Source organism: Rattus rattus, chromosome 5, assembly GCF_011064425.1.
Source record: "Rattus rattus isolate New Zealand chromosome 5, Rrattus_CSIRO_v1, whole genome shotgun sequence".
NCBI classification, from domain to species: Eukaryota; Metazoa; Chordata; class Mammalia; order Rodentia; family Muridae; genus Rattus; species Rattus rattus.
In genome coordinates, this window is record NC_046158.1 from 96,345,122 (window position 1) to 96,406,069 (window position 60,948).

Genomic DNA, 60,948 nt, shown 5'->3' on the forward strand with positions numbered 1-60,948 from the left:
AGGAACAAAGACAAAGCTTATAAAACACATTTTAATTCTTCCTATAACTACTAATATAATGTTTGTCATACACTCAGCAAAGAATAGCTTATACAGCTAATTGTCATTGTTCCTTTCTTTGTTTGTGAACTGTAACCCACTCTGGCCTGGAACTCACCGTGTAACCTAAATTGGCCTTAAACTCCTAGTAATCTCAGCCTCCCAAGTGTGGGGTCAGCATCCAGCTTTGACTGAGAATGCTCCCACAGGCTCTCGTATCTGAATACTCGTTGGTTGGCAGTGACACTGTCTGGGTAGCAAGGTCTGGCCTTGCTGGAGGAAGTCTCCAAAAGTCAGTTCGGGGGTTTCAAAGCCACATGCTACTCCCAGTCCACTCTCCCTCTGCTTCTTGCTTTGGGTTTGCGATGTGAGCTCTCCGCTGTTCCTGCTGCTAATCTGCCATGATACCCTGCAGTGACGGACTCTGATCTCTTTGGTACTATAAGCCCAAATAAACTCTTCCTTTCACAAGTTACCTTGGTCCTGGTATTTTCACCATAGCAACAGAGAAGTGAACAACCCAGCTCATTCTAGCTGGGATGTCGCTCCCTGTCCAATGACGTGCACCATCGCAATATAGCAATGCAGGCCTGAGGTCAGTAAGTACAAAGCTGAGATGTACCTCCTGAAACGACACAACAGGAGTCCTTTCTGCCTCACCTTACACAGGTGGGTATCTGACCATAAAAGCACCATCCACGTCCTCTTCAAAACGCCAAACCCAAAGGCTGTAGATTAAATATCTACACTAGATACGCAATGGGACTCAGCAAAACGACTCTTCGGATTTTCCAGGCTGTGCAACTTGGCTGGTACATTGGACTAAGCATATAAGTGAAGTCGGGTCACATTAAATGCCCTGTGAGCAAATACTCTAACTGAAAAAACAATTACATACATAAACAAATAATAAAGCCCTGTGATTTGTCAAAAGCCCCGGGACGTTCCCAGTTGAAGGATCCTATACAACAGACAGAATGGACATCACTTACTGCCCAACCTAAACAAACAGTTTTGAGGTTTTAAGAGATTTTTACAATCAACCCAGCCTGTGACCTTAGAGCATTTGTAGTTATCAAAGTCCCCGAGTGTGGAGTGACATCGCTGGATAGAGTCTGAGCAGCAGACAATCATTTACCTGGAACAGCGGTGTTGGTTCTGTTGTGGCTGGCAGGGATACAGAGCAAGCAGTTTGTCCACTCTTTCACACTCGCTACCTAAATACCACAGGCTCGGGTGGGTCCCCAGAGCGTTTTAAATGTGTTTGTTTCTGCCTTGCACTCTGCCTCGGCAGCCTCCTGCTCCATATCATCTCATGCTCCAAACTTCATAGCCCTTTCCCTCTCCGAACTGACGAAGGGGAGGGCCAGCTCAAGTGTTTGGAGAAGGCTGGGCTCCTGTGCTCACCTGAAGAGTGAGGTACCTGAATATCCTTCCCAGCCTGGAGAGGAGAGAAGAGAGGGAAGGTGTGAAATGCCTGGCCCTAGTGATTGGAGAAATGGTGTCATGTGGGCCTCCTCTGAGGGCCAGCATAGATCCCAGCCACACAGAGAATGTCCTAGTTCACCTGAAATAGAGGCTACAAAGGCAGAAGCACATCTATTAAAGTGATGACAGGCGCCTAGAGTAACTCTGTGTGATAAGCAGCAGTGTGTAGGGAATGTACTGACCACAGTGGATGAGCAGGTCTCAGCCCCCTCTTGCCTTTTGCCAGTCACCTCTGGACAGTGCACAGGCAACACAGTCTTGCCTGGTACCCACAGTCATGGACCCCTGGTGGTCCCTATGATTCAGCCTGGTGCTCACAAGCACATGGACCCCACAGTCCCATCTGGTACCTCCAAGGCTAAAACTTTTTTAAGAAATTAAGCTCCAGGGTCAATCTCCAACCCTTTCCACCATGCCAGCCAATAAGAAAAAAGACCCTGGTGAGGTGAGAGTAAGCTGCCAAAGGGATGGGATGGACACTCGGGCTTCTTCATGGAGAAGGAGAGCAGGCCTGGCCATCACCATGCCCCTCCATCCATGCAAATCTCCCAGCTCTGTTCTAAAGAGAAGCAATCTGCGATCCTCTCCTTTTGGACCACATAGCTGGTTCTCAAAGGGATCTTCCTTGGCCCACCGTCTTTATCGTTCTTTCAAGAGCCTTAAAGCCTTTTACAGAAGAAGCCAGGACAGGAACTAGGAGACAGATGGACAAGGGAGGGACAGACGAAAAAAGGTAAGGAGGGAAGGAGGGAGGGAGGGAGGGAAGGGAGGAGAAGAAGTGACTTCTTTTGCAGTAGAACAACTTCCTTTGTCAGAGTGGGAGAAGCATCTCGTTTTCTACTCAGCAAAAGGTAAATGTATACAGAATGTTCCTAAGTGACTCTTTTTACATGCTACAGATTGTGATCAATCTCTATAAAGTCTAGTTAAACACACACACACACACACACACACACACACACACACACACACACACACACACACACATACTATGATAAGGGATGGGAATTTGACCAGGAGCTTGAGAAGCATGTGACCTAATAGGACACAGGAAGCCTGCAGTCAATAAACAGAATGAGGTGAAAGGGCCCCAACCCCACCTCATCCCCCTAGGAGATAGCATTTATGTCTGGGTACCAGCTGAGCTGCCAACCCTGTGGTCTTAAGTATCCACCTCACATTAACCCTAAGTTACCCACACCAAGACCTATTTAAACTCTAAACAAAACACTCGAGTGGGAAATGTTTAGCAACTAGACATCGCTACTCAACTGGAAGTATCACAATTGTATTTCTACAAACTGAGCTCATCAGCCCCGGTCCCCAAGCTACCAGAGTGTTTAGCATCATTTTACAGATGTAAAGAAGTCATTACTGAGTTCTGAATTGCACTCTTGGTTAAAGAAAATACAGGAAAAAAAACTAGCCCTGTCTTCAACTTTGGCTTTTAAATAAAGAGCTTAATCCCCTCACACAGCACAACAATGCCTATTACCCTATGACAGTACTAACCCTCAATTTCAGGACTAGTTACAAGAGATTAAAGTGAAGAAGACACTTAGAATTTAGTGTGTAAGAATGTGTGCCAAAACATAATTCGTGCCTCTGAATGCGAGCAGGTGGCTTAGACTAATTTGTGGAGTGCTGTTGGAGCGACAACCCTTGTTTGGAAGCTGAGGAGAAGCAAAGGACGGCTCCAGTGTGTAGACAGTAGCCCAGACACTTGGGGTTCCTGCAGATGGCTCTCACAGGGAAGGAAGGGGAGCAGAGCCGTGCTCCAAAGCCCTGGCCGACCTTATGTATTATGCCTGCTTGGCATTACAGCCCTTGAAACCAGGGTCCAAGAAGATAGGGCCAGGCTGTGTGGCTCCCCCAGTTCCCAGCTTAATTTATATGATAATTAGAGTCTGCTGCCAGAAGCAAGAGCATCCGCCAAAAGTAAAGTCCTCATAAAGCCAAACCGAGGATGTGTGCGGTGGTGCTATCCAGTGCTGACTAAGAGCTTTCTTTTATCTCCTTTTGAAGCTGTACAGTGCCCTTTGTGTTATCACTAGCGGGGATTTTTTTAACATCCTGCGCTGACAGCAGTGATTTAACACTGCGCAAAACAATAGCGCTTCACGCCACTTAGCAAACCTTTGGGCTGTGCGACTTCCAGCTTTCTTGCTGGCTGGATTTTATGGTCTGGTAGTTCCTGAACAGTCTAGAATACAAGCACAAAACCAGGGTAAGGATGATGTGAAAGAGGCTGTTTGTGCCCTTGCAGAAGCATTTGATGAATGAGGCACACTCCATGACCACAGGCCCCCTGAAAGGTGCTCCGAGCCAGCCAGCCTCTGGGGAGCGATCAAGCTGAGAGCACGGTGTTGGCCTAGCCCTACACCTAATTTTCCCCAAAACATCTGCAGAGTAAGAATTAACTGTCCTAACCACCTGTTCACACTGTTACCCTTCTCAGGCACGGATCTATTCATCTTTCAAATACCTGAATACCAGGGGTGAGCAGCCTGGAGCCAAATGATTCAGGCAACAAAGAGAGGCACTTGGCCTTGATAGACTCAAATCATTACGTTAAAGGAGGCATAAAATAGCCCTGTTAACAGCTCTCTCCTGAAAGGCAGGAAAGGTGGGGGTGGGCAAGTCCTCTAAGTCCCGAGGGTCTTGGTATTGTCATCTGAATAACAGAAGTAATGATGACTGTGCCACCCACCTACGAGGCTGGCATGAAGATCCTATCACTTGCAGGAGTCGTAAAGAATAAATCCAAAACACTCTTATGCACAAGGAGAGACAAGAAAGCCAGGTGGAGGCTGGGCTCATTAGCTCTATTTAATCATCTTACTGTGTACACATGGATCAGGACAGCACATTGTGTCAGTGAGATATACAATAGGGATTTGCCAAATCAATTAAGTTTTACATTGCGAAGATGCACACTTTGAGAACCATGATGTATTGTAAAAAAATAAAGAGAATAGTTACACTTCACACTCTGGCTCAAGGATTTTAGCAAGTAGCCATCTCCACGTAATCCGCTCATTCCGTTTACCAGGAGTTATCACTGGGCATTCCTCAACCTGGGGTGGTTAAGAATACAGAAATGAAAATGTCAAACTTTAGGCACTGTGGGAAGCTCCTGCATTGAGCACAGCACCATGCCAAGTTCTGATTAGGCATGGACTCGCTTTTAAAGACCTAAGCCAACCAATGAGAAGCTGAGGACATAACTAACGCGAGAGAGGTAGAGAGCAAAATCACTCAAACAGCTCTTTTTGAGCCCGCTGCTTGCCCAACATTTTATAGGAAGATAAAATCCACTGTCCATGAGATTTATATTCTCCCTGCATCCCTAGAAGGGTGTACAGTTTGGTCCAGTAGATCTCCATCTTCCTGCTCTGTAGGCTCTGCTTCTCTAGCCTCTCCTGTGGCCCTGTTCTAACCTGTTTTCCTGAGGTGCGTCTGATAGTCATGCCATTTATGAAGGCCTTCACTGGACCTCTGGGGTAGCACCCTGACCAGAAGCACTGCTACCCTGGCAACCTTGATGTCTGCTGCCTGCTGTGGTTGCCAAGCTCCAAGCTTGTGGCATCTGGTGCCCAACTGCTCCTCTTCTGCTGTGCACTCCCACTCCCCTTAGAAGGACACTGCAACCTCTACCTGCAGTGTTTTCTTTCTTGCCTATGATCTTCCATAATTAATCCTTCAAAATCTTTCATGACTGTTTATATACCTACTAGTTACGTGTTTTTGTCTTGTGTCCCCTACTTAATTTAAAATTCTTAGAGGCACAGATTTAATTGCATTACCTTTTAGATATTATTATTATAATTATTATTATTACTGTAGAGTGTCTGTGTAAGTGTGCACTCACATGTATGTGCAGGTATTCATATACCACAGCACATGTATGAAGGTCAAAGAGCAACTGTGGAGTCAGTTCTCTCCTTCCACTGTGGGCTCCTGGGACTGAACTTAGATCAGGCTTTCAAAACAATGTCTTACTCAGTGAGCCATCTCACTGGCCCTCAGTTGGAGTCTCTTTCCTGTTATAGTACTTCCATGCTAGTTTCATGACAGTGGGTGACCCTGACTCTCAGAGTGCTGGTGACTGGCCCCTGCTCAAGAAACTTGCCTAGGCCATTTTCTGAAGAATAAGCTTAGGTTATATTGGTTGTGTACAATTTTAAAAGATGTAAAGGTTCAAGGAACAAAAAATACAAATGGGACAACTGCTGCTTCCCAATTAGATTTGCACACTAAGAGCTGAAATTGATTTAATTTTAAAAACAGATTTTTCTGTCTCTTCTTGCCACTGCTTATCTAAACCTTAGATTCTAAAATGCAGCCAAGAGATTAGCTGTGATCTTCAAAGCTAAAGCCAAGAACTTTAGCCAGAGGTAATTAGCTCGGGACTGGGGGTGGGGACAGCACTCAAAACACAGTCTAGAGGTGGTGCAGCGCTCACACATAAAAGAAAATAAATACTTTTGAAAGATCATTTCAAGAAACGCAAAACAAGTTGCAACAGCCACGTATGTTCCTCACAGGTGACTCCACTGGAATAAGGCGGGGGGGGGCGTGACACCTCAAAAAAACTTTAACATCAGAAAATAATAACAAGAATCAACATTTTGTTAAAGATTAAACGTGGCACATTTATGACAGCAAGTATGTGTTCTACCCACAGAAAGACAGCTTTTTGAAAGAGAGAACAACCTTGATAAATAAATGTTCCAAGATACAAACTAATAATAAATATTTGGAAACATCCAAATTCTCTAGAATCCAAAAATGTAAATTAAGGCATGACGTCATCTTGAAACTCTCAGGGTGGCAAAAACAAAAAGGATCCAGTGCAGGGATAGGCGCAGGCGTAGGCGCAGGCGTGGGCGTGGGTGTGGGTGCACGTGTGGGTACAGGCATCAGGAATGTGGGCCTGGGCACAGCCAGGCATGGGTGTGGGTGCGCGGGCGCAGGTGCAGGCGCCCCTCTCCAGACACTGATAGAGAAAAGGCAGATCAAACCCACAAGCCCTGGAGGCCAGCTTGGTACCATATTGCCAAATCTTTACTCAAAGCAATTCCACTGAAGAACATCCTGCCAACATGGTGGCTGAAGGTTGTGACTGTAGCACTAGGGAGGCTAAGGCAGGAACAGCCTCACTTTAAGCCATCTGAGCTACATAGAAAGACCCTGAGTCAAAAAACTAAAACTAGGGCTGGAGAGATGGCTCAGCAGTTAAGAGCACTGACTGCTCTTCCAGAGGTCCTGAGTTCAATTCCCAGCAACCACATGGTGGCTCACAACCATCTGTAATGAGATCCGATGCCCTCTTCTGGTGTGTCTGAAGACAGCTGCAGTATACTTATAAATAAAAATAAATAAATCTTAAAAAAATAAAAGAAAAAAACTAAAACTAAACTATAGCTCAGCGGTAGACATAAGGTTGATCTCTAGCAATAATAATAATAATAACAATAGTAATAACAACAATAATAGCAATAATAATATATCCCAAGAAAATAATTACAAATAGGTGCTCATCCATCATAGTTTATAACAACTAAAACATTAAACGTTATAAGATATGAACTGAATGGAGTCATTCAGTAGTCACACAGTAGCATAGTATCGAGTTGCCCATTGTCTATATTTTAAAGTTTATGTTTATTATTTTTAACAATGTGTGTGCATAGGCGTGTGTACATGAATGCAGGCACTCTCAGAGGCCAGGGGTGCTAGAAGCCTGGAGTGGAGTCCCGTGGTTGTGAGCTGCCTGCATGAGGGCTTGGAACCCAACTTGGGTCCTCTGCAAGCAGAGTACTTTCTCTTAATCACTGGCGAGCTCTCTGCTCCCCACCCCCAATGTGCATTATTAAATGAGAGTAGAACTATAAAATATATGCAGCAATATGATGTAGGCTTTCTTCAATGATAAAGAAAAATGGAAAGAAGAGAGGAAATAAAAGGAATAGAGGAAAAGAGAGAATAAAGGGCATGTCTGTCTGTTTATACATCTGCCTGGTGTGTGTGTGTGTGTGTGTGTGTGTGTGTGTGTGTGTGTGTGTGTGTGTGTGTGTGTGCGTCTGTGTGTCTGTGTGTGTGCGTCTGTGTGTCTGTGTCTGTATGGTGGTAGGGCAAGTTTGTTGGGCATAAATGAGAAGGAAAATGGCAGTCAGGATAATAGTGAAAAATTAACAGTGGTTACTGAGTGATTTTTCCTTTTCTTTGTATTTTTCTAAGTTGCCAGATTCCCTAAAACATCATTTTTACCATGTAGATAAATCTGAGTGGTAACCATATTTGCACAAGTACCTTACAACTAGAGAGAAATATCTCAATAAATTTGCCTTCCTTATTTTCTGAAATGATTGCCTGTTGTTTCAAGTTAGGCACAAGGGAATTTATTATCATTATTACAAGGTGAATCTAGTTACATAGAGAAAAGAAAAACAGAACACTGTGAAAGAGGAAGAGGAAGAGGAGAAGTGGATGGATCACAGTGGGGAACAGAAAGGAGGAGGGTGGGAAGAAGGACAAGAAAGAGGACAAGGAGGAGGATGGGAAGAAGGACAAGGAGGAGGACAGGAAGGAGGACAGGAAAGAAGAGGATGGGAAGGAAAGCCCAGGAGCAGGGGCAGGCAGGAGAAAGAGGGCAGTCTCCTGCTCACCCAGAAACTCTTTAAAACATTTAATGCTACTGAGGGAAGCCTTGCAGTGGCTGTGGAGCCTAAAACAGCATATCACAGAGCAGATGCTGGTTGGTCAAGAGTTAACACCCTTCTGGAATACCTCATGCATCACATGGCCCGGATTAATAATGGTCACGTTAGCAGGCAGCACCCAAAAGTGCTATTGAGACTCCAGCTTTGGGAGGCAAACCCAGATCCATCTGACATGGAGCCCAGCCAGGACAGTGTGAAGGTGGACAGCCTGCTGTGCTCCCCCAGACCCATCTCTCCCAGCTGAAGGAAAGGAAAAGTCTATAACAGCACAATGGTTTAAAAAAAAAAGTTGACAGATTCCCAGCCTGTTAGATAGATCTCATGTTGTGAATAACTCTAAAAAGGTAGATTTACCTACCTCTTCCTATACCTAAAAGTTAAATTAGGAGCGCTCTTTCTTTTCCAGGACTACACACAAGGTTTCAGTAACTGCCAGACTTCAATTTTCATCCTTACCTGTCTGTCTTAAAGATCTAATCTAACAGCCTAGTTCATACATGCTTTGAAAGTATATAGTTAAACACCGCCACGGGATGTTTTCTTCATGTCAGAAACTTCTAGAAATTCACTAAGGCCTAGTTCTCCTATAGCATTAGAAAATTGGAATTTCGGTGAAAATGGCTTTAAAGAAGATACCTCTATGCACAAACACTACCTATGTCACTCTGCTCTCTGGAGGAACGATAACCACAGCCCTATGTGGCTGTGTGAGCCAGGCTAGTTCAGACCACAACACTATGTGCTCACAGGCTACACTGCAGAGACGGCACAAGATAAACATAACACATTTACATATTTGGGTATGTCGGGCTAAATATGGTCACAGTGCTTTCTTTTACCTTCTTAACTACTGGGGGATTTGGAATGAGGCGTGGGTTGCATTCGTAGGGGATGGTAGTGGTCTGGGATGCTCCTTCGCCATGAAAGGGTTCTCAGTACTGTCGCTCACACTCTACAGGCTTGCTACACTCCCTACATGACGATCCTCGTTAGTTATCTTTGGGGATCTTCAAAATGCCTGTCATCAGTTACCTAGTCTCCATCAAGTGACTCTGCTGGCCAAAGCTCCAACTGTATTTAGTCTGTGCTCCATGGTCTTTTATGCCACACATGCTTGAGTGGTGGAGAGCAGTTACAGCCTGCTACTGAGGATGGAATGTGTACTTCCTACCTGGGATCCATCTCAGTTATCACAGGGAAACACGCTGAAGTGCCTTGACAGTCCCTTGTGAAATTCTGTCAGTCCCTCTGTACCCATCAGGAAATGCTCACCATTTTGCCCCTGCCCAGAGGTGTACTCTAGATCAGTTAACATGGATTCCAGAAATGAAACCCAGCAAACCAACGTTGGCTTATTCCATTTGAGGAAATCAGTCCAAGGTAAAAAGAGGTGAGGCGGAGTGACAAACTCGGTGCCTCGACCTTCTCCCCAGTCTTCATTGCCTGTGGTTTTGGAATGCCTCCAAGGCCCAGGCAATATCCTCAGATGCCAACCATGAAGAAAAGCGAAGGACAGAAACACGGCCCAACCAAGTTCTTTTCTTCTCAGAAAACTTCCTCGTTCATCTTATTAGACAGAATTGCCTCTCCTGACACCTTCAATAGAAGGAAGAGTTAGGTGCTTTCCCCAGGAATGTGGCTGCTTCTGAATTTTGGAGCAAAAAGGGGACAGTGAATGGTTACTGAAACTGTATACTTACCAAGATGCTTGCAAGTCTTCAAGAGAGAGAGGAGTAAATGTCAAGAAAGAAAGAAATTACAGGAGGATTCAGCAAAGTCCACAGCATTAGTGTTTGACAGCGAGGAGAATGGAAGCTTTGAGGTCATAATATCTGATATGAATCCTCCATTTACTGAGCAACTCTGTGTTAAACTACTCCTTCAGGACACTTTCCACATGTACCTTTGTTGATAATAAAAATGGTCAACCTGTCAATAATAATTTGCTCAAAGTTCAGCTCAGGTCTTATTAAACTGATCTGAAAACTTCACGACCACTCACAACTTCCTAGTCAATATGGCTCTGTTGTACCAATACTGTTTTATTTCCCTTTATTCACTTCTACCCTAGTGGACAAACACAGCCCAAATACTTTTATTTACATTTCAAATGTTATCCTCTTTCCTGGTTTCCCCTCCAGAAACCCACTATCACATCCCTCCTCCCCCTGCTTCTATAAGGGTGCTCCCCACCCACCCGCCTGCTCCTTCCCACCTCCTGCCCTGACATTCCCCTACACTGGGGCATCGAACTTTGACAGGCCTTCTTTCCGATCACTACCCCAGAGGCCTTTTATTTTAAAAGACACTGAAATGTGGCTTTCTGGACCTCCCAAGTATGGAGGCCCAGCCATGGCAGGTAGAGAGCAAGTGTGCTGTCCGCCTGCCAGCCACGTGCTGTCGGCTGGGAGTCATGCGCAGACTTGCTCCAGCAAAACTTGGGTTCTATCACGAGTCTCTGTGTCACAGGCGGAAAGTTCAAACTGCATATTTAGTCCACAAGTGCCACTGATGGTCTGTTCCCTGACAGCGGCCCTTCCCAACCCTACAGTCTTTCTTCCTCCCACTCTCATCTGAGGCAAACGAAACCTATGTATTCCTCAAGGTTCAGAGAGTGTTTCGGTTTCCATAAAGCCTTCCCAGGCCTCTTGGCTGTATTATTCTCCACTTTGATATTCCCGTTGGGACACGTTAAACACTTTGCCATGTCTCTTACTGTTTCCTTTTATCCCTTCCAGTTGCAGACTCGGTGACTAGGCCCATCCTTTTCCACAGGATGGAACGTCTGAGTCGATACCTCACTTCCCATTTTGAGCTTCACACATAGTAAATACATAGACTTAACATCTAATTAACTCCGAAGTGTTTGCTATTGTGGAACAAGTGAAGTAATGTAAAACTAGTCACGAATAGGACTCAAAAACAGTATCTGCTCACTGTTTCCATTTTAAAGCCCTGACGATACCTGAGGGCTAGCTTTTGCTTTGGGAAGGCAGGAAAGAAAGGCTGGTGTCCCCTAAGCAGCCCAAGGGTCCCCGCCCAACTCAGCTATAGAATTCAAAAAGACAGGAAAGCTTCTGCATCTAGGGATGATGAAGAGATGTTCTAAACCAAAACTAGGAGCCAGAGTATTTGTGCCATTACCAGGCAAGTTCATGCTTTAAACACAGCTTTAAGCAGGAAGGATTCTTAGGAAAATAGCCCTCCCAGTGGTTGGTGAGCAAAGCAACCAGAGCTCTCTTTGGGAACGGAGGCTGTGCTATAAAATCTGCATTTGCTTATGATTCCAATGAGAGCCTAGCTTTTGCCCAGAATTATCTTGTAACTGGCAGGTCTGCATGCAGAAAATTAGACAGTTTTTTTGGTTTCTATTGTGTTAAGTTACATAAAAATGCCAATATCCATCGCTTTTGACCTATGAAAAGAGCAGTTATATATTATTCAAAATGATTCTTAAAACTCTGGTATTTATATGGTTTTTATTTGTAACAAGAAAACATAACTAATCCTTGGAAACAATAAGAAGTACATTGTAAACTTAAATAAAAGACAAGAGAAGATAGATATTTCAGAAACTCATATATCATAAAAATTTCTGAAATAAACAAATAAAAGTCACCAATAAGCAAATGAACATCCCAATTTGAAAAGGGAAGGCTATCTGAACAGACGACTCACTAAATACCACACACACATGGTAAGCACACAGATAAATAGGGGCACAACCTCACTTATCCTTGGGAACTGTAAATTAAATCAGCAATGCTCTGTACCTATTAGAATGGCCACAATTCTAAACAGCAGCCACACCAGAGTCTGACAAAGATGGAAATAGGAACTCTCATTCTTCATTGATGGAAATGAAACAGCATCTGTGGAAAACGATTTGGCAAATTCACACAAAGTTGATGTACGCTCACCATAAGACTTATCAAGTGTTTCCATAAGACTTAAACACATCCACACAGAAACCCGTTTAAAACCCAAAATATGGATGCGATCAGACAGAGAAGGCGGATCTGGTCCATCACAAAAGGAAAGGGAGACCTGATAAGAATGAGCTGTGAGGGCAGACCACTACAGAAATGAGATAATGCAAGATCAGAACTGCCTGACACTGGGAGGGGAGGGGTGAGGAGCTGGAAAATTGAGCTCTCAGGGCAGAGAAGGCATTAACCTAGAACAAGTCCACATACAGATCGGTGCATTGGCTTGAAAAAACAACACTAAAATACAGAAGGTGGTCTCAAGAATGGTGCAGTTTAGAAAAGCCACAGAAACAGGAGGGTGACCAGTGTGGCACCAGGACCCTCTGTAAAAGATCAAGGCCCACCCCAAGAACATCCTTTCTCATTACACTGTATAAGCACTGCTGGACACCATTTGAATTCTTCTTTTGCCACAGTCCATAGCCCCTTTTATTTCTTTAAACATATTTAATGGAGTAGTAACAGGACCTTCCAATCTCTGTGGCCTGAGTGGATGTGTCTTTTTCTACCTCTTGCTCACGGTCCATTATTCCCTTAGCTCTCAGCAGGGAAGGGAAGCAGGCAGCTCTTTACTGTGGACTGTGTTCTCCAGCTTCACCTCTGAGAACTAGTTAACATCTAGACGTAAACTTCACTCCTTGGGGGCATTTTCCCTTCCTTTAACCAGAAGCCCCAAGCTCCCCCAACATAAGGCCTAGAACTATAAGCAGTGTGGATGTAAACTCAAAAGCAAGGTTCCACTTAGAAATCCTCAGGAGAGATTGTTCTATCCGCCAATCCACTCACAACCAAAGCAGAGATGCATGTGCCCCACAAACCCCAATTCCCTCTCCAGACAGGTTTTCCACTGATCTCTTACATACAGTGTATCAGTTCAGCACAGAAGTTCTGATTTGACCTGCACCCTGCAGTGGGCTTCACTATCCGACACATGCATCCTGTCAAAGCCCTCACCTCAGGCCTTCAGAAATCAGGATAATACAGAGATAGTGCTGTTCCTGAGTTCATCTTGTCTGATCAGTTCTTTCACCCAGGAACTCCATTATTTTTTCTTCATCTCAGCCATGGTCTAAAACCCATGAGACTAGAGATGCCCAATGCTTTAGGAGCATTGACCTTCTTGAGAAGACCCGGTTTGTTCCTAGCCCCCACGCCAACGATACAGTCATCTGTAACTTGACTTCCGCATCTGCATTCTCTGGCCTCTGTAGGCACTCTCACATGGCACAGATGTGCATGGATGCAGGCAAAACACTCTATGCATCAAATAAATATTTTCTAAAAGCCATTAATTACATCAGAACTGATGAAGAATGCGGTGGGTTTGAAGGACACAAACACCGTCATACAAACAGCAGCACTTCCACACGCTAATAACAACTCACGAGAGAGAGACAGAGAGAGAAAGAGAAGAGAGAGAGAGAGAGAGAGAGAGAGAGAGAGAGAGAGATATCAAGAACCAGCCCCATTTACAATGAGTACCAGAAGCAAATTTAGAAATAAATTAATCAAGGAAGTCAAAGTTTGCAAAATTACAATTACAAAGTTCTGATGAAAGAAATTATTCAAGGCATTAAACACCATTAATGCAAACTTGCCCTGCGCTCGTGGAGCAGAAGTACGAGTGCATAGCTAATGCAGCCACCCTGCCCAAAGGACCTGAGAGCCAATAACTTCCCACCAAACACCAGTGGCGTTCCACACAGAAACAAGAAAACCCTAAAATTCACATGAAACTTACGAAGGCTTGGAACAGTCAAGGCAGCCCCACCCCAACCCTACCAAATGCTGAAGGCATCTTCGACAAAATTACAGTAATCAAACATGTTACTGGCACAAATATCAGCACAAAAACCACTGGAACGGAATATAGAACCCCAAAACTAATCCTCACCCCTTCAGCCAGGTGATTCTTCTTTACCAGCCTAGACCAGAGAGGACTCCTTTAGATGAATGCCAAGAGAAATGATGGACATACACTTGCAAAACTGTGAAATTAGATTTCCTATCTCTCCCCACACTAAAAATGCCAACTCAAAATATATCGAAGATCTCACTGCCAACACCTGAAATCACTACAAGAAAACATAGGAGAAAAGTGTCCATCCAAAAAGAGTTCATATCCAGGGTATACGGGGCTAATTTGATGTCTGAATGGACTTTTATCAAAAGAAGACATGGAAGTGCTTGAGAAAACCACCAGGTAAATGCTTACCATGACCATGGTGTCTCCCGTCCCAGTAAGAATGGCTATTAACAAAACCTCTGAGACAATAAATGCAGGTGCAGGCACAAAGTAAAATGAAATCTTTCACTCATTATTGTTGGAAGAAAAACTAGTACAGCAATTATACAAAGCAGTACAGAAACAACTTTAAAACTACAAGAGCCACATGATCCAGCCATGCCATGAATACGTATATGCCCCAAAGCAATGACGTCATTATACCAAAGGGAAGCCCACAGCTGTCCGCACCACCGCTGCATCACTCACAAAGGCCAAGTCAAGAATCCAAGGTGTTCATCAGTGAATAAATGGACCAGGAAAACGTAGTGGGTACACAATGGAATGTTACTCCACCTTACAAAAATAAATGAAGTTCAGTCATTTGCAGCACCATGGAGGCCACTGTGTTAAGGGAAATAAGCCAGGCACAGAAAGGAAAGTATGGCTTCACTCACTTGTGGAAACTAAAATGTTGATCTGGAAAAACTGAGGTGAAATGATGGTCCCTAGAGACAGGGGAGGGTGTGGAAGAAACAGAACAGAAGGAAGTTAGGTAAAGGGGTATCAAAACACAGACAGGAGAAATTTGCTGATTTTCTCTAACATGTAGAATAATTATTGGTTTCGATAAGTTCCGATCTATTTCAAAATAATTAGAAGAAACCTAAGTCCCCAGTGTGCACACATTATTGACGTTCCAGAAGCTGGGAGTGTTCCTTACCTTGATTCAATGAAACTATATATCAAATTATTATACTCTACCCTATAGAGTATAGATTAAAATTTTAATCTATAAAATTTATAGTTATATCTCGATAAAATAGTGAACTGTTTTTGATTACCCTATAAAAACACATCTTCTGCAGCTTGTATGGGCCTTTTTAGTTTCTGCAGACATCTAGTCTGTCACGAAAGTAAAACCAGAACTGTCTTACCCAGATTCTGTGGGTGCAGAATCTGACTGCAAGGCCGTGCTTGTCTCTAAACACGAAACCTTATCTGCCTCTGAATTCCAGGCAATACTTTCAGGGTATTCCTCCTTGTTCCACCTTTCTGCCATCCCCATGGAAACCCAACATTTGTACCCCTTACCTCCACAGGAGACTGGGGTGTCCCAGCTCATGTGGGCTGCTCTAATCTCACCTTAACCAAACTCTCAGCACTGACATTCACATTTCTATGAGACATGCCCTACAGAGCACATCTTGCTTTAGTGTTAGTGTATCGTTTTACGTTGCCTTATTTTTAAAGCCAAGACAAACATATATTTAGATACATACAACACTGATTCAAAGTAAAAATTAAACATTTTTACTTATATTTATTTTGTGTTTGTGTCTATATTTGTGTAGGTGCTCGTGGGCCAAGACCCACATGTGGAGGTCACAGGACAACCTACAGAAGTAGGTCCTCTCCCTCCAACATGTGGATCCCAAGAATTGAACTCAGATCATCAGGCCTGGCAGCACACACTCCGCAGAGACGTGTTCCAAGAGCCCATAGGATGGGTAAAAGCCCAGTTAGTACCAAACCTATCTCCACTGTGTTCTCTCCTATACATGCACGCATTCACTTAACTCATAAATCAGGCACACCCAGAGCCTGTAGATATGCTAATAAAGCTATGTGCATGTGGTCTAGGAAGAGACTAAGTTGGTGAGGTACCTGCTGGGCAAGCATGAAGACCTAAGCTCACTTCCCAGAACCAACACAGAAAAGCCAAGTATGGTGGCACAGTCCACACAGCACAGTCACAAATCTCACACAAAAAGTGGCTGACCCATACTAAAGCAACGAGTGGTGGTATTGCCTGAGAAGTTCACAGACTAAGGTACCAGAAGAACAGAGGGCTGGCTCAAGTCTACTGCTAACTACTTGTGAGCTTTTGAAGGATGTTTTATCTGTTTCGTACTCTAGCCTCCATTCTACAGAACTGGCCCATGTGACAAACTTCCACACTGTACAACCCCCAGTGATTGACAACCAGAGGTATGACCTCTAACCCATCCTCCAAGCAAACAAAATCCAGTGGTCTTTGGACCAGGCTCCATATATTCTTATAGCAGGTTAAATGATAAGCACATGTCAAACTAAGAGAAAGAACACAGGATTGATAGCGCTTTGTGAACCACATTCTTATCCTCAATGCTCAGCAACGGGGCTTAGAGAGCTAACAGGCCTGGTGCAATAACACAGTTCAGCAAACAGGGCCGAACTGTGGTTTCCAGGAAACAGAAGCAGGAAGGAATGTGCAAGGATGTAGTAGCAATGGCAGAAGATGAAAATAATGAAGACTCCGAGTAGACAACAAAGACCTGAGACGTGTGGCAGATGCTTTTGGAATGCCTGGAACCATGAAGAGCCCCTCTCAACAATGACAAAAAGCCACTGTCCATTGTGTCAGCAATGGGCTTGCTGAGGCTAAAGTCTGATTGCTGATTCTTTTGAAAATCCCCAAACTAAAACTGAAAGCACTGAAAGATGGAATTATGACAGTATTTCTTTAAAGGTGTTTTACCTCGGGCTACAACTTACAGATGTTCTTTTAAAACGTCCATAATAACAAAATGCAACACCCAGTATCTTAGGAAGATTAGACACAGCAAACTGCTGTCACTTCTTAAATCATCGAGAAGTTCATCATTATGTCATGGATGACAGTGTCTCTAAACGATAAATGAAGTTATAGGCTGCCCTTAACTATGACTCCTCTTCCTTTAGAGAAATCTGAAAGGAACTGTTGTGTGTATTATTCTATTTTAAACTATTTTAAAAGCTACTAACATGTCCAATGTTACTCTCCCCAGCCTATACCAGCCTAACTCTCACAGTCGCTCACAGTGCTGGCATTCCCGCTCTTCTAACAGGCGTGTGAATGTGACTCTGAGTTAGAGCAAGGCTAAATCTCATTCATCCTCACGGCTGTCTCTAAATGCTGATAGATCGCTGATCTATAACAGCAATAACTTCCAATATCTATAGGCATCGATGCTTTTTACAAGTGCAAAATCTGTGTACTTTTAAAGTAGGGGAGAACAGAAAAATGCAGAAGGTAATATAAAATCCACCTGTAGCAGGGTATAAGAAGTGTGTTTCCTCTTCCCCTCTCCATCAGCTGTGCTCACTAAAAGTCATCACTACTACCATGTGACCCACACCAGGCCAGGATTCCCCCAGGACTCCCCAATACAAACGGACCACAACAGTCACTGGTTTGTGCAGCAGCATCATTCTCCTCCACACTGTACCTCTTCTTTTCAAGATGTAGGGACCTACCTCATGCACTGACAGTTGCATAGCACTGCGTGCTGTTATATGGAGTAGATTCTGAAGATGGAACAAAGAAGGGCAATGGACCCATTATGTATGTGGATATAGATATTACATTCATTTGTCATCTAGTTATGAAATCATAGGTACCACCAACCCCTTGCCCCTTTGACCCTTGTGGTGGTTTGAATATGCTTGACCCATACTATTAGGAGGTGTGGCCTTGCTGGAGAAAGTATGTGTCATTGTGGGAATGGGCTTTGAGACCCTCCTCCAAGCTGCCTGGAAGCCAGTCTTCTCCTGTTTGCCTTCAGAACAAGATGTAGGACCCTCGGTCCTTCTCCTGTGTCATGCCTGCCTCGATGCTGTCATGCTTTCTGCCTTGATGATGATGGACTGACCCTCTGAACTGGAAACCAGTCCAAACTGAATGTTTTCCTTTATAAGAGTTGCCTTGGTCATGGTGTCTTCTCACAGCAATGGCAACCCCAACTAAGACAACCCTACATTTAAATTATCCAAGCTCTCCTCACCCCATCTCACCTCAACACCATTGTCTCTATTTTTGGAGGCTGTCAGAGAAACCTCCAAACCTTGCTCACGGGCTTCAGGTGGACTGTCCTCACTGGGCCCAATCCAGCTCTTGTCCCCTCTCTGAGCTCTAGTGGACACAGCAGCCTTTCTCAGTCTCTCTGTTTCACAGCCTGATTTTCTGTCCACCCTTCCTTTTATTCATCCTGAGTCAGGGGAAGAATATTGTGGGTCCACTGCAAAGATTACCCCTCAGCTTTCGTTTCACTGTCTGTACTGCAGGCTCCTCCTCAGTCTGGACACAAACTCACAGAATCTCCATCTTACCGTGTTGTGCAGCACTGTCCTCAAAGCAGAGCTATCTCCCCCTTCCTGAGACCAGGCTGTCTGCTTGCAGAAGATCACCACAACTGAGCTTGCTGACTCCATATTCCCTCACAGGAGGAGGAGATGAAGTAGGTCAATGGACCCTCACCAGAGTATCCGGTAACTCTTCCCAGAGATTAGCCAGAGATTCTGCCCTAATCTCACATGACTAGAGTATCTAGGCTGGGGAATTAGGGAAAGAACTCCATGGGAAGCCACAGTACACAGTGAGTATAGATCTTACAGTGGAGCTACAGCTCACCCAAGCTCCTACCCATGAGCCCTCATTCAAGCTCTGTAAGCCTAATAAACTCATTGGTTCCCCAGGGTGAACTTTGGTGGAGACCTTGGGAATGAGGGGTGGACATTGTTCACATCTTCCTCTGGGAAAAGTTCTCACAATATACTAACACCACAAAGTTGAGATTCATTGACGCCTAAGCAGTCTGGATCATAACCACAGTGCCCACGACAGACGCTTACCTCTAAGAAGTAATAAAAAGCAGGGCTGGTGGTGGGGGTAGGGGGTGTTGCTTAGAAGACTAGGTGGGAAGAAAAGCTTGTAGAATACCAAAATAATAGCAATCAACTTTCTGAGGGGAGGAAAAAAAGAGGGAGAGGGCCGAGAGACTGTGTATCATTTGCACGACTAATGACAGAGAGACTGCCCATAGAGGGTGTTTAATGTAGATGTTTTATCCAGCTGTGACTTCTGCATATCAAACTCGGGATGAGGCTTAAGCAGAAGTGATCTAGAAAGGATATTGCACTAGAAGGTCGAGAATAGGAAACTAATGCAGGATAAGTAGCTCCCAAAAGCCATCCTGTACAGCTGCCCTCTGCTTCCTTACTTCAGACACAATGTGACTGCCTCTGGCTCCTGCTGACAGTGTTAGTGGCTAAAAGCCACTCTCACCACCCTGCCTTTCCCACCATGAGGGACTGCACCTCAAACTAGGAGCCGAGATAACCCCTTCCTTCCTTCAAAACAAAACTCATGACCAGCCTGGGCTACAAAGTAAGATTCTAACTCAAAAATAAAAAATGAAAGTAATCTATCACCAATAATGATATAGCTTTAAATTAAAAGCAATAAAATAAGGCAATAGGCTTAAAATTATTTATATTACATCAAAATTAACAATGTATTTACTGTAAACAAAAGGTAGGAATACTTAAATGTTAAAGTTAAACTTTATAAAGTTCATAAAAGTTTTCCACAAATAAAGAACATGTGTGTGACTGTTAGACACAGACCATTAAACTTATGCATGAGCCATTATTCTGAGTTCAGACAGTATTTCCCAGGTTATATTATAAAAATTACTGTATCATAATACCTTAAGTCCTAAGAATCGTAATTTTATCTTTTATTTAACTGACTGGCAACTTCTCATACCCAATCCGACGCATAAAAACAATCTAACTCGATGTTTTGTTGTTGTTGTTGTTGCTGTTTAGTACAACAAATGGCACCGATTAGGCTTCAGATGAGAAAGACCGCACCTGTTCATTGATCTCTTTCAGCTTCCCATCGATGGCTCTCAGCCGAGACTCACGGTCCCTTTGCTCTTTGTTGTCCCGGAGTATCTTCTCCCCTGGAGTTGGTTCCGTATTTCTTTCTTCATTGGAGTCATGTTCCTAATTTAAAAGTAAGAGAAGGTCATGTTCCTAACTAAAGGTAAGAGAACTCATGCACAGACAGGTTAGGTCCCAGCTGCCATAGTCCCTCTGATGTGACTGAGACTTGAGGGTCAGCTGTGTTGCTCAAACAATAGCCCTTCCCTTCAACCCATGTTCACAATTCTTTTCAATTTTCCGATGTGAGGAATTAAAATCCCAAGTACACATAAAGCAAATGGGGCGATAAACTCAGTGTCTGACATGATCAGAAAAGCAGGCAGGTAGAGTAGAAAAGACCTGGCTGGACAGAAGCCTGTGCCCTGCTTTCTATTCAGTAGATAAACTTGCGGTTACTCTGGGCTTCAGGTTTCTCACATTTTATTCTTCATTTCTGCTTTTCTCTAATTCTTTGCAAATTTCACACATGTATACAATGAAATATGATCATACCCACTCCCCGTTGACCCCTCCCACGCCCCCTGAATCTTCCCGGACATGCCCTTCTCCCAAGCTCATGTCCTCCCTCCTAAGTCTGTTTAGTGCTCCCGTGTGCAGGTGTGGGGCCATGCACTGAAGTCTGAGCAATCTCCAGTGGCCACACCTCCAAAGGGAAATGGTTCTCCGTCCCCCAGCAGCTGTCAATTGGCAGTGACCCCTCAGAGAGGAGTGGGCATCATGAGCTCTCCACCATCTATGCTGGACGGCTGGCTGCTTGGGATGTACAGGTAACCTCGGCTGCTGTTGTTACACACCCTTTACAGAACTGTCTGTCTACGTCATTAGAGGAAGGTGTATGATAACGGGACAAACGGGACTGGACAACACCAGAAGCTTTGCATCTTGGTTCCACCTGGCTCCTGGCTAAGATGACATTCCCAAGTTGAGTAATCTTCTCAGAGCCCCTGTCCTGTCATCTGTGAAAGTCATCACAGCGCCCAACAAACACACAGCAAATGTGGACATGTCCCTTGAACACAGGAAGCACTATATAAAGGAAGCACTTGGTGACTGCATCAGGGCTGCCCATCACATGGTTCTTGACAGAAGCACAGTTGCTCAAAATTAATAGCATTTCTTGGTGACTAGACGTGGGCCCTTCTTGATTCCGTATCTAAACTAAATGTCCTCTCTTCTCTCCCACAGACTTCCTTCTCCAGGTCTCCACACAGCAGCAAACTGATGTAAGAGACCTACATTCACATTCAGTCAGAGCGTGCGTGTGTGTGTGTGTGTGTGTGTGAGAGTGTGTGTGTGTGTGTGTGTGTGTGTGTGTGTGTGTGTGTGTGTGTGTGTGTATTCAGTACAATTTTCTTTTTGTGGTTCTGGAATAACAGTAAACATGTTGACATCATAAGCAGAGAGGCCGTTTTTTAATTTTTAGGTAAACATTATGTTCTCCCAACCCTACTTCTGTTCTGCTCTAACAGAGTCTCCATATTCCAAGCATGCAGGCCTGGAGGTTGGCTCTCAGCTCCAGCCCTGCTGGAACAATCAGACGTGCAATTAGAATGCCAAATCCTTTTTCCAGGTCTTAACTTCTACCACCTTATCTGCAACTCTGTGCACTTAGACTAGGAGTGTGTGTGAGACCTTTCCTTAGGCATGTTCTCTGACAGCTTAATCATCTAGTTCAAGTGTCTCAAGAATACCGTGTAACAAAAAACAGTCAAGAGGGGGCAATTAAACAAACAAACAAAAAAGTCTGGGGCTGTCTAGTACCCCACTGCAGAGTCGACAAACACCTGGTGCCAGGGAGTTCTTTTCTGACAGCAAGCACCAGCCAGAACGGTCTTCATGATCTTTGAAAATTAATTCAGCAGATTCTCCAAGTAACAGATTGTTTCTGAGACACCAAATAGGATTTTATGGAGAATTCAGTAAAAGTTCCCTGTGATGTACTCGGAATGTCTAATGGCACCATAAGGAAAGAGAACTAACCCTGAGGTAAACTGGTATTTGTTATTCTGACTAATTGATTGCCAAGAGAGTCTGAGTTAACCCTCTAAAAGATATCTATGATGTTGGCTGAGCTAACAGAGGCCTTTGAAGCTAAAGCAACTCATTTCTCGTAAGTCAAATACAAAGGGCATTACTCAGACTGTGTTAAGTTATTTGATATTCAAAGCAGCCATATGTTGAGGACTCAGACTTGCCTGGATAAAGTTATCCCACCCTGTGCGTTCAGGATCACTCTCTACGTGTCTCCCAGCCTCTCCACTGCATGTCTCACATGGGTCAGCTGCCCAAATGTGGTGAGGAAAATCTGTTTGTTTGTTTATTTGTTTTGTTTATTTACCTCAGAATGTTGTCATGAAGTAAAAGAAACCTGGCTGGCATTAAAGGCATCATGGGAAAATAAAATATAAAATTCTAAACAATTTGTAAGAATGAAGGACAAGAGCTTTTTCCCAGATCTAAATGAGAATTCTGACAGCCTGGTTCTAGGTAAGCTGTGCTGGTCTGCTCTTACTCCTTCTTCAGTGCAACACAGATGATCCTAAGACACATGGATGTCTTGAGACAAACAAACGCTCCTGAGACACACGGACACTCCTGCAACACACCGCCACGGTTTCTGGAGGGAGGTAAAGTTAGGTCTTGTCACTAGCATAGACTGATCGGTAACTGGATTCCCGCTTGGAATCTGTGAATTAAATCTGGGGGAAAATAGATTTGATAGACATTTTTCAGGATTACAGGTCAAGTGGAGGTCTATTGTTCCTAAATTTTAGCTAGTGTTGAGAAAGAAATGAACCAAATCCATTGTCGCCGCCAGCAACTGTATGATCTTGGCAAAATACAATTTTCTTCAGCCAAATAGTTGGAGTGCTTGTTTTGTTTTGGTTTACCAAATTGTGTGGGGTAGAATTAATATTCTAAGCACAGGACAGTAAGTCAAGTTTAGGAGAGTGGCTATATTTGATTAAGTTAGTTGGTGTGAGAACAAAGGAATACCGCCTGTCAGCGAGAGCTGCTGCTGAAGACTCTCCCTTGCCCAGGAAAGAAACCCTCTGGCCAAGAAGTGGGATTCTAGATTTAGTAAGACTGATCACATGAGAGAGGAATAAACTCTTTGTCTTTACAAGAGCCAAAAAAGAATAGCGTTATTATTGAATCCAGTTGCTGAGGACTTAAGAAACTGAATGTTACACAATTCCCATATCCCAGATATTTCTAGAGAAAGCTGGAATCCAATCTATCTACTAATGAGAAAAACGAAATTACATGCCACCCTGCAATTTCACAGGGTGACTTCCATATGGAGAAAGAGCTGGCTGGCTTGTTGTGGAGTCAGGCCATAGAGAAGCACAGATAAGCACAGTTAACCCACAGACCTTATGGACAAGAACTGCTTCAGTCAGTTCTCTGTCTCCCGTAGGGTGAGACGCAGAAGCTCATGAGAAACTGCAGCCACATGACAGCACTACAGTGGCAGCGGCTGCAGGGATAGAACATGCTTGGTTTCTCATGTGGCTACATGCTTTGTTTTCACAGAGAAAAAGACATGTTGCTTTACAATTTTTTCAGTAGTTAATTAGCACCAGGCACGTAACATATAAGAAGGGTCACAATCAGAAAACTCCTAAGGTCAAGGAGAAGTGTGCTGCTCCCCTTCCTTCTCCAAATGACAAGAGCTTTGGTAATCTCTGCGATCATGTCTAGAGACCCTCAAAGCATGCATCACAGGTTGTCATGCCTACAGACTTAACATCACATAGAAAGAAACCATAGCAGCTACGTTAGGGAGCCTGGGCTTCAACTTGTCCAGAAAACCATTTTCTTGACAGCATGATGTAGAATAGTGAGTGCACCAGAAAGAGAACCAGAGAAGACAACTGCTGTCCAGTTTAATCCAGTCTGCTAGCTGACACGGAGGAATCAGGTGAAGTGTTGCTGTATTTTCTGATTTTTCTCACCTCCCCTCCCATCTGGGTCCACCCACTTTCTGTCTCTCATTAGAAAATAAACAACCTTCTAAGGGATCATGATATGATCTGATGTGAAATGATATATGATATGATATAACTAATACATTAGTAAGGCAAAACAAACAGAAAGAAAAGAGTCAAACACAAGACACAAGAAACGGATTTAGATGCGGAGACCCATGCATTCTAGAGTGTTCTGGAAGCCATATTATATACACAAAGGCCCTGTGGGGTACAAATGGTTGCCTGACAGACGCTGTCTCTTCAAAGTGTCACCAATCTTTCAACATAGCCATACTGGTGAATAAGTTGCTCACATAATAGCCACTGGGGTTAAAGTCATGTCCACCCATAGCACAATGATGTTAATAAAAATTGATACAGTAAATATCAGGGTGTTTCCACTACTACAGCTATAGCCATAAATGCTATCCCAAGTGACTTTACTGTTATAGCATAGACGGCCCATGTTCTATATTTTTATTTGCCCATTTGTTTATTAAAGGACTACTGTTACCCCAGCTATTTTAAATAAGTTTGCTATAGTTTTTTTAAATTTTCTACATATTTTAAAGCTACTACATTCAAATATTTAAAAATCAGTAATATATTGTTCACAGTATTTGATAAACACAGGATAATATATTTCTCTTTTGGATATTTAAACAGCAATATGTTTATACATTGAAGTGATTCTAAACACAATGTTATACTCAGATGCAAATGAGTATTATAACTTTGCTGTTCTTTTTTAATGGCTTTTATCATTTTTTCTCTTATTTTTGAGATTAATATAATTAAATTATTTTCTCCCTCCCTTTTCTCCCTCCAAAACCCTCCATATATCCTTTTTTTCTCTCTTTCAAACTCATGGCCTCTTATTTTTCATTGTTTGTTACATGCACATATGTAAATGTACACACACATACATATTCCTAAATATAACCTGCTCAGTTTGAATAATGATACGTGAAGCAGGCTTTTGGACTCCAAAATGGCCCATGTGCCTGACTGTAAACCCCTGTAACTCCTGATATGCAGCAAACCCTCATTACTGTTTGTTAATTATTTTGAAAGCAGAAATTCAGAGCCTGGGGAGATGGTTCAGCAGTCAAAAGCACTTGCCACTCTGCTGTCTTCCAGCTGCCCACAACTCCAGCCCCAGAGCTCTGGCACCCTCTTCTGGCCTCTGCCAGGCCCTGCATGAACACACACACACACACACACACACACACACACACACACACACACACACACACACAGAAGCCTGTCTAAGTGGGGATTTATTTTCCACTTAAAAGACATTCTTCTAAAGCTTCATGAAGAGAAACTGATGAGCTAATAATCAGCAGAAGAATGAAAATAAAGTGAATTCAAATGCTAAGTGTTTGTGCTCAACACCAGATCGGAGCTCATTCACTCACCAGCTACACAGAGACGATGCATTTATGAATTCTTTTCATTGTGCTTATTCAGAAGACATCACAGTCCAAAACCAATTGCAATGAATAATTTGCCAGGTCTGCATTTCTACTTGAAAACTCAGTGTACAGTGCAGGACTGGGCTAGAAGCTTCAGGAAGAAACTGAAAATTAAGTCCAAATGATATGCTGTTTTGCATGGAAAGAACATTAATTTTTCCCTTTTCAGCGACAATTATGCTCCTTATCTGTTCATGCATTTAGTGGGAATCCCAAGTAGGTTATCTCTTCTCTTTTGTCAAAAAAAAAAAAAAAAAAAAAAAAAAGCTGTTTCACATGATCTCGCCTGCACCAAAAAAAAGTTGTACATTGGTTTTTCCTTTGCATTATCTTTCAAATAATTTGTCTGAACCACAATGTGGACTCTGAAAACAGTGACTTAGATGAGGATAACAAAAGCTGGCAAAGACTTACTCCCGGTTTACTTGACCTTCTAAAGACTGAACAGATCTCTAAATTCTCAGCCTTGTTCAAGAAAACTGCCTGACAGCCATGATGAGGATGGTTTCTCATTAGGAACACTGTTGAGGCTTTAGATTACAGCTCTCCTAGAACCCCATCAACTACTAGTCAGAAGAAACAGGAAAAGAACAGGGGTTTTATTATCCATCTTAACTGCCTTTTATTGAGAAGCAGAACTCAGTAAAAACAAACAAAACACACTCTAGTAGCTTGTGTCAAAGTCCCAGGACACATTCAATTATAGTAAGTGCTCCAGTTCTCTCTTTCCATGAACTCTGACCCCAATCCAGAGACTGACTAGTGCTGAGATCAACACCTCTAATGCGGCTACCTCAGGTGATTAGGAATGCCCCCTGCTGGCCCTTAGAAGCCTAACCTCCAGAAGCTGAGACTGCTCCCAGAGGTGCTGCAGTCATTGAACTGATTCTTCAGGCCATCCGGACAGTTTCTCGGGCTGAGGTAGCTTCAAACTGGTCCATGTCCAGATCTCTAACTTTCAATTAGCAATTAATACCTTCTAGATTGGACATACTATAAATTACTGATACTTAAAATCTTTTGAAAGATAGGGGAAAAAACCTCAGTCATCAATAACTGTATGAAAAATGGTGTACTGAGACTTTTACAAAGCAAAAAGAGAGATAGCAAAATCTCTCTCTCCCTCCCTCCCCCCCCCCCTCCCTCTCTCTCTCTCTCTCTCTCTCTCACACACACACACACACACACACACACACACACACAAAGACACTTTCTCTTCATGCCACCACACACCCCAATGGAGCCCTTAAGAGCTGGAATACAAGGAAGAACAGGGCAGAGCCTTACAGTGTGAGGCACTGCCCTTCTCATGCTCTATAACTCCACACTCTGTGTCTTCTCATTTCAAAGTCGTCAAAGACACTTCACCACAGTGATGCTTCATCCTTGCTATTAAAGGACTTGAAAGAACATGACCAAGTAAGGGGCAAATGACTGGCTCTGCTCACATCTAGTACCAAAGGAACAAAGAAAGGAGAAGTCCTGTTAAGGACTAATGAATACTATTAATTCTCTCCCTTCTTTCTAATAATGATCAAGAACTATCTTAAATCATAAAGATATGATAATATTAAAATACGAATCTCCCCAATTACCCCATCCCAGCAAATTCCCAACTGAAAGAAAAATGAGTAGAATGTAGAAATAACCAAAAGAAAATACACTCTGCTTGCAGTTGTACTCACAGAAGAGCAGTCAGGAGAAACCCTTTCAGGTGGGATTAGACAGTGTGTGCAGAAGCTCTTGCATGATTAACCTGAACAGTCAGCATGCTCTTGAGTTCAGCATACTTATCATTTGACCAGGCGTGGTAGTGCATGTCTGTAATCCCAATACTTGGGAGGCAGAGACAGGAAAATCTCTGTGAGTTCAAGCCCAGTCTGGCCTACATAGTGAGTTCCAGGACAGCCCAGACTACATAGAGACCCTGTCTCAATTCCCCTGCCTCCTCAGAAGAAAAAAGTGCTTGAATCTCACTCAGAAGGGGAAATAAAATAGACATTGAAGGTGGATGGAAGGAGGACACTGGGTAGGAGGCGGAGGGGAGCTGAGGTAGGGACCAGATGGGGGAACTGGAAGAGAGAAAGGAAATCGGTGGGAGCATCTCTGGGACAAGCCACAGTTCTGGGATGGAGAGGCTCCCGAGAATCTATGGGGGTGACCCTAGCTGAGACTCCTAGCAGAGTGTGTGGGTGGGATATGAAGCCTAAAATGACCGGCTCCTATAGCCAGGTGGGACTTCCAGTGAAGGGAGGAGGACAGCAACCCACCCACAAAACCTTCAACCCAAAATTTGTCCTGACTACAAGATGTGCAGGGATAAAAATGGATCAGACATTGGGCCAACCCATTGGAGATCCAGTCCATGGGAGAGAACCAACCCCCGACAATATTAATGATGCTCTGCTATGCTTGCAGACAGGAGTCTAGCATAACTGTCCTCTGAGAGGCTTCATCCACAGATGATGGGAACAGATCCAGAGAGACACAGCCAAACGTTAGGCAGAGCTCGGGGAGTCTTGTGCAAGAGTCAGGGGAAGGACTGAGGTGGCTGAAGGGGTCAAGGACACCACAAGAAGACCTACAGAGCCAACTAACCTGGGTCCAAGGAGGCTCACAGAGACTGAACCAACCAAAGAACACACAAAGGTCCCCTACACATTTGTAGCAGATTGCAGCTTGGTCTTTCTATGAGTCCCCTAACAATTTGGGGGGGCTGTCTCTGACTGTTGTCTGCCATTGGATCCTTATCCCCCAGCTGGGCGGCCTTGTCTGGCCTCGGTGGGAGAGGATGCACCTGGTCCTGCTGTGACACCTGGACCAGCTGGTGCCCATGGGAAGGAACTCCCCTTCTCTGAGAAGGGGAGAGAGAAAGGGGGACTGGAAGGAGGGGGCACTGGGAGGAGGAGGGCTGCAATTTGAATGGGAAGGGGAGGGAGGAAGGGAGGAAGGAGGGAGGGAGGAGGGAGGGAGGGAGGAGGGAGGGAGGGAGGGAGGAGGAAGGGAGGAAGGGAGGGAGGAAGGAGGGAAGGGAGGGAGGGAGGGAGGGAGGAGGAGGAAGGGAGGGAGGGAGGGGAGGGAGGGAGGGGAGGGAGGAGGGAGGGAGGGAGGGAGGGAGGAGGACGGGGAGGGAGGGAGGAGGAGGACGGGAGGGAGGGAGGATTAAAACATACCATATCACCCTTGTTGCTCTGCCTTTCAAGGCTGAAGACGGCAGGAGAGTCCACGGAGAGCTCCTGGAGCTTTATGTCAATCTCAGCAAGCTGCTGAGACTCGGCGGCTGCAAGGGTATAGCCTTCTCCTGGGACCAGCCAACCACACTGATCGCCCTAAGAGAAAACCAGAGTGACGGTCATCCCACACCATATTCTCACACCAGAACACATGGTGTAGACCTCTCTATCAGAGCCCAGGCTTGCAAACCACAGCACCACAGACCCCTGGAGTATGGAGGTTATGGTTTAATTCTCTTCCCAGTCTGTACACAGTGTCTACTGGTGTCGCTGTGGGATCCCCCAGCCTCACAAGCTGGTTCTCTTTCATATGATAAGAAGAAATCTTCTTTAACTGATCAAAAATAAATGTAATATTTTCAAACTTTACCCCAGTGAGCCACCAAAACAGTTTACAGTTCCACCTAAACTAGTCTCCATGCCCAGATAATTTTAGCCCCAAACCCTCATGTATAGTGAACTTCACTTACGTTAAGATCTAAACAATCATAACCTAACAATGTGCCACTGCAACCGAGGAGCTAAGCCTCACCAATCACAGCAGTTGCTCAGATAACTCCGTGGCTAAGAGCTGGGGCTGCTCTGCAAAGGGGCCAAGTGTGGATCCTAGCACCACACCAGGGAACTCACAACCCTTACAACTCTGCCTGCAGGAGAGCCCATGCCCTCTTTTGGCCTTTGTGGACATACACACATATACATCACAAAGTCACCACTGAACAGTTGCCGTGCATGAGTGCTTACCGGCACAGGCAGGTCAGTCTGAACTGCACGAAGGTCTGCGGTCTGAGACGTCTCAGACTTGTGCCAGCAAAAGTGGGAAAGGTGTGAAAAGCGGAGCTTAGCTGTGGTATCGGCACACCAGAAAACCGGCCTAATGGTAATACCATGCCACAGTATTTATAGTAAAAAATGGCTGTGAAGAGCCCAAAAGTCTAAAACTACAAGGGAAGTGGACCTACCTAATTAGTCACAGATAAGAAACCGGTTTGTTATTTGCCCACATAAAGCTGAATAAGCACTGAATACTCTAAATGAAAGATGATGGCCAAAACTTAGATTACAGAATCAAGGACTAAACAACAATTGTCTGAGTGTAGTTCTTTTTAGTGAAGCTAAGGTTTGGAACCTATCAATGAAGCCCAACAGAAACACTGATGTCCAGGCACCACGCAACTGCAGCAAGGAATTTTATCTATTAAATGGAAGGTAGCGTTGTCCACCCTGCTGCTCAGCACCACCTAGAAACCGTTGGCCTGTGTGGTGAGCTTAAGCTTCCTGGTTTGCAGGAGTCTCACCTTCCTGAGACAGAGGCCGGAGATGGCCTTCCTAGCTTCCTTTCTAGTTAGGGTTCAGGCGCTAACTTAGTAACCAGCAGCCAGGTTCATCCACTCACTGGCATAGAAGTGAGTGGTCTGGACACCACTGTAAAACCCACCTTGCTACAAAAGAGGGCAGCAGAGACATCAGTGCACAGACGTACACACAACACTGCGCACACATGCACTGCACATACACATGACATACACACACATAACATACACACACAACACTGCACACACATTCACTGCACATACACGTGACATACACACACACACGACATACACACGCAACACTGCACACACATTCACTGCACATACACATGACATACACACACACATAACATACACACACAACACTGCACACACATTCACTGCACATACACAGTTTTTTTAAAAGGAATTCCTAAAATACAAGAAACATACTTTTTTAAAGGTAAAAACTTTTAATATTCTGAAACTAAAATTTCAGATGATTTCAACATATCCAGTAAGAAAGAAAAGGAGAAAAAATAAACAACCTTCCTACCAAAGGTCTAGTCGGAGTCAAGATGTGAGCTTCTAGGAACTATTTCAGAAGTTGGGGGATAACAGCAAAATCAGGTCATAAATAGAACTGGATTCCCAAATAATATGAGGGGGAAAATGGTAAAAAAAAAAAAAAAAAAAAAATCAAATATGACCATTAAAATACATAATTTGAAGTCAGGAAATATTCCAAATATTATCAACGGTTACTCCAAATAACAACAAAAAATAGTTAAAAATAACAAAAAATATTGTTTGAATTAATATTATAAAGCTTAAAATAGTGGGTTGAGGATTTAGCTCAGTGGTAGAGCGCTTGCCTAGCCAGCGCAAGGCCCTGGGTTCGGTCCCCAGCTCCAAAAAAAAAAAAGAAAAAAAAAACTTAAAATATGAGAGGAGAAAACATAAATACTAACTAAGCAAATATGCCAAAAGCAGTATTAATCACAAAATCCGCTGTGATTTTGTGACTTGTGGAGGTCAGAAGTCATAGCAAGTGCGGCTGTCGGGGAAGGGACACACGCTGACTGCTCACAGCAGAAAGTGGCTTGCCTGGCTTGACGGTCAGTAACAGACCTAAGACTGAAACCTGGGTGTCTAATTCTGCTCCATGGTTCTGGTTCATAAAGGAAGACAATTGCCATGGTCAGCAGCGCTGAAGTAGCTTCAGAATCTCTCGGTGCTCAGCCGTGTGCTCCACCCACCCTTGCCTCCATTCCTGCACCCAGCTCCCACAGGCCCCTCAGAGGTTGCATTCTGTGAGGCTCTGGTATTTGCTTTGAATTTGGAGCGGAAAGGGGGGTATTATGCTTGCCCACACAGAATTTTTTCAAGGAATTAACTGTTGACGTTTAGAACACATGGTTTCCATTTAAAAATCTGAGTTTCTATCTTCTCTCAAAAAGTTGCAGGATCCTGGCAGCCAGGGCAGTCAGGGAGCTTAGTGTTCCCTGGAACTTCCCCCTGTGGCTGCTACCCTCTGACCTGGGCTTGCAGCTGGCTGCAGGCAACCTGACACACAAGCAGGTAGCAGATAAAGGGCTGTGGGCGGGGTCCAGAAGCACCAGAGTGACAAGTGCTTCAGGTAACTCGGAAGAGGATGTTTCTTTGTAGAAATAAAAACCATGCCTACACCATTAACAGGAACTCCCGTGAGAACAGTGGGCCACTGCTCTCTTGTGGGTCATTCCCTAGCTCTAAAAATATCTACATTTACTCCTACAGTAGAGTCTCTTCTCAGGTCTCCGGGGAACTGGATAGTGAAGACTGGCTAGGCAGGAATAGAATCCTACAGGATTATAAAGACAACACTGAAATACTGTGAAGCCGGATGGATGGAGAGAGCACAGAGAAACGCATTCTGATGGCATCAGGAGCTAAGCCTGGCCACTTTACAGACCTACTGAACTGACCAATAATAAATTTGAAAACGTTAGGCTTTTTACTGCAGAGAACGTCTTCTACCTTTCGCTGAGAGGCTGACGGCCCAACAGTGATTTGGAAAGGTAGAGTCCTTGACAAAGAGTCTGCGTACCTCGGAACTGGACAGTCCTGAGTCTGTATCTTCTAAGCCTTTCAGGAGCTCATCCAGACGTTTCTTCTCTCCTTCAACCATAACCACTGGGCTTCTTGAACTCTTGGCCAACTACAGAATATATTAGTGAGAAATTTAAGTTTTATTCTACAACAAATCTTTTATAGTCATTCTCCAAAGATATTTCCAGTATAAGCAACCCTTCTTGTCTTTCTCTAAACACACACATACACACACACACACACACACACACACACACACACACAATCTCCCTTTCTCCCTCCCTCCCTCTGCACAGTCTCTCTGTATGTAAATGCATGTGTGTGTGCAAGTGTGTGTGTGTGTGTGTGTGTGTGTGTGTGTGTGTGTGTGTGTGTCATCTCACTGGCTCCAGGCAGGCCAGATGATGGAGATACAGATGAGGGTATAGATACAGAAGACATGGACTTGCAGACTTAGAAGCATAAAAACATTTGCTGAGACACAGAGGACTCTTTTGAACACTTTATGGTGCCAGACATCCACTTAATGAAACTGCTTTTAAATTTCTAGAATATTGAGGCTGGGCATTCAGATCAGTTGGTAAGCCTTACCTCACAAGCATGAAGCCCTTGGCTCAATCTCGGGCACCCCATAGAGCTGGGCATCATGGTGCACACGTATAATCCCAGCACTTGGGAAGTGGAGGCAGGGGTGTTAGAAGTTCAAGGTCATCCTCCACTACATACCAAGTTTGAGGCCAGGCTGAGCTATATAAGACCTTATCTTAAAAATTAATTAATTTCTAGAATATCATTTAAATAAAGATCCTATTGGCTTTATAAAAGGGAAAGAAGGAGAATCTATATTGAAGCTATTGTGCATATCAGCACAAGCTCAGAGAAAACTCTGCTGTTGTTGGTACATCAAGATCTGATGGGCCAGCAGAGAGACAAGGCCAGATGAAGTCGGAGACAACTCCCTGAGCTAACACGAACATGGGGCACAGAGGACTGAGAGTGGCAGGAGAGGCCAGCCTGGCGGTGGCAGACTGACACCGGGACCACGCTGCCTGGCAGTGTGAGAAGAGATTCTGCCTAAGCCAAGGAAACACGACTCTCCTGTGGCTGACACTTTGTGCTCACCAGTGTGCTTTCCCACGGACTAGCTCTCCAAGCAGTTAATGTGAGCTTCTGTCCAGCCCACAGAGCTTTCTCATAGATAAATTAATTAGCATCCCAGGCCAATTCAGGAGTCGTTGCGCCCTTAACTGCTCTGAGTCTCCTTTAAAGACAAGCCAAGTCAGATTGCCTGACCTGCCCCTGAATCAAGGACCCACTCAAGGGCAGTGACCAAGCCCAGGGAGGAGCAGAGGGGCACAATACCAGCTGGTTTCTCCAAGCCAGCCTAGCTGCTCTGTTCTCCAAGCCGGCCTAGCTGCTCTGTTCTCCTCCAAGCTGGCCTAGCTGCTCTGTTCTCCAAGCCGGCCTAGCTGCTCTGTTCTCCAAGCAGGCCTAGCTGCTCTGTTCTCCTCAGCCCTAGCTGCTCTGTTCTCCTCCAAGCCCGGCCCCTAGCTGCTCTGTTCTCCAAGCCGGCCTAGCTGCTCTGTTCTCCAAGCAGGCCTAGCTGCTCTGTTCTCCAAGCAGGCCTAGCTGCTCTGTTCTCCAAGCAGGCCTAGCTGCTCTGTTCTCCTCCAAGCCGGCCTAGCTGCTCTGTTCTCCTCCACGCCGGCCTAGCTGCTCTGTTCTCCAAGCGGCCCTAGCTGCTCTGTTCTCCAAGCAGCCCTAGCTGCTCTGTTCTCCTCCAAGCCCCCTAGCTGCTCTGTTCTCCTCCAAGCCCTAGCTGCTCTGTTCTCCTCCAAGCGGCCCCTAGCTGCTCTGTTCTCCCAAGCCCCCTAGCTGCTCTGTTCTCCTCAAGCAGGCCTGTTCTCCCAGCTGCTCTGTTCTCCTCCAAGCAGCCTAGCTGCTCTGTTCTCCTCAAGCAGCCTAGCTGCTCTGTTCTCCTCCAAGCCGGCCCTAGCTGCTCTGTTCTCCTCCAAGCCCGCCCTAGCTGCTCTGTTCTCCTCCAAGCAGGCCTAGCTGCTCTGTTCTCCTCCAAGCCCCTAGCTGCTCTGTTCTCCTCAAGCCCGGCCTAGCTGCTCTGTTCTCCTCCAAGCCCGGCCCTAGCTGCTCTGTTCTCTCCAAGCAGGCCCCTAGCTGCTCTGTTCTCCAGGCCTAGCTGCTCTGTTCTCCTCAAGCAGGCCCTAGCTGCTCTGTTCTCCTCAAGCAGGCCTAGCTGCTCTGTTCTCCTCCAAGCCCGGCCTAGCTGCTCTGTTCTCAAGCAGGCCTAGCTGCTCTGTTCTCCTCAAGCCGGCCCTAGCTGCTCTGTTCTCCTCCAAGCCCGGCCCTAGCTGCTCTGTTCTCCTCAAGCCCGGCCCCTAGCTGCTCTGTTCTCCTCCAAGCAGCCTAGCTGCTCTGTTCTCCTCCAAGCAGGCCTAGCTGCTCTGTTCTCCTCCAAGCCGCCCTAGATGCTCTGTTCTCCTCCAAGCCCGGCCCCTAGCTGCTCTGTTCTCCTCCAAGCTGCCCCTGTTCTCCTCCCAAGCTGCTCTGTTCTCCTCCAAGCCAGCCCCCTAGCTGCTCTGTTCTCCAAGCAGGCCCTAGCTGCTCTGTTCTCCTCCAAGCCGGCCTAGCTGCTCTGTTCTCCTCAAGCAGGCCCTAGCTGCTCTGTTCTCCTCCAAGCCAGGCCCCTAGCTGCTCTGTTCCTCCAAGCAGGCCTAGCTGCTCTGTTCTCCACGCAGGCCTAGTTGCTCTGTTCTCCTCCAAGCCGGCCTAGCTGCTCTGTGTTCTCCTCCAAGCCGGCCTAGCTGCTCTGTTCTCCTCCAAGCCGGCCTAGCTGCTCTGTTCTCCTCCAAGCCGGCCTAGCTGCTCTGTTCTCCTCCAAGCCGGCCTAGCTGCTCTGTTCTCCTCCAAGCCGGCCTAGCTGCTCTGTTCTCCTCCAAGCCGGCCTAGCTGCTCTGTTCTCCTCCAAGCCAGCCTAGACCTGCTCTGTTCTCCTCCAAGCCGGCCTAGCTGCTCTGTTCTCCAAGCAGGCCTAGCTGCTCTGTTCTCCTCCAAGCCGGCCTAGCTGCTCTGTTCTCCTCCAAGCCGGCCTAGCTGCTCTGTTCTCCAAGCAGGCCTAGCTGCTCTGCTCTCCTCCAAGCCGGCCTAGCTGCTCTGTTCTCCTCCAAGCCGGCCTAGCTGCTCTGTTCTCCTCCAAGCCAGCCTAGCTGCTCTGTTCTCCAAGCCCCTAGCTGCTCTCTTCTCCTCCAAGCCGGCAAGCCCTAGCTGCCCTGTTCTCCTCCAAGCCCGGCCCTAGCTGCTCTGTTCTCCTCCAAGCCGGCCTAGCTGCTCTGTTCTCCTCCAAGCCGGCCTAGCTGCTCTGTTCTCCTCCAAGCCGGCCTAGCTGCTCTGTTCTCCAAGCAGGCCTAGCTGCTCTGTTCTCCTCCAAGCCGGCCTAGCTGCTCTGTTCTCCTCCAAGCCAGCCTAGCTGCTCTGTTCTCCTCCAAGCCAGCCTAGCTGCTCTGTTCTCCTCCAAGCAGGCCTAGCTGCCTGTTCTCCTCCCAAGCCGGCCTAGCTGCCTGTTCTCCTCCAAGCCGCCTAGCTGCCTGTTCTCCTCCAAGCCCATTCCCTAGCTGCCTGTTCTCCTCCAAGCCAGCCTAGCTGCCCTGTTCTCCTCAAGCAGCCCTAGCTGCTCTGTTCTCCTCAAGCCGACCTAGCTGCTCTGTTCTCCTCCAAGCAGCCCCTAGCTGCTCTGTTCTCCTCCAAGCCCGGCCCCTAGCTGCTCTGTTCTCCAAGCAGGCCTAGCTGCTCTGTTCTCCTCCAAGCCGGCCTAGCTGCTCTGTTCTCCTCCAAGCCGGCCTAGCTGCTCTGTTCTCCTCCAAGCCAGCCTAGCCTGTTCTCCTCCTAGCTGCTCTGTTCTCCAAGCAGGCCTAGCTGCTCTGTTCTCCTCCAAGCCGGCCCCTAGCTGCTCTGTTCTCTCCAAGCCAGCCTAGCTGCTCTGCTTCTCCTCCAAAGCCCCTAGCTGCTCTGTTCTCCTCCAAGCCAGCCCTAGCTGCTCTGTTCTCCTCCCAAGCCAGCCTAGCTGCTCTGTTCTCCAAGCCGGCCCCAGCTGCTCTGTTCTCCTCCAAGCCCCCTAGCTGCTCTGTTCTCCAAGCAGGCCCTAGCTGCTCTGTTCTCCTCCAAGCCGCCCTAGCTGTTCTGTTCTCCAAGCAGGCCCTAGCTGCTCTGTTCTCCAAGCAGCCCTAGCTGCTCTGTTCTCCAAGCAGGCCTAGCTGCTCTGTTCTCCTCCCAAGCCCGGCCCTAGCTGCTCTGTTCTCCTCCAAGCCCTGGCTGCTCTGTTCTCCAAGCCTAGCTGCTCTGTTCTCCTCCAAGCAGCCCTAGCTGCTCTGTTCTCCTCCAAGCCGGCCTAGCTGCTCTGTTCTCCTCCAAGCAGGCCTAGCTGCTCTGTTCTCCTCCAAGCAGCCTAGCTGCTCCTCCAAGCTGCCTAGCTGCTCTGTTCTCCTCCAAGCCGGCCTAGCTGCTCTGTTCTCCTCCAAGCCGGCCTAGCTGCTCTGTTCTCCTCCCAGCCCGCCCAGCTGCTCTCTTCTCCCCGCCCGCCCAGCTGCTCTGTTCTCCTCGCCGGCCTAGCTGCTCTGTTGTTCTCCTAGCAGGCCTAGATGCTCTGTTCTCCTCCAAGCCGGCCTAGCTGCTCTGTTCTCCTCCAAGCCGGCCCTAGCTGCTCTGTTCTCCTCCAAGCAGGCCCTAGCTGCTCTGTTCTCAAAAAGCAGCTCTGTTCTCCTCCAAGCAGCCTAGCTGCTCTGTTCTCCTCCAAGCAGGCCTAGCTGCTCTGTTCTCCTCAAGCCCGGCCTAGCTGCCTGTTCTCCTCCAAGCCAGGCCCTAGCTGCTCTGTTCTCCTCCAAGCAGGCCTAGCTGCTCTGTTCTCCTCCAAGCCCCATTCTAGCTGCTCTGTTCTCCAAGCAGGCCTAGCTGCTCTGTTCTCCTCCAAGCCGGCCTAGCTGCTCTGTTCTCCTCCAAGCCGGCCTAGCTGCTCTGTTCTCCTCCAAGCCGGCCTAGCTGCTCTGTTCTCCTCCAAGCCAGCCTAGCTGCTCTGTTCTCCAAGTCGGCCTAGCTGCTCTGTTCTCCTCCAAGCCGGCCTAGCTGCTCTGTTCTCCTCCAAGCAGGCCTAGCTGCTCTGTTCTCCTCCAAGCCGGCCTAGCTGCCCTGTTCTCCTCCAAGCCGGCCTAGCTGCTCTGTTCTCCTCCAAGCCGGCCTAGCTGCTCTGTTCTCCTCCAAGCCGGCCTAAGCCGGCCTAGCTGCTCTGTTCTCCTCCAAGCCGGCCCAGCTGCCCTGTTCTCCTCCAAGCCGGCCCTAGCTGCCTGTTCTCCTCAAGCCCCTAGCTGCCTGTTCTCCTCCAAGCCCGGCCCTAGCTGCTCTGTTCTCCTCCAAGCCGGCCTAGCAGGCCTAGCTGCTCTGTTCTCCTCCAAGCCGGCCTAGCTGCTCTGTTCTCCTCCAAGCCGGCCTAGCTGCTCTGTTCTCCTCCAAGTTCTCCAAGCCGCCCTAGCTGCTCTGTTCTCCTCCAAGCCCCCCCTGTTCTAGCTGCTCTGTTCTCCTCAAGCCAGCCTAGATGCTCTGTTCTCCTCCAAGCCCAGCCTAGCTGCTCTGTTCTCCAAGCCGGCCTAGCTGCTCTCTTCTCCTCCAAGCCGGCCTAGCTGCTCTGTTCTCCTCCAAGCCAGCCTAGCTGCTCCGTTCTCCAAGCCGGCCTAGCTGCTCTTTTCTTCTCCTCGCCGGCCTAGCTGCTCTTCTCTCCTCCTCGCCGGCCTAGCTGCTCCTCTCTCCTCCAAGCCGCCCTAGCTGCTCTGTTCTCCTCCTCGCAGGCCTAGCTGCTCTGTTCTCCTCTCCAAGCCCGGCCTAGCTGCTCTGTTCTCCTCCAAGCCGGCCTAGCTGCTCTGTTCTCCAAGCAGGCCTAGCTGCTCTGTTCTCCTCCAAGCCGGCCTAGCTGCTCTGTTCTCCTCCAAGCAGGCCTAGCTGCTCTGTTCTCCTCCAAGCCGGCCTAGCTGCTCTGTTCTCCTCCAAGCCGGCCTAGCTGCTCTGTTCTCCTCCAAGCCGGCCTAGCTGCTCTGTTCTCCTCCAAGCCGGCCTAGCTGCTCTGTTCTCCTCCAAGCAGGCCTAGCTGCTCTGTTCTCCTCAAGCCCGCCCCTAGCTGCTCTGTTCTCCTCCAAGCCAGCCCTAGCTGCTCTTTCTCCAAGCAGGCCTAGCTGCTCTGTTCTCTCCTCCAAATCTGCCCTCCAAGCCGGCCTAGCTGCTCTGTTCTCCTCCAAGCCGGCCTAGCTGCTCCGTTCTCCAAGCCGGCCTAGCTGCTCCGTTCTCCAAGCCGGCCTCGCTGCTCTGTTCTCCTCCAAGCCAGCCTAGATGCTCTGTTCTCCTCCAAGCCACCCTAGCTGCTCTGTTCTCCAAGCAGCCCCTAGCTGCTCTGTTCTCCAAGCTGGCCCCTCTGCTTCTCCCTCCAAGCCGGCCCTAGCTGCTCTGTTCTCCTCCAAGCCCGGCCTAGCTGCTCTGTTCTCCTCCAAGCCGGCCTAAGCAGGCCTAGCTGCTCTGTTCTCCTCCAAGCCGGCCTAGCTGCTCTGTTCTCCAAGCAGGCCTAGCTGCTCTGTTCTCCTCCAAGCCCGGCCCTAGCTGCTCTGTTCTCCTCAAGCATTCTAGCTGCTCTGTTCTCCTCCAAGCCCCCTAGCTGCTCTGTTCTCCTCCAAGCCGCCTAGCTGCTCTGTTCTCCTCAAGCAGGCCCTAGCTGCCCTGTTCTCCTCCAAGCCGGCCTAGCTGCCCTGTTCTCCTCCAAGCCGGCCTAGCTGCCCTGTTCTCCTCCAAGCCGGCCTAGCTGCCCTGTTCTCCTCCAAGCCGGCCTAGCTGCTCTGTTCTCCTCCAAGCCGACCTAGCTGCTCTGTTCTCCTCCAAGCCGGCCTAGCTGCTCTGTTCTCCTCCAAGCCGGCCTAGCTGCTCTGTTCTCCAAGCAGGCCTAGCTGCTCTGCTCTCCTCCAAGTCGGCCTAGCTGCTCTGTTCTCCTCCAAGCCGGCCTAGCTGCTCTGTTCTCCTCCAAGCCAGCCTAGCTGCTCTGTTCTCCAAGCAGCCTAGCTGCTCTGTTCTCCAAGCCGGCCTAGCTGCTCTCTTCTCCTCCAAGCCGGCCTAGCTGCTCTGTTCTCCACGCAGGCCTACCTGCTCTGTTCTCCTCCAAGCCGCCCTAGCTGCTCCGTTCTCCAAGCCCGGCCCCTAGCTGCTCCGTTCTCCAAGCCTAGGCCCTTCAGCTGCTCTGTTCTCCAAGCCAGCCCTAGCTGCTCTGTTCTCCTCCAAGCCCGGCCCCAGCTGCTCTGTTCTCCAAAGCTCTGCCCCTAGCTGCTCTGTTCTCCTCCAAGCGGCCTAGCTGCTCTGTTCTCCAAGCCGGCCTAGCTGCTCTGTTCTCCAAGCCGGCCTAGCTGCCCTGTTCTCCTCCAAGCCGGCCTAGCTGCCCTGTTCTCCTCCAAGCCGGCCTAGCTGCTCTGTTCTCCTCCAAGCCGGCCTAGCTGCTCTGTTCTCCTCCAAGCCGGCCTAGCTGCCCTGTTCTCCTCCAAGCCGGCCTAGCTGCTCTGTTCTCCAAGCCGGCCTAGCTGCTCTGTTCTCCAAACCAGCCTAGCTGCTCTGTTCTCCTCCAAGCCGGCCTAGCTGCTCTGTTCTCCTCCAAGTCGGCCTAGCTGCTCTGTTCTCCAAACCGGCCTAGCAGCTCTGTTCTCCAAGGCGGCCTAGCTGCCCTGTTCTCCAAGCAGGCCTAGCTGCTCTGCCAGGAGCATTTGCCATCCTAAGTTCTAAACACAGCAGCTACACAGTCAGACTTGTAATAAAAATGACTCAGTAAATAAACTCCACACTTTGCTGGTGTACAAGTTAAAGTCTGGAGGGGAAGTACTGATCAAGGCTGTTTTCTACATCAGGAACTAGATTATTTCTGGGTGATAAAATAAATTCTAGTTGCAGCTAGCAAATTTGAAAGAGATAAACTAGGAAAGAAGGAAGCAGGGCAGGGCAAGATGAGAGACATGATGGAATTAGACGAGAAAGCAGTGAAGATACAGATACAGTTTTAAAAAAAAGCTTTTCGGGGTTGGGGATTTAGCTCAGTGGTAGAGCGCTTGCCTAGCAAGCGCAAGGCCCTGGGTTCGGTCCCCAGCTCCGAAAAATAGAAAAGAAAAAAAAAAGCTTTTCTTTTACTTATATATACTAAACCAATTGTGCACACATTCATCTTGTTAAAAAAAAAAAAGTCTATTTCAAGACCCTGAATGGCTGAGATGTCTCAGAGGGTAGGAGCACTTGCCGTGCAAGCATGAGTTCAAATCCCCAGGAGGGACCCACATAAAAAGCTAGGTGCTGCCTTGACCGTCAAGGGTCAAGTCATGGGCAGAGACAGGAGAAATGCTAGGGCATGGTAGCCCCCAGGCTCACCCAGGTCCAGTGAGAGACCCTGTCCCAAGGAAAAGGCAGAGAGTGGAAGATCAGGACAGCCTACGTCCTCCTCTGGCCTCCACACACACAGACATGTGTATGCACATAATCACACATGCACACACACACCCACACTCCCACCCAGAGAGAAAGTCAGTCAGTTACTATGACTCTGACTTTCTCCCCCATTCTGTCTCTTGAATCATTAGCTACCCACCTCAATGTTTCGCTTAATAAAATCCTGACTATGTTCAGCATTCCGTATAATGAAAACCTGGCTGTGTTCACTCCTAGGCTCAATTGCTTCTGTATTTGAAAACGGTTGCTTTTCTGTTTTGATCAATGGCCCATTTTTCTCCACATCACAGGTAAAGTCTGGTATTGAAAAAGTTCAAAGTAAGCTCACAACTACAGTTCTGAATCATGCTAAAAATTCACCTTAGGTATACATTAAAATATGTTTTAGAAACATATTTAGAAGGAATAATTTTTAAGTTCTAGACCCAGGAAAGTAATATGGACTTTTTCTTTGGCTTAGATTTATTTTCTCCCCATCCTCCATAGCCCAAATTTCTGTCAGTTGCAACCTACTTTTTACAATCATTTCTAATGAAAGTGTAATTACATCATTTCACCCTTCTTCTTACCTCCAACCTCCCCTGCTAACCAGGTACTTGCCTTGCTTTCTCTCTCAGATCATGGCCTCTTTTCCTTTAATTGTTGAGAGATGTGTATCATAAATATACATAAATATATAAATGCAGCCTGTTCAGTCTACATAAAGTTACTTGTATGACATGGCTTTAGGGCTGACCACTTGGTATTAGATAACCAGTTAGGGGCTCTTCCCTGAGGAAAACTTCTCCCTCTCTGTCAACCAGCCAAAATTCAGAAAACAAATAGAGTTGGGATGCCCAGCCACAAATGAGCCATCTATGAGACAATTCTGCAGCTAGGAGCCAGAAGAACAGGGAGTCTGCAGCCTACTTTTTCAAAACTATTATGCAATTTTCAAAGATCCCATAATAGAATGCAATAATGACGTTTCAATAAGTAACTTCAACATGGACCATTGTGTGCCTTATCTGTTTTGTGCTAGGCATGTTCTCTGGCACTGAGCTCCATTCCTAGCCCTCAGCCCTCATCTTAAACTCTAGTTAATACTTCTTTTTTTTTATCTTTATTAACTTGAGCATATCTTATTTACATTTCGATTCTTATTCCCCTTCCCGGTTTCCGGGCCAACATCCCCCTAACCCTTCTCCCTCCCCTTCTATATGAGCTTCTCCTTAACTGATAGAATAGTACCAAGCCCCCTTCCTCTATGACTATTTCTGTATACAGCCAGCGCCCCCTCGTGGCAATCTGTATAGTCACGCAAGTTAAACATACCCTTCTCCGTGTGATTTTCGTAAGTTTCCTGAGGAATCTGAGTATGAAACACTGAGAAAAGGTCATCTTCGAATTTGCAGTGCAATGGCTCTACTGATACAAAAACAAACAAACAAAAAACCACTTGTTCAATCTCCATAAAATAAAGTTATCGACACTGAAGAGAGAGGATTGAATACTCATTCTACTACTCCCCAGTCCCCTCCATGCACAGGAGTTGTTAAAGAAAAAAAAAAGTCAGTGTCACTCCCATGTTGAAATGACAATCAGGTAATCTTCACATGCACCACAGAGATGAACTGCAGAAGACAGCCAACCAGCGCTTCCCTAGATGCGTGAGAGCACATTGGAGTGTCACCTCTCTCTAGAGATGACCTACACAGATCCTCTCTCTAGAGATGACCTACACAGATCCTCTCTCTAGAGATGATGACCTACACAGATCCTCTCTCTAGAGATGACCTACACAGATCCTCTCTCTAGAGATGACCTACACAGATCCTCTCTCTAGAGATGACCTACACAGATCCTCTCTCTAGAGATGACCTACACAGATCCTCTCTCTAGAGATGACCTACACAGATCCTCTCTCTAGAGATGACCTACACAGATCCTCTCTCTAGAGATGACCTACACAGATCCTCTCTCTAGAGATGACCTACACAGATCCTCTCTCTAGAGATGACCTACACAGATCCTCTCTCTAGAGATGACCTACACAGATCCTCTCTCTAGAGATGACCTACACAGATCCTCTCTCTAGAGATGACCTACACAGATCCCCGTGAGTGTGATACAGACAAGATGGACAGCCAGTAACAGAGCTATTCATTCCCCTTTATTTTAGGCCTCAAAGCTTAAGGTTTTAAATGTATAGTCAGTCATTAACAGAATGTCTTTGAGTAAGGCACGGTGCCAAATACAACTCCAGCCATAGGAAGAGAAGGTAAGAGGCCCAGTAGGTGGAGTTCAAGGTCATCCTCTGAGACACAGCAAGTTCAAGGCCAGTCTAGGCTACATGAGACTCTTTAAAACAAAAGCAAAAACAAAAAGACAAGGCCTTGGAGCCAAGGCACGTGAGCAAGCCTGACAATCTGAGCTCCATCTCAAGTAAAAGAGAACCAACTCCACAGAGTCCTCTGACCTTCTCACACCAGCCATAGCATGCACTCCCACCCACCTACACACACATGCACACGCACACGCACACACACACACACACACACACAAAGCACACACACACACTCTCACAGACACACACACACAAGCACACACACACACTCTCTCTCTCTCTCTCTCTCACACACACACACACACACACACACACACACACACACACACACTTTATTTAAAAGAGAGAAAGAGAGTACATTTGGGAAATTCGTGTAAGTTGGTGTTCTTCTCTGGCTATTTCTTCTCTTAAGCTCCACAAAGAAAATGGGACATTGCGTTGTTCAACAATTTTTGTTTCACCCTGATTTTTTTATGTTTCATATCAGCTAATTTAATTACTTATAACTTTGCTCTGACTAGTTTTATGTTAACTTGACACAAGCTAGAGTCATTTAAGAAGACAGATTCTCAATTAAGAAAATGTCTCCCTAAGATTTGCTTATAGACAAGTATGTGGGAAGGCCCAGACCATAATGAGTGGTGCTAGCCTATGCATGTGGCCCTGGGTTCTATAAGAAGGCAACCTGAAAAAGCCAGGAGGAGCAAGCCAGTAAGCAGCACTCCTCCATGACCTCTGTATCAGCTCCTGACTCATGGTTCTGGCCCTGCTTGAGTTCCTGCCCTGATTTCTCTTGGTGATGAACAGCAATGTGGAAGTGTAATTGACACAACCCTTTCCTCCCCAAGCTGCTTTTGGTCATCGTGTTCTCCCGCAGCAATAGAACCTAACTCAGACAATCTTCAAAGTCTATTTTCTCTGTGCCTTAACATGCCATGTTGAATCTGCCTGTTTGTGCCATAGAAACTTTTTGTTTTAAAAGACAGCTCGCTTGGTAGAGTGCCCACTGCACAACCACAGCACCTTAGTTCAATCTCTAGAACCCATGCAAAAAATAAAGTTGAGTGTGGTGGTGCGTATTTGCAATCCCATCTCAGGAGAAGACAGAGACAGAAAGATCCATAAGACTCCCTGGCCAATCAGCCTTGCTGAAGCATGGAGACTCGGGTACAGTCAGAGTCTCTATCTCCAAAGAATAAATAAATAAATAAGGTGGGCAGCTCCTGAAGAACAAACGATGGTTAGCTTTAACTGTAACTTGACACAACCCAGAATCACGGGGCGGGGGGGGGGGGAGTTCCTGTAAGGGTTTTCTAAATGAGATTGGCCTGTGGGCATGTCTATGGTAGACTACCTTAAGTTAGTTGCTATAAGACCTAGTCCACTATGGGAGGCGTTATTCCCTACTCAGGGAATCCTAAACTGTCTAGGAGTGGAGAAATCGACCTAAGCACAAGTAAGCATGACAGCACTTCTCTCTTGACTGTCAGTGTGATGTGACAACCCATCTCAAGCTCCCGCCCTTGTAACTTCTTCCCAGTGATGGACTGTAACGAGGAATTATGAACTACAAATGTTCCTTCTCCCCTAAATTGCTTGTTGGGTTATTTTACCACAGCAACAAAAATGCAACTAGAATGGGTAGTAACCAATAGAGTGAAATATTATCCATAACAAACAAAAAAAAAGTTAGCTACCATATCAGAAAAGGCACAGGCACAGACTTCTAAGTGAAAGAATATAGTCTGGGGAGGCTTTTGCTGGGGGCTGGAGGTGGAATTCTAATCATACAACATTCTCGAAAACTATGAAGAATGTAAAACTTAGTGGCAGCTAGAAGGTTGGGAAAGGAAGGGGTGTTGAGTAAGGATCCACACAACGGGTTCTTTTAGAGAAGTAAAACTATTCCACCTAATGCTGGAGCTGTGCCTTTTTAAAAGACACTTACCATCAGAGCATAAACGAAGAAAATCAATGTTGGCAGATTTTTAAAAATTGCTTAAGAGACTGAGAAATCACACACATCGAATGCAGAAACCTGACAAGACGATCCAAATCTATAAAAGAATCTCATCAAATAGAAGCACGTGAAAAGTGCCACTTAACCCCAACACTCTGACAAATGAAGCCTCTAGGACTAAAGGAAACAGAAACTAAACATCAGAACTATATTCTAGGTGGTCAGTGCTTTCTACAGACTAGCTGTATTGTTTGTATACCGTGCACCTGCACCGTTAGGTAAAGAGACAACAGAGTGGGAACCAAGTGTCTCACTGTTGGAGTAAAGCCTTACAGGTAAGCAAGAGGGTTAGGCCATGACGGTCCAGGTGGTGTTGGAGTACAGCCAGGCAGAGATTTCCTATGAACGGTTTTAGTTCAAACAGGGATGGTTACATACAGGCATACTTATAGTCATGCACATAATGGGTTCATATATGCACATACATTTCTTTTCCCAGAGGAAACTGCACCTAGCATCCAGATCCCGATGTCTAATATCACTGTCCAGAGGCAGGAATCGGGCTCCTTAGAGACATGGCTGATCCCAAGACTCAGGTGGGAAACACAGAAGAGTGAGAAGATGTGCCTGGCAAGAGAGACAAAGCCCGTAGTGACAGAAATGGGTCAAAGAGATGCAGGTACCAACCGAGAGACCTTCTAATGGCTAAATGGGAAAATGCAGCTAATACAATAAAGTAGTATTGAATACTCAAAGTAGTATTTATACTCAAAGTATAAAATTAGCATTCGCTAATACCAATCTAATACCGATACAGATGAGTGAGAGACAGACAGATCTCCCCTGTAGAGTAAACAGGCATAATGTAGGCCCACATTCTGCTTCCGGCAAGACAAAGCATGGCTCCCCACTCCTCAATCGGAGACTGTACATAACCACTTCCTCATAAGGTCACAGTTGGAAGAGGGTAATTAGCTGGGGCGGGGTATTAACATCAGTGGGGTGGTATACTTGCACCACTGTGGGGTAAAGGAAATGGCATTTCGTCTCTGTCATCCCCCTCCCCAGAGTGTGCAGTTCCATCCAATCATGGGGAAATCGTGAGGTAATTCCAACCAGTGGACATACTACAAAATGCCAGACCAGTGTGCCTCAAAACTCCCAGGACCGTTATGAACAAGGAGAGTTTGAGAAGCATCCCAACTAAGACTGGACTACGGAGACACGGGAGCTAATGTAATAAAGAGTCCTGCATGGGATCCTGGGACAGGAAAAGAACATTCGATTAAAAGTAAAGAAACACAAATAAAGTACGGTTTTGATCAATAAGACCATATCGATACTGGTTCACTTCAAACATACCATAGATATGAAAGGAACTCCTGATGGGGCGGGGGTGTACAGAAAAATAATCTCTGTAATCTTCCTGTAACACTTCTGTGAACTTGGAGTTGGGCTAAAATTAAAAAGCTTTACTTTTTCCTGTTTTATTATTGTTTGTTGTTTTGGTTTTGATTTTCAGTTTTGTTTGTTTTGGTTTTGGTTTTTAGTTTACTTTGTTTGTTTGTTTTGAGAAATAGTTTCTTTGTGTAGCCTTAGCTGTTCTGGAACTCACTATATAAACCAGGCTGGCCTTGAACTCAGAGAGATCCACCTGCCTCTGCCTTCTGAGTGCTGGGATTAAAGGCATGCACCACCACACCTGGCTCATGCTTACTTTTTTCTTTATTTTTTCTTTATTTTATGTATATAAGCACACTGTAGCTGTCTTCAGACACACCAGAAGAGGGCATCAGATCCCATTACAGGTGGTTGTGAGCCACCATGTAGTTGCTGGGATTTGAACTCAGGACCTCTGGAAGAGCAGTCAGTGTTCTTAACCGCTGAGCCATCTCTCCAGCCTACTTACTTTTATCTTAATTTCCTTTTTTTTTCAAGTAGAGAAAAACAGAAAAGTAGACATAGTAAAAATACATACATTATAGAAAGTTACTATTAAAATATTGATTTGAGATGCTACATAAATGGTTTATTTTTAATTGTGTATGTAGAGACTTTAAGTCTAGAGTGAGGGAGTCCTGGCCAGACTGTGTCTAGGAGAACCAGCAAAGGAAGGACAGTAGCATGAAAGGAGCTGAGAAGTCAGAGAGCCGCCTCCACGAGCCGATCTGAGCTGTCGGCTTTCCACCCACTACTCCCACTCCCACCCCACACTACGATCGATATCAATGCATGCACATACAAACGTTCACACGTGAACACACGCGCAGGCAGGCACACACACACACACACGTGCGCACACACACACACTTACAAAACCTACTCCTGCCACATTTTGATTCATTCATTTATTCATGTGTGCAGATGTGTATATTATATTTGGAGGAGAGGCAAGCTTGTGCCGTAGCACACATGTGGAGGTCAGAGGACAACGTGGGGGAGTTGGTTCTCTCCTTCAACCTTGTAGGTTCTGGGGATGAAACTCAGTTTGTTGGGCTTATCAGCAAGCACCTTTACCCACTGAGCCATCTCTCTGCCTCTAATACTGCTTTACAGAAGCAAAACTTCTGAATAAATTCAGCCATTCAAATCAGTACCAGTTAAAAGAATAATCTTCCATTAGCAAGGAGGGTTGACCTAGGAACAAAAGATATATTCATTATTTAAATCTATTAATTTAAAAACATTAACTTTATCAAGAAAGAGATCTATAATAATTTAAATGCTATTGAAATGGACTGAATGGCCTTCAACAGTAAGTCTATATAGTGTTGGAAATGGGAACAGTTATTGAAGAAGATACAAAAATCAACATTGTTTTTCTGGGTGACATGTTCAAAATTAACAAGATAAAAAGCACACAAACTAAAGATAATCAGAACAAATAACATGATCTAGCCAATTATAAACCATTATGTAATAGGGTATAATTATAATGTAGCTAATCATAAATTTATAAAAAGTTACTCTTTTCTCCATTTCATTTAGAACTTGTGACAATATGTTGACCTAGTCACCAGTCAGCAAAGAGCTATATGAAATCAGTGGATAGCCAATAAATATGTGAAGACTACCAAAATTCCATGATATATAAGAAATAGTACATGAAACACTATATTCTTGTTACTATTGTCTAGTAATCAAGGAAATACTAAAAGTAGCCCAGTTATTGAGTCCTTACTACCCATGTTAAGGGATGTAAGCAGCCGTGTTCTAAGGACATGTAAGTGCCCTACAGTGGAATTCAGACAGTAAGAAACCTAAGAGGCCCTGCCAAAGTGAGCACAGAATTAAGACCTTCCAGGAAGTACTGACAGTGATTTTAGAATCAGATTCTCAGGCTCCAGTAGCTCCTTTGGATGACAGAAATACTAACCACCAAGTTATGGTCATGAGGAAACCTAGTTAGAACCACCCAGCCACACTCCTCCAGAATGGCTTAAATTGTAAGAGTAGAAAGGTGTTTTTTTTTAATATGCCAGATTCTGATACAATCTGTTACGCATCAATAGATAGCTAATACCATAACACCACAGGGACATAAGGATAGCAGGAAGGCAAGATAAAGAGACTGAAAGAAACCGTTTGAGCAGACTAAAAGAAAAATGCTAAAGACTAGACTCATAAGAGAGAAGAAAAGGGAGGCAGCTACAAAAGAAGTAGGAAGTCTCCTCCAAGGAACTGTCACTCAGGGAAAATGGCTGTGAATCATGAGGAACTAAGTGTAGGTGTGTAATTTTTAAGTTCCAGACAAACTAGGCTCCAGGGTAAGAGCTTTTTTGCACCTTTAAAAACGGGTTGAAATTAGATGCTGCCACCTAGTGGATGGTGTACAAATACTTGGCACTTTTCCTGGTCACAGCAAGGGAAGGAAGCACAGGGGTCCCTGTTTTCCTAATGACACTTACAGACACCCCTTATTTATCTAAAGATTCGTGTGTAGATGTAAGTGTGCCAGTTAGTTTTTTTAAAGATTTATTTATTTTATATTTATGAGTACACTGCCACTGTCTTCAGACACATGAGAAGAGGGTACTGGATTCCATTACAGATGGTTGTGAGCCACCATGTGGTTGAAGGGAATTGAACTCATGTCCTGTCCTCTGGAGGAGCAGTCAGCGCTCTTAACCGCTGAGCCTTCTCTCCAGCCCCACTAGTTAGTTTTTATGCCAATTTGACACAAGTTGGGAAGAAGGAAATCCTTGTGGAGAACAGTCATAGGCTTTGCCTGCTTTTGCATTCTATGTTCTATGACCCTTGCCAGCTGCCTCCCTCAAAGCTGCTTCTCCCTTCTCTGGGGTTCTTTTCTAGTTCTCTGATATCTACACACACTCACTCCCGCATAAACACATATACAAAATGAGAATCTAGGATCATCGTATTAACGAGAACGTGTACTCTGTCTTTCTGAGGCTGGGTTACCTCATGGAAATCACTTATTTTCCTGAAAACTTCATTTTTACTGCTGAATAAAACTCCAGTGTCTACACATACACATTTATAATTCACATGATTCCATTCCCTTGCTCTTGTGAATAGAGCAAACATTAGTGTGCAAGCATTTCTATGGTACAGTGTGAAGTCTTTTGGTAGACGCCCGGGAGTGGTGCTGCTGGACTGTAAGGCAGTTCTAGTTTTAGTTTTTGTGGAGTTTCCATGCTGATTTCCAAGATGTCTTCACCATTTATACTCCAACCAACAGAAAGTAAGAGTTCCTCTTTCTCCACATCCTCACCAGCATCTGCAGTCATTTGTTTTCTGGATGACAGCCATTCTGACTTGGAGGAGATACGATACCTAAGCAGTTTTGGTGTGTGTTTCTTTGATGATGAAGGATGTATATGAGAACACTGTCGCTGTCTACAGACACACCAGAAGACGGCATCTGATCCCATTACAGATGGTTGTAAGCCACCGTGTGGTTGCTGGGAATTGAACTCCAGATCTCTAGAAGAGCTCTTAACCACTGAGCCATCTCTCCAGCCTCAAACACTTTTTAAAAATATTTACTGGTCATTTGTATTTCTCTTTTTGGGAACTATCTGTTCTAGTAAAAACTGTGTCTCCCATTCTGAGGTCTATTAATTTGTAGTTAGTTTCTTTTGTTGTGATGACACATTTTATACATATGCATGTATGTTATTATGCATACATGTGTCTATGTGTGTCATGTGGAGGTCAGAGGGCGACTTTCAGGAGTCAGTGCTCCTCCCACTCTGTGGGGTCTGGAGGCTGACCTGGGTGGTTTGGATGCAAGTACCCTTCCCTGTTCTGTCTTCCTGATGGTTCACCAAGTGTTTTTAATTCCTCAAAATTCCATTTGTCAATACTTGGGTTATTTCCTGTGCTGCTGGGGCTCAATTCAGAACATTACTTCCTAAACCTATGGTCTAACGTGCTGTCCCTAGCAGTTTCATTGTTCGGGATTTTAAATTAAGATCTTTGATTTGCTTTGAACTGATTTCTGTGTAGAGTGGGAGAAATGGATGTGACCTCATTCTTCTGCAGATGGCTCTCACCTTTGCCAGGACCTTTTATTTAATAAGCTGTCTTTTTTCCAGGATATGTCTTATCACTTTCATTAAAAGCCATACAGAAAAGTCCACTTACAAATTAGTCCTTCAATACAGAAGAGCAATGCACGGGGGCACCCAGACTCTAGGAGAAAACTTTGGTGCACTATAAACCCTAATTGTTCAAGGTTCTGTGTTCTCAGTGTTGAGCCCAGAAAAGAACCCATGTAAAGAAATGTTGTCCCTCAAACCACACCTCCACTTAGAAAGCCACACTGAATCTGAATCCAGCCTTTGGGGTTCTGAAATACTACAGGTGCCCTTTGTTGTAGAGGACAAAAGGAAGCCAGCATTCTCAGGGGACTCAGGATCTCTAGAGGATCCCTGTCCACACAAAACTGGATACCACCTCTGCTTTATGCAAAGGGATTCTGAAACTATCTTATGGTGAGGAAAGGAAGGAAAGAGCTGGGGGAGACAAAGAAAAACAGAGAAAGGAAGAAGCAAACTTGGCTGCTCTCTAAAGGGAGGACTGAGAGATCACAAGAACCTGGTGAATGAGCAGTGCACTTCTACAAGGGAGTTGCACAGGACAATGGCAGGCAGAGGCGGAGGGCATAAATAGCATCTAAGAGGGACAGGAAATGAAGGTAGCGACATCCAGGACCTGTCTCTGGGTTTCCTCTGCTCTTTTTCTCCCCATGTAGATACACACAGCTCTTAAAGCACTAGACAGACCTACACTCAGCCGCTTCCCTCTAATCCCACCTAATGTGATCAGCCATTGGCTTTTCAGAGGGCCACACTCACAGGGAAAGGACAACTCAGGCCAACCTGCGGTGAGAGCACAAGGCCCCCTCCCTCTACTCACCAGCTGCTGTCCCTGCAGATTTGGAAGTCAAGTACAAAAACTTTTTAGTGTTTTCCAGCTCCTCGTCATTTTCCAAGTCTTCAGTGTTTTTTGCAGACTGAGGGAAGAGCAGTTTGAGTTCAAATATAAAACATGAAAGCAAATACGCCCATTGGTTCTTAGTCCAGCCCAGTTCTCAATTGTCTATGTATATGCAGGAAAGTTTGGCCATTTACATTCCTTTAATTAGGAAAACTGTTAATATTTCCTGTTTCTCAAAAAATCTATCTGTAGGTTTTCCCAGAAAAAGTTTAAATATATGTTAAAGTATCTTCATTGTGTTTGTGTAGTACATATATGTACATATGTACATGTATATATATATATATTGAGTTGTGTGTGTGTGTGTGTGTGTGTATACATTGAGTTTTCCACAGGCACCATCATTAAATTGAAATTCCAAGGCTAGCCCCATATATTATTACACTTCTACTTGTAATTCTTAATTCAACACAAATTAAAAACTGCTTCATGTTTCAACAGAACACAGATTCACTCTTCCGGCTAATTATGAACAATCATGCTCTCGTTTAAATCTGGCTGCAGTACTCTGGATGCCTGGTCAGTCTTCCTGGGAAGCTGAGGCAAAGGAATCCCTGCTCAGTCCATTCGCACCTTAATTCCCTGTTACCACCCAGGAAATCACCCGAAGTCAGCCAGTGGCTAGGGACGACTGTCGGAATCAGCCTGTGAGTTACTTTGGGGTCCCTCACTCAGCTGCTCTGCTCTAAGGAATGAATCGTGTGAGTCAGTGGCTCTAAGAGGCAGTGCCAACATTTATTCAACTTTAACCTCTCAATCCCAGGAAGAATAGGAGGCCAGTGAAGGCCAAGGGAAGTTAATCAGGCTCAGAAATGTGGCAGCATGGAGGCAGACGGAGCATGGCTCAGTCTTCAGCCTCTGTGTAACTTCTCAGGAGATGCTGAGCAGCTATGAGGTAGTGAACCACAATTTGTTTACCCCGAAGTTTATTTAATCAACAACAAACTAACGAGGTGCTTTGTGTGTGCTTATCTCCAATCTGTAAGCTCAAAGGAAAAAGAGCAGGCATACACCTTTGATAAAAGTAGCCATCACATCCGGTCCTAGTCAGAGAATGGGGGTGGCCAGTCTGACACTAGCTAGAGGGGTTTGCTGGTACCATAGGTCCTGAACATGCCAGAGCAGGGCCCAAAGGCTGGAATGTCACAGAGCAAGTATCCTCCCAGGTTCCAGAAAACACACACACACACACACACACACACACACACAGCCACAACTTTTGCAAAATAAATCAATAAAGCAGGACTGCATCAGCACTCCCACAGGCCATGCCTTTCTTTGCAGTAGAGGAAACTGACTCTACAGTCCTTACCTTGAGCTCTTCCCACAGCTTAATTCTCATTTCTAGGCCTTGCTTTTTAATTTCCTTTTCTCTAATTCGTCTTTTGGCCAATATCTTGTCGAGTCTGTGCATCTTATGAATGGCATTTTGAAGTACAGCATCCGTCCCTTCTAACTTGGGATCATCTGCATTGTGTTCAAGGTAGAAATGGATTCGAAGTTTAAGAAAAACAGCAAAATTTTGTTTTGATTTTACTTTTTATTCATTCAACCAATACTTACAGCCAATGGTGACACCTACAGCACTAGAACTGAGTCCTAACTTTGTGAACATTGAGTGTCTTTTCATATAAATGTTTAATCATGCAGTGAGGCAGACACTGAAGGATCTAATGGGTCACTGGACCCTTCCAGGGGATGATACGTCACAGCACTGAGCCAGAAGTGCTTCTCTTGTGATTTTAAGTCCCCAGCTGTCTCTGTTTGACTCTGCTAAACTGTCTATATCCAAACAAACAACATAAAGAACAAAGATCATGACACCATTCTAAACTGATTCTCATCAATGGAAGGCACAGGCATGCACCAGTGAACCACAGTAGGAAGCAGTACATCCTGAGCCGCCCAGTGGATCCATACGCAGCCAACTGGCGTTGGCTTTCAGCATCCATAGGCGTGCCTTTCCCCGCCCCTCTCTGTTGATTTCCTGATTCACATAAAAATGTGAAATTGAGGACGTTAGAAGAGTTGTCACTCCAGGTTTAGCTGATAACTAAGGGTAGCAGTAACATCAGGAGCTGTCACGTGTGGACTTGTCTGACGTGCCAAGTGTTTCATTCACACACACTGCTCATCTGAGCCCAACACAGTGGTCCTCCTCATCTTCTTTTTAATTAGTAAGCTGAGGCAGATTTGCATATCCAAAGTGTTTAACTAATAAGCAAAACAGTGAGCTCTACCCAAAGTTTTCTGACTTCACAGTGAGAACACTTAGCTTCCAGGCAATGCTCCCTTCATGAAAACTGATAAACTTGAGATGAGCATCAATGCAGTACTAAGTCTCAGACTTCCCAGGTCCGATCTTTTAAAATAGTATCTTATCCTAAGTGAGAGCTTAGAGTCCAGTGGTGTTTACCTCTAACGTACATCTCTACCTCTTTAAGAAAACAAGAGGGAGAATTATATTAAAAGAATATTAACCTAATAAAGGGGTTTATAAAATCATGTTGCTTGCATAGTTCAATCCTGGCATCCACAGGCCAAAGATTTTAGACTAACTCGCACAGCATGAGAAAATGATAGGTCCTAGGAACTGGGCCTGACAGTTAATCTCAACTCCCTCGGACGTTTCTTACCAACTGCAAGTCCAGTCAGCTTGGTGCCCTGTTTGGCCAGTTTACTCACCATTACCTCTGGAGCATCACTACAAATGCCAGTACAGAAGGCAAAACTGCAAACGGCACCTCAGTCACGATAAAGCCTCTACAAGAGTCTCAGTGTCACGATAAAGCCTCTACAAGAGTCCGAGACACCTACATCCCAGGGATTCTGCACATCACAACTGAGAGCTGCTATTCTAACTCAATCTGACCAGAATGAATTTAATATCATGAAAAAAGGTAGCTTTTAAAATCTCATTATTGGGCTGGAGAGATGGCTCAGTGGTTAAGAACACCGACTGCTCTTCCAGAGATCCTGAATTCAAATCCCAGCGACCACATGGTGGCTCACAACCACCTGTAATGGGATCTGATGCCCACTTCTGGTGTGTCTGAAGACAGCGACAGTGTGCTTATATATAATAAATTAATTAATCTTTAAAATCTCAGTATTATCCATCACCATTGGGGCTATCCTTAAAGGGTATTTATACACACCTAGTACAGTTTATTCTGCAGCTTTAGCCATCAAAACTGACCCATGAATCATGCCATGCGATACAGAAATATCCCTCCTTGATGAGTGTAATATGAGCACAATAATTTTATTTTATTAAGTAACATGTTTTATTGAGTTTCTAAATGTATTTAAATACTCTCACTAGTCTTCTACATAAAAACAGATGAATTTCTCACTAAAAGCATGTTCTTTTTTTTGGTTTGTTGCTTTACTCAGCTGAAAAACACACTTCTAATATTTTAAATACAGAATCTACAGTTATGATTCGCCAGCTCCCGGTGTCACCCCACCTGAATGCTCAGGGGTCCCCTGAGGTTGGCTCAGGTTCGAGTCTTCATCTGAGCTCTCTTGGGCTGGTTCTGTGCTCCTGGGGTTGTCCGCCCACTCGTCATCACTGCTCCTCCTTCTTTCTTCCACTCTACTGTCCGATGTGCGGCCCTCTTTGCCAGAATTCAGCTTGTTCACCATGTCAATCTAAAGATTATGTCAACAAAAGTTTCCAAAACATAATACTCAAAGACATTTAAAAGGGCACTGGGTTTTCTTAAAACTTTAGCTTTTAACATTAGTAGAAGCATAAAGAGACACGCAGATACACATGCTAGTGTTAAAAGTCCTAGAAACATAGGATTTTAATGAAGTGCAGTTTAACTGCAAATTAAATTTAATAATAGTTCACCAAATAAATGTCATTGTCCCACAACCTTGGGGAGAGCTATGCTCAGGCACTGCTCTCTTCTGTCCCCAGAGCAGCTTCCCCGTGTAGCTGCTGAGTGGTCCGAGCGACTCCGACACGCCCATTTTGAAGGAGACGTGTCTCTAATAAGAGTCTTCAAATGAGACTCTCGGGCCAAGGTTATTCTTAGTTTCCTATTTCATTTCAGCTTCCCTTTCAACTTCAGCAAAATTCATTCTGAAAACAGCAGTTTGGCCCAGCTCTGTCTTCCTGAGAGAGGGCAAACAGGAGGGACATTGATGGAGGGATCAAGAGAAAGACAGCTTGAAAAACTCTGAAATCTGCACAGGGCGATGAGAGTCACATTGAAGTAAATTCATCCCAGGGAGAGCTGAGTTCTCCAAGGAACTCTCTCTGCGGAGCACTGTCTACTGCAGCCCTCCGGCCTCAACCACTGACGATACCTACAGGCTCAACACCCTACCATAGCAATGGGCAGCCCTAGTACCAACCTCAGGGGCAGAAGTTATGTGATACTGAGACGTAAACTGACTGGTATGCCACTGTCTTCATGACAAGAGGCAGACGTACACCACGCTAGCCAACAGGGAATTCTGTCTCCAAGCCTCCACCTCCCCAGAAGAGCACTGCGCTTCCAGATGTGTACCACCACTCCCAGCTTTATGTGGTTCTGGGGGTTCCAACTTGGGTCCTCACACTTACATGGCAAGCACTTTACCGTCTATGCTATCTACTTCTCAGTGCTGAATCATTTTCACGGTAAATGCCAGTGGGTGTACACTAGACATTGCAATACGACGTTTCCTTATGAAGCCAAACAGCACATAAATCTTAACAAAGTCTGGTGTAGATTTTTTAAAATTACCCAATAATTAAGAAGAGGGGAAAGACAAAGAGCTGGGTGTGCTCGTTCTACACAATCCACAGAATCGCCATTTAAATGTGTGCTAACTGTTGTGGCTCAGAGCTCTGTCCCTCTCCAAGCAGATTACCTTGACAGGCCCTGGTTCTGGCGAGAGCACCTCCAGAGAACCGTTTGAACTTCGGCTCCCAGGACGTGATCTTGAACTTGAGGCTGGTTTTGAAATTCCATCTAGGTTTCCTTTTATAATATCCATTGACATCCTAAACCAAGCCAAAAAAGAATTAAGAAGCAAGTGACTCAGAGGTCTAAATGGCTTGTTAGTCAATTATATTTACAGGCAATTACTGAGAACATGCTAACTACCAAAGTCACACATGTAAGTGCCCTGCAATGTCATCAAAAGAATCTTACATATGGGGATTACACATCAGATACCGATAGCAGCTGTGAATGCTATCTCACTGTCTCAATGCAGGGGGAAAAAATCAAAACAAATCAAACAAATAAACAAAAAAAAATGCCATGTCCTTGCTCTTCCCCACAAAAACACTCCCAGACCAGCTTTCTCAGCCTAGACCACTCCATTGTGATGACTTGCTAAGGTCCCCCAGCCACCTCTTCCTGAGCTTGCTCTCCTTCCAGCTTTCCTGTTCCATATAAGCTTCAGCAGGTCTTCACAGCCACTCAGAGGTCTCTCTCCTTCACGCCACATTTTCTGGAGCCCCTTCCTCCAAATCACTGCCGTCTCTTAATCACCCCCTCCCCCAGTTCCCCAAAACTCCGAACCTCTACTTCTAACTAGCACCAGAAACTAAGATCTACATCCTTTATTAGAGGACAGACCTGCATTATCTGCCTGTACTTTGTCAATCTCCTTAACTGCTTTATGCAGGACACTATCAGACCTGTCCTGACCCTGGCTACTTTGTGTCTAATGTGGATTTTGGAAGTGAGGCTAACTTAAACTAGGCAGACCAGCTTAAACTGGAGGGAGAAGACAAACATTGTAGATATATCCTTCCAAACGATGCCCTGGATAGAGACGAGTTTAGACCTGCCTGGTGAGAGTGGGACAACATGCATCCTGTGAACTAGAAGAAACTGGGAGGATTCCAGCTTAAATATGGATGGGTAGCTCCTGCCAAATCTTTTCTAACTGCTCATAATTACATGCAAGCATTAAAACTGCAATGTCCTTATTCTACAAAGTGGCTTGTCTGTCGTGCTGTTTGGTGGACCAGACTCAGAGGCCTTGCACCCAGAAGGAAACAGCACAACACTAACAAGCTGAGGCCTCTCTCGGGCACACTGAAGAATAATATGGCTTGCTCTCCAACTGCTCATTGTGCCAATGCTGCTACTTCAGAGAGCAGTCGGTCCACTCTTCCCACTCAGCGACTGAGAAAGGCATTGATGTCAACATTATTCATACTCTGTAAAAGTGTTTGGGCTCACTCAGGAAGGGCCTGACATTGTTATTGTGGGATGATGGATCACCCGGGCCCCGTCACATCACCAGAGAAAAGCCTAAGTCACTAAAAGGCCAAATGTCTTTTCCATGCCCTATGCATCCTGTCAAGGAGGGCTTACTGCAGCTTGAGAGGAGCAGGGAGCTGGAAGAATGTGACAGAGCCAATATAATACATCTCCAAAGAGGCCAAGGCACAGGGACCCAGCCATGACGTGGATCAGCTAAAAGACTCCAGAAACCTTTCCATCTGCTTCAAAAAACTGGTCGGCCACTATTATGTTTCTTCAGAAACATATCAAATTAAATAAACCATAGTTTACAGAAATTTTAACTGACAGACTATCTGTGTATTTGGCCATCTGGAAAAGAAGTCAGAATAAAGACCACTGAAGTGGGATCTGATGGGTGTATTGTGTGTTTAAGAAACCGCTTGTCACACAGAAACTCCACATGGAAAACGCAGAGCTACCCCAGAAAGCAGCCACACAGTGCGTACCAAGTTACATGCGCACTGAGAACGGACTTACCAGATATCAAGCCTTCACTGAGTATACGGCATGGGAAGCAGTATCCAAAAGGAGGGGTGTACAAGAATCTATTATAATCAAGGTGCATCCAGAAATTGATAAATCCAAACAACAGTTAGTTAGGCATAATATTTAAGAGGTCAAGATGGCAACCTCCAGAAAATGTGACTGGGAACTGCTCAATCATTTCCTCCATTGTGAATGTTATACTGCTGTTTAACATGTGGACCAAATCGTTTTGATGAAAGTAAAAGCTAATTTTAAAAGTAATGAGTCAATATAAAATATGCAATCTCCCAAGGACTGGAAGGAAATGCAAGGATAGCTTGCAAAGAAATCAATGATATACTAAGCCTGTGTGGTGGGTTTGGAGGAGGACGGCCCCCATAGGCTCTTGAATGCTTGGTCCCCAGTTGACAGAACTGTTTGGGAAGGATTAGGAAGGAGGTATAGCCATATTGGAAGAGGTGTTTCACGGCCAGAGGGACACCTCTGAGGTCTCAATAAACTCTCGCCTTCCCACTTAGCTCTGCCTTTTACTTTCAGATCAAGATGTGGGGTCTCAGATGCCTCTGTGGCCTCTGCTCCACCATCATGGACTGGAACCCTCGGAAGCTGTAAGTCAAGGCTTTCGTTTATAAAACTCTAGTCTAGGTAAGCGGTTGGATGCTGTAAGCAGAGCTTAAAGGGCCATCCTAGTGGGAGGTTAGAGGGCAATAGTGCAGAGAGCAATGCAGACTGCAGAGGCCCACAAACCTCAAGAGGCTTCTGGGGGGAAACAATACTAGCACCGGGGCTACAGAACTTTCCTACAGTTGGCAAAGAATGTGGCTGCTTTCTGTCTGTGTCCTGAAAATTTGCCTGAGGCAAAACTGAAAAAACAAACAAACAAAAAAAAAAAAAAAAAAAAAAAAACGATGGATTAGATTCCTTAGCAGAAGGGGTTGGGGATTTAGCTCAGTGGTAGAGCGCTTGCCTAGGAAGTGCAAGGCCCTGGGTTCGGTCCCCAGCTCCAAAAAAAAAAAAAAAAAAAAAAAAAAAAAGATTCCTTAGCAGAGAAGATTTCAAGGCATGATTCTCTGACTTGGTTTCATGGCTATTAGTAATCACTCTTACGCAGGTCTACAATGAAAAGAACGACTGGGACGAAAAGAAACTTTCATTTCATACACTTCCTCATTTAATGATACACAATGTCATCTTCTTCGGGTACTGAAAGAATCAGAATTAAAATACCAGTTACTTTACGATACTCAGGGAAGTAGAGATGTGCCCAGATTCTAATGGTAACAAATAACTGCTCGTGCGTGCCAACGTTTTATTACAGTTTTTGATCAGCTCACGTAGACAGTGCATGATCTGCTGTGATGAGGCAAAACTGCCTGTGTGCCCAGACTGTTTGCTCCCTGTCTGATCGATCGTCTGAAAAGCCTAAGAAATATATGAATATATTCCCCAGGCTGGTGGATGTCCAAGGGTATTGTGATGGTTTGCATATGCTTGGCCCAGGGAGTGGCACTATGAGAAGGTGTGGCCTTGTTGGAGGAAGTGTGTCACTGTGGAGGTGGGCTTGGAGACCCTCCTCCTAGCTGCCTGAGGATGCAGTCTCTTCCTCGCTCCCTGTGGCTGAAGATGTAGAACTCTCAGCTCTTCCTGCACCATGCCTACCTGGATTCTGCCATGCTCCCGCCTTGATGATGATGGACTGAATCTCTGAACCTGTGAGCCATCCCCCATTAAATGTCCTTTATAAAACTTGCATCAATCATTGGTGTCTGTTTACAGCAATAAAACCCTAAGACAGGTATCTACCTATATGTTTGGTTTACATTTCTTCCATCATAAGAAAAGTCCCAGATCAATGTTTACTAGCCCTCTTTCTATTTTCATTTTCCCTGTGTAATGACTATGTGCTGTTTAAGGTCAATGCTACTGACTAGTACTCCAGACCTCAGTAGGACGAAGGCTCGTAAAGATGGACTCATGCATAGGAAGCGCAAGGCCCTGGGTTCGGTCCCCAGCTCCCGAAAAAAAAAAAAAAAAAAAAAGAACCAAAAAAAAAAAAGATGGACTCATGCAGAAAGAGTTTTCAGCAGAGTTCATGATTTCTCCTGGACAGTAGCTTCTAAGACACCCTGACATTGCCACACCTCTGTGGCCACCCCAAGCTGGCCTGGGCTAACAGGTCACACCCACCACCCCCGGGGACCTAGTCCTCCCCCTCCCCCTCCTGCTCGGCAGGCGACTCCACCGCGCCCTCTGCCGCACCCCGCGGCTACCAACCTCTGCCCGTGGTCCACGCGGTCCCTCAACTTTTCGATGGGGACGATGGCTGGACGTCTAGGTACTGACTGGCTCCACTGACATTCGAGCGTCATCCACTTCCCTTCGAAGGGGACCGGTTTTCCCGCCACCGCCTCCTCTGTGAAGATGAAAGAGGCAGCGGGCAGCTTCAAGGAACGCTGTTGCCCTGGCAACTAGAAGCGCGCGGCTCACAGTCTCGCGATAGGTGTAAAGGTCCCGTACCTTCCGAGTTGGGCAATGGGGACCGGAAGTTACGAGAAGACTGCTTACGTGGTTGGGGGTTGGTGAGACTGTGGCTCTCCTATGACCTTCTTTGCAGTGAATGTTCTGGGTGGGGAATGGTTTGTTCATC

At 45.6% G+C, this 60,948-nt stretch overlaps 1 protein-coding gene across 1 annotated transcript; it reads right to left on the reverse strand.

Moving 5' to 3' along the window:
- Nucleotides 1–4,410: 4,410 nt before the first annotated feature.
- Nucleotides 4,411–60,738, reverse strand: Fsip1 (fibrous sheath interacting protein 1). Its single transcript, XM_032903915.1, has 12 exons — nt 60,576–60,738; nt 58,293–58,304; nt 56,422–56,554; nt 55,023–55,206; nt 52,865–53,019; nt 51,472–51,568; nt 42,116–42,208; nt 40,941–41,098; nt 32,283–32,393; nt 28,842–28,997; nt 20,142–20,276; nt 4,411–4,604 (listed from the first exon to the last, which is right to left on the reverse strand). Exons 1-12 carry the CDS (start codon nt 60,668–60,670, stop codon nt 4,506–4,508), a joined length of 1,428 nt encoding a protein of 475 aa, XP_032759806.1. The 5' UTR covers nt 60,671–60,738; the 3' UTR covers nt 4,411–4,505.
- Nucleotides 60,739–60,948: the final 210 nt, after the last annotated feature.

Excerpts from the sequence above, each read along its gene's own strand:
- Fsip1 (XM_032903915.1), bottom strand. The coding sequence starts at position 60,670 with ATGACGCTCGAATGTCAGTGGAGCCAGTCAGTACCTAGACGTCCAGCC. Across the intron at positions 55,207-56,421 it reads CAGAACCAGGGCCTGTCAAG|ATTGACATGGTGAACAAGCT; the intron begins GTAATCTGCTTG and ends CATAATCTTTAG. Across the intron at positions 4,605-20,141 it reads TGAAAGAGATCAATGAACAG|GTTGAGGAATGCCCAGTGAT; the intron begins GTGCGGTCTTTC and ends TAACCACCCCAG.